Below are 72,089 nucleotides of genomic sequence, written 5' to 3'. Positions count from 1 at the left end.
CACGTACATGGTCTCCTAAAACAGAGAAAATTACAAAAAACCACCACATTACAGGCAATGGTTTCAAAAAACCACCACTATTTGGAAAAATTTCAAAAAACCACAAGTCTACAGGTAACACGTAACAGATAGCACTGACTAGTCTCTAATGCTGGTTTAATGGCCAGACTGACATGTGGGTCCCGCTATCATGCTGATGTGGCGACTGAATAATGAGAAAAAGAGGAGCCCCATGTATTGGTTCTAGCTTTGGGCTTATTTGTAAATTTTAGTGGGACCCACTTGTCAGATAGCATTACTTTTTTCTTTTTTATTTTTCTATTTCTCCTATAATTTTTTTCTCGTCTTTTTTCCCTGGGCGTTGACCCGTGCTCGAGCCTGAGCTAGCCGAGGCCTGCTCGCCAGCGCCCGCTCCACTCTGGCCGGCGGCGGAACTCGTCCCGTCGGCTCCTGGTCGAACCTCGCCTGTGCCCGCCCTGGATGGCCCTCGCCCCGCTAGCACCTTGCCGGAGCTCGCCCTTCGACGCCCTGCCCGGACCTCGCTCGCGCCGCCCTCCTCGGTGCTCTGCCGGAGCTCGTCCCGCCGACCCCTGGACGGACCTCGCCTGCGCTGCCATGGTTGTGTGGCCCTTCCCCGGTCCCTAGCCACGCCACTGCGCTAGGCGCTCGGCCTGCCATGGCTGTCTCCCGCGGCCCCGCCCCTCGAGCCACCCGCGTTGCCCCTCGCGGATCTAACCCGTGTTGGCCACGGCCAAGCTCGCCCACGCCGCCCTCTAGGAACTCGGGCTGCGGCCGCCGGCGGGGCTCCACACATCGGCGTCGACCTTGTCCGCACTCGCACGCCCGTCCACCCCCACCGATGCTAGGCGGCGGGGGCTTCCTCCGCCATTAGTTCTCGTCGGAGCCCTAGCGACGGCGCGGCAATCATGACCGGCGCGCACACATGGAGAGAGCCGCGCCAGGGGCCAGCACGCCGATGGGCATGGCGAGGCGCACGCGCCCAAGAGAAGGCGGCGGCGATGACCAGCATGCCAGAAATCCGGCCGGAGTTGAGCCTGGCGCTGGCGGTTGAGCACGGAAGCCACGATGGGCTGCAGCGGTGGTTCTGCTCACGTGTTTTTTCATTTTCTTTTGAGAGAGAAAGGAGAAAAGAAGATACGGACAAGTGGGTCCCAGACGTTTTTACATAAAAGCCCAGAAATAGAACCAATCTATGCTGCTTCTCTCTGATCATTATGTGGCGCCACATCAGCCTGACAGTGGGTCCACACATCATTTTTGTTATTAGACGAGCATCATAGACGAATCAATGCTATCTGTTACGTGTTACCTGTAGACCGGTGGTTTTTTGAAAATTTTCCTAATAGTGGTGGGTTTTTGGAACCATTGCCTGTAATGTGGTGGTTTTTTGTAATTTTCTCCCTAAAACAAAGTCATACGCACTTAGAAATACCAAGGACCAAGAAGAGAGACATAACAAATACACGAGGGATACAGGGCAAAGTTCAGCAGACCAGCTGCCTGTTAAGTTATAACTTATACGTACTTTCTCCGTTTTAAAATTCAAGTGTCGCAACTTTTCATACAGATACGAATGTGTATCTAGATAATTCTTATCTAAGAAGTGTTGCGATACTTATTTCAAAGCTGCAGAGGTAGTAATAATCCTTGGAGAGTTGAAGTATGAACTGGTCGATCTGACTGGTGGTCTGGAAGTTGTGATTGATTGAGGAATCAATCGTGACGACCGACGTTTGCGACCTTGGAACGATGCCTTGGAACAGCCCAGTGCCGTGTAACCGCCGGCGGCAACGGGCGTAGGTTTGATGTCTACTGAAGTTCTGAAGGTACTGTTAATGCACATGCAATGCCGTTGGACATATCCAGAGAGACGGTTTAACCATGCATGGATCGTTCCCTTGTCCGTAGTTTTCACGGCGTCTGAAACTCAGCCGGTTTCCAATTCCGACTGGTGGAACTGCTCACGAAAATATATGTTCCCAAGTTGGGACGAAATAAGCCTGAAGAACCTTGGGTCGTCAGCCGAGTCGTCGCGTGGTTCCAAGATGCAGGCAACGGCGCCGTACCTTCCGCGAGACGTCCTCTCCGAGATCCTGCTCCGCCTCCCGCCGTTTCACCTCCGCGGCTTGCGCCACGTCTGCAAGGAATGGCGCGACATCATCTCAAGCCTCGTCGACTTGCACATGATCCACGGGCCGCGCACCCCAACCCACACCGTCGTGTTCTCTCACGGATGGGACCGCAGAGGGTGGCCTTTCGTGGAGAGGCTCGGCTATGGGTGGCTCTTCGACGAGGAGTGGAGATTCACGGCTAGGTTCACCGTCGACGTATCAGCGCGATTGTTAGGCACGTGCAAGAGTCTCCTCTTCTTCCTCCTCCCTGACGTGATCAAGGTTGTGGAGCCCTTCACCGGCGAGTCGATCATAGTGCCGCCGTCTCCGGCTAGGTATATGCACCAATGCCCCAGCGTGTACGGCCTTGGCTTTGATGCCAAGACGAGGCAATACAAGACCGTTCACGGCCCCTGCAACTCTTCTCTGCACAAGATCGAGGCCCCGGAGCAAGATATGCACGTATTCACCGTCGGAGCGGACAAGGAGTGGAGGACCGTGCGCATCGCGTGCGCCTTGCACCGTGCCTCGTACGACGAGCTGGCGAGCGGAGACGGGGCAGTGTACTGGCGCTGCAAAACGCCTGGTGGGACCCTGAAGCACGCACGGTTCGACCTGACGACGGAGGAGATCACGCCCGTCGATCACTGGCTGGTAGTCGACAGGATGCCGGTGAGGACGATCGCTTGCAAGTACCCAGGGACATGGTCGGGCCTGTGCGACATCGGAATCAGGTGGTTTGGAGAGTGGGAGGACGGCCGCTGGCCGCACGACATCACCGCCTTGCCGCACAAGATTCGTGCCGAGAGGCTGGGTCGGCGGCGGGTACTCCCCAAGGGCCACGCCATGCAACGGGGGCATCTGCTGCTGCAAGAGGAGGATGCATCTCTGTACGCTCGCGAGATCGAGAGCAGCAACACGTCTAAGACCGAAATCTACCTTGGAAGGGAGAAACTTCTGATTGGGACGATTGGCCAAGAAACCAAGGAGGAGGAGCCAACCGTGTGGTACAAGTTCGCTCCAGTTCACCGTCGCCACCAAAAAGGAAACAACAAGTCGCCGGCCACTCGTTCTTACCAGGTTGATGTACCCATAATAGAAGCATACGAAAACCGCTTTTTATGCGCTTTTGCCTATACCCCGACGCTGTCTCTGGCCTCAGCACGATCTACTTATTAGGCATGTGTAACCTCTAGTAACATTTTCATCTAGGAGTATTTTTATTTCATGAGTTGCACATGTTTTAAAGCACACTCCTTCATTTTGATTGACGTTTTAAGTTTTCTTTTTAACTTTTGGAAGCGCTGTGAGCAAGCATGACAATTCATTTTCTACATATGTACTTTCATTGAGACTGTGTTTATCCCATTAATTCATTCATTTCTAGAATCCCGCAAATACTCCCTCGACAATTAATGGGAGACGGAAATCCGCTAATTAGGACATGCAAATTTATATGTGTATTGTATTAGCTATATTTTTATACAAAATAGTACCATATTAGAAGCTTATTCTCGTCGTTAACAATAATTTGATTTGATTCACATTTTTATTTGGTTACTTACAACATATACACAATATGTGCGAAGTATGTTCTAACCAAAATTATGACATAGAAACATAATTTGATTGTGATATTTTTAAATGAATATATTGGAAATAAGTTCATAAGTCTACAAGAATGTTACTTATGTTTTTCTAAAAAAAACATACAATTTGGAATACAAAATGTTGACCCTTCATTGCTATCGCCCAAAAACTTAAATGACTTTTTAAAGTAACATCCGCTCGAGAGAAAAATTGGTGCACATGAGCACGAGTGCTCCTGGTTTTTTAAATATTTGAAAATTGTATTTCTATGTTTCACAAATCATAAAATTTATTCCATGAATACATACACATGTCCTGAATACTCGTGAGAAGTTTCATTGAAACCATGTTATATTTTGAGATACATGAAAAAAAAACAAATTTATGGCTATGTATAGAGATAGTTTTTGTCAGACATTTGTCTTTTTATATAGTTCATAATATAACATATTTTTCTCCTTAATTTTTACTGTACCTTTAGAATATTTCTATGTATCTGCGTATTTAAGCTTAGATTTTTTCAAATCCCAAAAGTATGTTTTTTCAGAAATCGGGATCACTGATGCTCATGTGCCAACGGAACTTTTAACATCCGCTTACTCAAATATAGAAGTTCATTTAGTAAAAAAACACTTGCATTTGAAAATAAATGTCCGCGCTTTTAAAAGAGAAGTTTATGTTACAGAGATTAAATAACTTATTGATGGTAAATATTTTAAAGAATATATTAGTATTCAAATTTAATTAAATGAATGAAACAAAAGGACTAGAAAATATAAAAGGAAAAAAACACATAAAGAAACTAGGATAAGATTACCGTGTAGTGGGCCAGGCCCATGGCCTTTGTGGGGATGACCTTTGCCGCTTGTGGGGAGGGGTTTCCAAGCTAATTCCCCGAAATAAACGGGAATAGAATTGGCTTGGAGGTTGGGACGGATACCAGATCAGCACAACGATGGCAAGCCGTGACAATGTTGTTGTCAAATCGTAAGCTAATAAGTTAACGAGATATGTGGTGAACCTGCTACCGATTGGGATTACGAATCCGACTGGGAACCGATCACAGGCTCGCCACCGCGACGCATACATATTCCCAGCAATGCAGGCACTCCATCGGTTCAGGGCAGTTTGGCACGATGGTTCCTCCGCCTTCGAAGAAGCAGAAAACGGCCGCCGATGCGGACGCCGCCAATTTCTCGTCCCTACCGCGAGACGTCCTCGGCAGCATCCTGCTCCGCTTTCCGGCGAGTGACGTCCGCCGCTTCCGCCGCGTCTGCAGGGAGTGGCGCGACGCCATCTCTGATCCGGTCTTCATCGCTACGCACATGCTCCACGGCCCGCGCGCGCCCACCCACACCGTCGTCTTCTACCCGGGACGAGTCAACGGCGCTGCTGGCCAAGAGCCGCTCAACGGCGGCGGGTTCCTCTTCGACGAGCAGTGGAGGCTGACGGCCAGGTTCGCCGTCGACGCCTCGGTGGACATGATCGGCACGTGCAAGGGCCTGCTCTGCCTCCGCGACAGACTCCAAGGCGAAGGCGTCATCCGTGTAGTCGAACCCTTCGCCGGCGACTCCGTCGTCCTGCCGCTGCCGCCTCAGGGAGCCCCAGCGACCTGCAGCGCCCGCGCCTACTGCTTCGGCTTCGACGCTGCTGCTACCAGGCGATTCAAGATCGTATACGTCGACTTCGACGCCGCCGCGACCGTGAGCAGCGCACAGGAGCAGGAGCTGCAGGTGTTCACGGTCGGAGTGGACACGAACTGGAGGACCGTGTCCTTCTCCTGCGCGGTGCACGGCCTGTCCTACGACTTCCCGGCGTGCGGCGACGGAGCCGTGTACTGGCACAGCAAGGCGGCGGCAGACGGGGCAATCACGAACGTGCGGTTCAATCTGGCCACCGAGAACATCACGTCGGTCCGGGGCCAGGTGGATGGCCGGAGGCCGGAGGGAGCGATATCTTGCCTCCCCGCGCACTGGTTGACGTGGCAATGCATCATCGGAATCAAGTGGTTCGGTGAGTGGGAGGACGGCTGCTGGCCGCGCAATGTCACCGCCGTGCCGCACGCCGTCTACGTCCCGGCGCCGCACTCGCCTGTCGCGTACGGGCGGCGCCTCCCGGGCCCGCACGCCCTGCAGCGGGGTCGCATGCTGCTGCAGGAGGAGGATGGAGCTCTGCGCGCCCAAAAGATTAATGGGAGCAGCATGAGTGATCTCTATGTGTGGTTCAATTTTGGACCGAAGCAACTGATAGAGATAGGCACCAAGGAAGAGGATCCTGCCGAGAGAAACCAGTTTGTCCCAGTTCGGGGTCGGCACTGGCCGAGCAAGTTTGAGGTAGGACGACTCCCGCACGAACAGTGCGATCTAAGCACGTTTGCATACATCCCCACCGTGTCTCCTACTCCCTTTGCAATGTACCTAGGCACGCCTCTCCAAGATCTGTGCAAACTCTAATGCACCTAAATACATGGTCCATCAAATATGCCCTGGATCCATCTAGTACAAGTATTGTGAGAGGTAATATCTGCAGATTTCCAATTCAGAACGCACTTAGTAATGATATTTTGGGTGTATGTGATGGTAAATATCATCATAGATATAGAAGTTTGGTTGATGTAGCCAACACAGAATCCTGTGTGCACATTTTGGGGCAATATGCCTCTGTGATTGATGCTAGTCTTCGTTTGTGTTTTATCTTGCAGTCCTAAGCTTCCTCTACCCTGCATATGAGAACTTCTAATTTGGTAGCTTCACTAATGTTTCAATAAATTATTGTCTAGCTGATATGCGCATATTACTGCAACGAAACGTTTTTTTAATATAAGCCCTTTGCTTATTATTGAACACAGTAAAATTCCTGCTAGAAAGTCTAGCGCTTTCAAACCCCATTGTTCTATAATTGGGTTGAAACAAAAGGTCCATTTAGTCAAGCTCTTCTTCTTTCTATCAGAAGATTTTTCCTGATAATGTTAAAATCTCCTCCTACAAAAAAAGGTAGGTTATTTCTTCCTAACATTTTAACAAGCTCAGTAAGAAAAACAGCTTTGTCCTTGTAATTGGCAGCACCATGAACATTTACTAGATTCCACTTAAAACCACATATTTTATCCATATGAATCATTCTGGTCATATATTAGCCAGTAGTACAAATATTTACATCATATTTTTCTTCTTTAACTCCCATGACAATCCCACCAGAAGCCGGTATGGCAGGTTCCCAACACGAAATAAATTTAGTTCTACCAGTCAAGCCATCTAGCCAAGTATCCAGTAAATAACTCTTTTTTATTTCTTGAATGCAGACAAAATCTAGTTTAAATTCATGGAGATTTTCCCTAATGAAATCTCCTTTTCTTTCTCACCTAATCCTCTAGCATTGAAAACTAAACCAGACATAAAATCATGTATGTAATCTAGTTCTACACTTAGGCTTCACACTTAACGTCGCAGGGGAAGTCCTTTGTGGAGAACGGATACATAAATGTGGAAGCATGGCATCCATGATGAAAAACATGATTCTATGCATTCAGTAGCTTCTCTGAAGCGACATTCCTGCCGAAAAACGTGTCACGTCCGCAAGATTGAATGGAGAATGTACCCTCCAGTTCAAAAAACTTGACATGGTTTTAGTTAGTCATGTATGGGAACAACATACATAGGTTATAGAAATTGTTGCATGGGTGCAAAAAGTCATTTCATGAATCATGACTGCATTGACGTTCAAATCGAGTGATTTGGATGAAAACATGTTGCATAGGTACATCAAAATATTGCATGAGCACAAAATTTTCTGCGCACACAAACTATTGTTGCAATGAACTTAATAGTTCTTATCATCTGTTGATGCAAGTTAGTTTGGCAAACAAAATTTTCATCAGAAAGCTGTTAAGTGTGTCTGTTGCGGTGTTACTCAACAGTAGCAACAGTATGTATATATTTGCAATAGTCATGGTTGCTAAGCATTACATAGTTTTGCTCTACAATTACATGATACAAGTACTGCGTCAGACAATGAACCATTGATTTCTGCCTAAATTGTGTGTAACCCTCAAACGTTACCAAATTACTGTGCTCTATGCAACATGTTTTTAACCATTGATTTCTGCCTAAATTGTGTGTAACCCTCGATGACTAGGTGCCATTGTAGAGGTCGCGATCCAGTAGGATCACGCAATTTTGTAAATCCCTATCTATGATCAATGTGATGAGCTCTATGAATTCTCCCGGGTTTTGCAAATTTTAAAAATACGGGGTGAAATAAGGGTTCTGTTAGACGGAATGGTTCGGGCGTGATGAACTATAATCAATTTTTCTGATACAGGGCCTTGTACTCGCTCGATACGGGGCGAGCAAATAGGGGATCTGTTAGACATTCTCTAAGCGAGCAGGAGACACCGGCTGGGCGTAGCCAAACGTCTTTACTCTAGCTTTCTTGTGTGGGACTCGTGTTTCTACGGCTGACGACTCCTGGTTAAACAAGATGGAGACGAACAACCTTTGTGTATTGCAGCCAGTCATCAGGTCAATGTTCTTGGCCAGCTCATCAACATCATGATCATCATCCTCCTCCTCCTTCTCTTCCTTGTTGCCCTTCTTCAACAGTAGCAGAGCCTAGATCATGACCGTCCGGCTCAATGGGGTGAGCGTACAAGCCACCGTCCACATAGTCCTGCAATAGCAGGTGCCCCCGTTGCAGGGCTTATGACACGATCGGCATAAGCTAGTGTGGTAGCTTGAAAGCGTACTTGTACACCAAGCAGTCGCCTTCTCGGACGAACAATGCTTTCAGCATTCCCAGCCACGTATCGGCCGTCAGGAACGCCCGTCAGGAACGCCCATGCGTCTGAATCAATTAGGCCGACTTGTTGGCTCCTCTGAATAAAGTGCGTTGTGAACTCTTCAGTGGCGAGATCGAAGCGAGCGAACTTGCACAGCCCGTCCGTCTCTGTCACACACCAGCACACTGCCCCGCCGGCGCACATGGGTCTACCGCAGGAGTTGTCGGGCTTTACGCCGGCGACCTGCAAGCTTCTCCACTCTTCGCCTCCCCCGACCGTGTACACGTGAAGCAGCACTTTCTTCCCGGCAATGTACAAACCCTCGCCCTGGTGAATAACCTTGTGTCGCCTCGAGTTGGTGTCGCAGCCGAAGCAGTATGTCTCGACCTCGCGCCGCCTCGCCGTCGGAGGCAGGGGCAGCGCGAACGACTCGCCGGTGAAGGGATCCGCGACGGTGATGGCGCTCTGGCCGACATCTAGGAAGCAGAGCAGGCCGTTGCAGGTGCCTATCATATTCTCCGACTTGCGGGCAGCGAACGCCGCCGTGAGTAGCCAGTGCTCGTCGAAGAGGAACCCACGGCCGGTGTGCTGCTTCGAGGAGGAGACGTACACGATGGTGTGGTTTGGGGCGCGTGGTCCTTGGACCTGGTGCGCTTCTATGAAAATTGGATCCGTGATGACGTCGCGCCACTCCTTGCAGACGCGACGGAAGCGGCGGAGGTCGCTGGCCGGGAGGCGGAGCAGGATGCTGGCAAGGATGTCTCCCGAGAGTCGCGCGGCGGTAGCAGCAATTGGACCCACTGCCATCGCGTGGTTCTGTACCTAATCGCGACTAGACATTGCAGCAGTCGTGAGTTCACCGCGAAAGCTAAACGTAAGCTTCCATATTAAAAACCAGCTACAGCCTACAGCTACAATACCGCGCCGATTCCGACTATAACTCTGACTGGAAACCGTCTCTCTCACGCATACATATTCTCAGCAATGCATCAGGCAGGCACTCCATCGGTTCAGGTTCACTAGATGCAGGGTTCCAAGAAGCAGAAAACGACCACCGATGCCGATGCCGATGCCGCCAGCATCGCGCAGCTCCCGTCAGACGTCGTCGCTGTCATCCTCCTCTGCCTCCCGGCCAGCGACCTCCGCCGCTGCCGCCGTGTATGCAAGGAGTGGCGCGACATCATCTCCGATCCGAGCTTCATCGACACGCACCAGGTCCACGGGCCGCGCGCACCGACCCACACCATCGTGTTCTATCCCGGAAGCAGACCGGCCGACGGTGCCCACGAGTCGCTCAACGGTGGCGGCTTCCTCTTCGACGAGCAATGGAGGGTCACGGCCAGGTTCACTGTCGATCAGTCCGCGGAGATGATTGGCACGTGCAGGGGCCTGCTTTGCTTCCGCGACTCCGCGCACGGTGTCATCAAGGTCGTGGAGCCATTCACCGGCGAGTCGATCTCCCTCCCTCTGCCGCCGACGGCCAACGCCAAAACGTGTAGTACTGCGGCGTACTGCTTCGGCTTCGACGCCAGGGCGAGGCGATACAAGATTGTCCACGGTGCTTTCGAAGGGAAGGTTAACTACGATGGGTACTTCTTTCGTCCGAGCACAAGACTGAGCATGGTGCAGCAAGAGCTACAGCTGTTGACGGTCGGGGCGGACACGGATTGGAGGACGGTGCGCATCCGCGGTGAGCGGCACGGCGTGCTCTACGGCGCGCCAGCGTGCAACGACGGAGCCACCGTTTACTGGTACGCGGTGCATCGCGCGACGGAGCACCACGGGGATGTGTACAGGAACGTGCGCTTCGATTTGGCGACGGAGAAGGTCACTTCCAGATTTCGCCGGCTCGTCGATGGCGTCATATCCTGCGAGTATTCCCCAAAGTTGTACCTGCTGCACATGATCGGAATCAGGTGGTTTGGCGAGGTGAACTTGGAGGACGGATGCAGCTGGTGGAAACACGTCGACGCCGTGCCGCACGAGGTCTACTGCGTCACGCACTCCACTGGACAATGCCTCTGGGGGCGGCGCGCCCTGCAACGGGGGCACCTGCTGCTTCGGCAGCCAAAGGAAGGGGATCTTCACGCTCATGCCATCTTAAAGAGCAGCGAGTCGACTCTCGATATTGACTACCAGTGGAAACGGGATTCAAAGCCGTCGATTGAGATTGGCTGCGAGGAGGAGGACCTCACGGACACGGAGAAGTACCGGTTCTTTCCCGTTCACCGTTTCTGCCAGGATTCCAGTGAGGTTGATCTTCCCGTAACAGTACGACTCCCGCCTCAACGGCAAGCTATTACCACGTTTGCCTATGTCCCAACTGTGTCTCCAGCTCCTTTTTCGCTATACTTGGGCATGCCCGCCTCTTAAAGATCTGCATAAACTCTCTAAAGGAGGAATCAACTCGGTCGATAATTTCCACTGATATGCACTCGATTTCGTTTGCGCTATACTCGGGCAAGCTTCCTAGTCTGCGATTCATGATTTGGCTGTGTTGCTACTTTTATAGATAGTCAACAAAATGCTTTCATTGAAAACAAAGGAAATTGTGACTAAGGGTTTTCAGCTATATGCCTATATACTATTGTAGTCTAGAGGTAAGTTGTACAAAACAAAACCTTGAAAACTATGTGAAAACTAGAACCCCACTCATATGTCAGGTGTCGATGATTGCACCCTCGGTGTGGGTTAGATTTTCCTCCGTTTAGTTTGTTAGGCCACTCGAGCTGAGTTGAGCTCATTCGCTTCTCTCTTTCTCACGGAGAGGTACCATGAAACAATTTTTTTTATATTAAATCCAAGTTTCTACCTTGATCAATCAAAGAAATTTTGAGCCATAATTTCTGTAGACATTATAAAAAAGTTTGACAAGCTATGTTGGGTTTTGGCCAAATTCACCACAAAGTTTATAAAACAAAAAAAATGTACAAGAACTATAAAAATTCAACCGATATTTCCCGATCAATTCGGGAAATTTTGAGCCAATATGCCCATCCATTTAAATGTTTAGAATAATGTTATTATAAGATATGTCTGTCTAAAAAAAACTAGAGTATTTGCATAACATTTGTATAAATTTCAGAAAAACTCAAGCCATACTCCTTGATCTTATCCCGTATATTTTGGGCCTAGTTTGCCTAGACATTTTAATATTCTAAAAGGTTTTAATGTAAAATTAGGTTAAATTTGGCTCAAATTTCAAACTCGACTCAGCTCGAACCTAGCTAACAATCAGGTTGAAGCCAAAAATAGAGCCGAGCGAGTACAAAATAAATATCAGCTGGTCTCGGATGCCAGATATTCGGCATCATATTCTTTTATTGTTCATTGGGCTATCACAAGGAACCAACACTTATAAGGAGATTATTACTCTTCTATGGAGATGAAGTAACATTTATAGTCACTCATATATTAATGCATTATTATATATTACCTTTTTTCAATAAAAAATATATATTAATATCGCAAAGATAACAATTACACCAGTGACTACACCAATAAGATATCAAAGACATCACCAATGCAAAAAGTGAAGGAGATATGCCCTAGAGGCAATAATAAAGTGGTTATTATTTATATCTTTATGTTTATGATAAATGTTTATATATCATGCTAGAATTGTATTAACCGAAACATTAGTACATGTGTGATATGTAGACAACAAGAAGTCCCTAGTATGCCTCTTAAACTAGCTTGTTGATTAATGGATGATTAGTTTCATAATCATGAACATTGGATGTTATTAATAACAAGGTTATATCATTATATGAATGATGTAATGGACACACCCAATTAAGCGTAGCATAAGATCTCGTCATTAAGTTATTTGCTATAAGCTTTCGATACATAGTTACCTAGTCCTTATGACCATGAGATCATGTAAATCACTTATACCGGAAAGGTACTTTGATTACACCAAACACCACTGCGTAAATGGGTGGCTATAAAGGTGGGATTAAGTATCCGGAAAGTATGAGTTGAGGCATATGGATCAATAGTGGGATTTGTCCATCCCGATGACGGATAGATATACTCTGGGCCCTCTCGGTGGAATGTCGTCTAATGTCTTGCAAGCATATGAATGAGTTCATAAGAGACCACATACCACGGTACGAGTAAAAGAGTACTTGTCGGAGACGAGGTTGAACAAGGTATAGAGTGATACCGAAGATCAAACCTCGGACAAGTAAAATATCGCGAGACAAAGGGAATTGGTAATGTATGTGAATGGTTCATTCGATCACTAAAGTCATCGTTGAATATGTGGGAGCCATTATGGATCTCCGGATCCCGCTATTGGTTATTGGTCGGAGTGAGTACTCAACCATGTCCGCATAGTTCTCGAACCGTAGGGTGACACACTTAAAGTTGGATGTTGAAATGGTAGTTCTTGAATATGGAATGAAGTTGGAATATTTGTTCGGAGTCCCGGATGTGATCCCGGACATCACGAGGAGTCCCGGAATGGTCCGGAGAATAAGATTCATATATAGGATGTCATTTTATGTGAATAAAATGTCGCGGAAGGTTCTATGGAAGGTTCTAGAAGGTTCTAGAAAAGTCCGGAAGAAACCACCAAGGAAGGTGGAGTCCACAAGGGACTCCACCCCCCATGGCCGGCCAACCCTAGTGGGGGAGGAGTCCCAAGTGGACTCCCCTTAGGGGCCGGCCACCCCCCACATGGGAGGTGGGAATCCCACCTTTGGGTGGGAGTCCTAGTTGGGCTAGGATTACCCCCTCCTATGGAAGGATTTGGTTCGGGTCTTATTCGAAGACTTGGACACCACCTCTTGGGGTTCCACCTATATAATGAGGGACAAGGGGAGGGGGCCGGCCACCTCAAACACCACCAAGGTGGCCGCACCCCTATAGTGGCCGGCGCCCCTCTCCCCAAACCCTAGCCGCCTCGCTCCTCCACTTCCCGCACGCTTAGCGAAGCTCCGCCGGACTTCTCCACCACCACCGACACCACGCCGTCGTGCTCGTCGGATTCAAGAGGAGCTACTACTTCCGCTGCCCGCTGGAACGGGGAGGTGGACGTCGTCTTCATCAACAACCGAACGTGTGACCGAGTACGGAGGTGCTGCCCGTTCGTGGCGCCGGAACCGATCGTGATCAAGATCTTCTACGCGCTTTGCAAGCGGCAAGTGAACGTCTACCGCAGCAACAAGAGCCTCATCTTGTAGGCTTTGGAATCTCTTCAAGGGTGAGACTCGATACCCCCTCGTTGCTACCGTCTTCTAGATTGCATCTTGGCTTGGATTGCGTGTTCGCGGTAGGAAAATTTTTGTTTTCTATGCTACGTTATCCTACAAGTGGTATCGGAGCCGTGTCTATGCATAGATGGTTGCACGAGTAGAACACAATGGTTTGTGGGCGTTGATGCTCTTGTTATCTTTAGTTGAGTACTTTGCATCTTTATGGCATAGTGGGATGAAGCGGCTCGGACTAACTTTACATGACCGCGTTCATGAGACTTGTTCCTCGTTCGACATGCAACTTGTATTGCATAAGAGGCTTTGCGGGTGTCTGTCTCTCCTACTATAGTAAAGATTCAATTTACTCTTCTATAGACAACATTAGTATCAACGTTGTGGTTCATGTTCGTAGGTAGATTAGATCTATATCGTAAAACCCTAAACCACGTAAAATATGCAAACCAAATTAGAGAGCGTCTAACTTGTTTTTGCAGGGTTTGGTGATGTGATATGGCCATAATGTGATGATGAATATGTATGAGATGATCATTATTGTATTGTGGCAACCGGCAGGAGCCTTATGGTTGTCTTTAAATTTCATGTTGAGTAGTATTTCAAAGTAGTTGTAATAGTTGCTACATGGAGGACAATCATGAAGACGGCGCCATTGACCTTGGTGCTTCGCCGACGATGATGGAGATCATGCCCGAAGATGATGGAGATCATGTCCGTGCTTTGGAGATGAAGATCAAAGGCGCAAAGACAAAAGGGCCATATCATATCACATATGAACTGCATGTGATGTTAATCCTTTTATGCATCTTATTTTGCTTAGATCGCGACGGTAGCATTATAAGATGATCCCTCACTAAAATCTCAAGATAATAAAGTGTTCATCCTTAGTAGCACCGTTATCAAGTCTTGTCGTTTCGAAGCATCTCGTGATGATCGGGTGTGATAGATTCAATAAGTACATACAAACGGGTGCAAGACAGTTTTGCACATGCGGATACTAAGGTGGCCTTGACGAGCCTAGCATGTACGTACATGGTCTCGGAACACATGATACCGAAAGGTAGAGCATGAATCATATGGTTGATATGATGAACACTTTGAGTGTTCGCCAAAGAAATCACACCTTTTCTCGTGATGATCGGGTTTTGGTGCGGTGGATTTGGTTCGTGTGATCACTAAGACAAAGCGAGGGATATTGTTTTGAGTGGGAGTTCATCTAGATTTTTAATTATGTAGAATTAAAATTTGAACTCAATTTGTCATAAACTTAGTCTAAACTATTGCAAATATATGTTGTAGAGATGGCGTCCCCAATCAATTTTAACCAGCTTCCTAGAGAAAGAAAAGCTTAAGAGCAACGGTAGCAACTTCACCGACCGGTTCCGTCATGTGAGGATCTTCCTCTCCGGCGGAAATCTGCAATATGTGCTTGATGCACCGCTAGGTGACCCTCCTGCAAACCGAAACCGATGAAGTAAAAGCTGTTTACGCGACTCGGAAAACTCGGTACTCTCAAGTTCGAGTGTGCCATCTTATGCGATCTGGAATCCGATCTTCAAAAACGTTTTGAGCACCACGATCCTCATGAGTTGATGAAAGAGTTGAAGACTATTTTTGAGACTCATGCGGCCGTGGAATGCTATGAAGCATCGAAACAATTTTTCAGCTCGTATGATGGAAGAAGGCAGCTCCGTTAGTGAGCACATGCTCGCCATGACCGGGCATGCGAAGAAACTCGGTGACTTGGGAATAGTGATTCCTAACAGATCGGGGATTAATCGTGTCCTTCAATCACCGCCACCAAGTTACAAGAACTTTGTGATGAACTACAATATGCGTAACATGAACAAGGAGTTACTCGAACTCTTTGGCATGCTAAAAGCTGCTGAGATTGAGATCAAGAAAGAGCACCAAGTGTTGATGGTCAACAAGACCACCGGCTTCAAGAAACAGGGCAAGTCTAAGGGAAAATTCAAGAAGGGTGGCAAGAAAGCTGCCACGCCTCCCGTGAAACCTAAGAACGGCCCTAAGCCCGATGCTGAGTGCTATTACCGCAAGGAGAAGGGACACCGGAAGCGTAATTGCTCCAAGTATCCGGCTGATCCGAAGAGCGGCCTTGTCAAGAAGAAGAAAGAAGGTATATATGATATACATGTTATAGATGTTCATTTCACTGGTTCTCGTTCTAGTACCTGGGTATTTGATACTCGGTTCGGTTGCTCATATTTGTAACTCGAAACAGGAACTAAAGAATAAACGACAACTCGCTGAAGGATGAAGTGACGATGCGCGTTGGAAACGGATCCAAGGTCAATGTGATCGCAGTCGGCACACTTCCTCTACATCTACCTTCGGGATTAGTTTTAAGCCTAAATAATTGTTATTATGTACCTGCGTTGAGCATGAACATTATATCCGGATCTTGTTTAATGCAAGACGGTTATTCATTCAAGTCTGAGAATAATGGTTGTTCTATTTTTATGAATAATATCTTTTATGGTCGAGCACCACAAAAGAATGGCTTATTTCGTTAGATCTCGATAGTAGTGATACGCATATACATAACATTGATGCTAAGCTGAATTAAATTGAATGATAATTCTACTTATATGTGGCAATCGTCGTCTTGGTCATATTGGAGTGAAACGCATGAAGAAACTCCATACCGATGGATTACTAGAATCACTTGACTTTGAGTCACTTGATAGATGCGAAGCATGTCCGATGGGAAAAATGACTAAGACTCCATTTTCTGGTATGATGGAGCGAGCTACCGACTTATTGGAAATCATACATACCGATGTGTGCGGACCAATGAGCGTAGCATCGCGCGGTGGTTATCGTTATGTTCTAACCTTCACAGATGATCTGAGTAGATATGGGTATATCTATTTCATGAAACATAAATCCGAAACTTTCGAGAAGTTTAAGGAATTCCAAAGTGAAGTAGAAAATCAACGTAACAAGAAGATTAAATTTCTACGATCCGATCGTGGAGGTGAATATCTGAGTTATGAGTTTGGCATGCATTTAAAGAAATGCGGAATACTTTCACAATTGACACCGCCGGGAACACCACAACGAAACGGTGTGTCCGAACGTCGTAATCGAACTCTCTTAGATATGGTTCGTTCTATGATGTCTCTTACCGATTTGCCGTTATCTTTTTGGAGTTATGCATTAGAGACAGCCGCATTCACTTTAAATAGAGCACCATCAAAATCCGTAGAAACGACACCGTATGAATTATGGTTTAATAAGAAACCTAAGTCAGTCGTTCCTGAAAGTTTGGGGTTGCGAAGCCTATGTAAAAAGGTTACAACCGGACAAGCTAGAACCCAAAGCGGAGAAATGCGTCTTCATAGGATACCCTAAGGAAACTATAGGGTACACTTTCTATCACAGATCCGAAGGCAAAATCTTTGTTGCTAAGAACGGAACCTTTCTTGAGAAAGAATTTCTCACTAAAGAAGTGACCGGAAGAAAAGTAGAACTCGATGAGATTGATGAATCTATACTCGTTGATCGAGTAGCGCAAGATCGGAAGTTGTACCTGTACCGCCTACACCGGCAACAAGAGGAAGCAAATGATAATGATCATGAAACTTCGAACGAGGAAACCATCGAACCTCGCAGATCGACAAGGGAACGTACCACTCCCGATTGGTTTGATCCTTGTCTAAATGTCATGATTGTGGATAACAATGATGAGGACCCCGCGACGTATGAAGAAGCGATGATGAGCCCGGATTCCAACAAATGGCAAGAAGCCATGAAATCCGAAATGGGATCCATGTATGATAACAAAGTATGGACTTTGGTAGACTTACCCGAGAGCCGAAAGGCTGTCGAGAATAAATGGATCTTCAAGAGAAAAACAGATGCCGATGGTAATATTACCGTCTATAAAGCTCGACTTGTCGCAAAGGGTTTCCGACAAATTCAAGGAGTTGACTACGATGAGACTTTCTCACCGGTAGCGAAGCTAAAATCTGTGAGGATTTTGTTAGCAATAGCTGCATTTTTCGATTATGAGATTTGGCGTATGGATGTCAAAACGGCGTTCCTTAATGGAGACATTGAGGAAGAGTTGTATATGGTACAACCCAAAGGTTTTGTCGATCCTAAAAATGCCGACAAAGTATGCAAACTTCAGCGTTCAATCTATGGACCGAAGCAAGCATCAAGAAGTTGGAACCGACGCTTTGATAAGGTGATCAAAGACTTCGGGTTTATACAAGTGTCATGGAGAGGCCTCGTATTTACAAGAAAGTGAGTGGGAGCTCAGTAGCATTCCCGATATTATATGTAGATGACATATTATTGATCGGGAATGATATAGAACTATTAAGCAGCTGTTAAGGGTTATTTGAATAATAGTTTTTCAATGAAAGACCTTGGTGAAGCATCATATATATTAGGCATCAAGATTTATAGAGATAGATCAAGACGCCTAATAGGGCTATCACAGAGTACATATCCGGACAAGATTCTAAAGAAATTTAGAATGGACGAAAGTAAGAAAGGGTTCTTACCTATGTTACCAGGCAAGGTATTGAGTAAGACTCAAGGACCGGCTACGGCAGAAGAAAGAGAAAGGATGAATAATATCCCCTATGCCTCGGCAGTAGGATCTATCATGTATGCCATGCTATGTACTAGACCGGATATAGCACATGTTGTTAGTTTGACTAGCAGATATCAAAGTGATCCAGGAATGGAACACTGGACAGCGGTCAAGAATATCCTCAAGTACTTGAAAAGAACTAAGGATATGTTTCTTTGTTATGGAGGTGACCAAGAGCTCGTTGTAAACGGTTACACCGATGCAAGTTGGAACACTGATCCTGATGACTCTAAGTCACAATCTGGGTACGTGTTTATATTGAATGGTGCCGCAAGTAAGTCGGGCAAGCTCGAGCAAGGCACGGTGGCGAAGTCTTCAACGGAATCGGAGTACATAGCGGCTTCGAGGCTTCATCGAAGCGGTATGGATGAAGAGGTTCATTGTAGAGCTCGGTGTGGTTCCTAGTGCATTGGACCCATTAATCATTTATCGTGATAACATGGGTGCCATCGCCAATGCACAAGAACCAAGGTCACACAAGAGGCTGAAGCATATCAAGCTGCGTTACCACTCGATTCGCGAGTACATCGAAGATGGAGAAGTAAAGATTTGCAAAGTACACACCGATCCGAATGTAGCAGATCCGTTGACTAAAGCTCTCCCTAGGGCAAAGCATGACCAACACCGAATGCCATGGGTGTTAGGTATATTACTATGTAATCTAGATTATTGACTCTAGTGCAAGTGGGAGACTCAAGGAGATATGCCCTAGAGGCAATAATAAAGTGGTTATTATTTATATCTTTATGTTTATGATAAATGTTTATATATCATGCTAGAATTGTATTAACCGAAACATTAGTACATGTGTGATATGTAGACAACAAGAAGTCCCTAGTATGCCTCTTAAACTAGCTTGTTGATTAATGGATGATTAGTTTCATAATCATGAACATTGGATGTTATTAATAACAAGGTTATATCATTATATGAATGATGTAATGGACACACCCAATTAAGCGTAGCATAAGATCTCGTCATTAAGTTATTTGCTATAAGCTTTCGATACATAGTTACCTAGTCCTTATGACCATGAGATCATGTAAATCACTTATACCGGAAAGGTACTTTGATTACACCAAACACCACCGCGTAAATGGGTGGCTATAAAGGTGGGATTAAGTATCCGGAAAGTATGAGTTGAGGCATATGGATCAATAGTGGGATTTGTCCATCCCGATGACGGATAGATATACTCTGGGCCCTCTCGGTGGAATGTCGTCTAATGTCTTGCAAGCATATGAATGAGTTCATAAGAGACCACATACCACGGTACGAGTAAAAGAGTACTTGTCGGAGACGAGGTTGAACAAGGTATAGAGTGATACCGAAGATCAAACCTCGGACAAGTAAAATATCGCGAGACAAAGGGAATTGGTAATGTATGTGAATGGTTCATTCGATCACTAAAGTCATCGTTGAATATGTGGGAGCCATTATGGATCTCCAGATCCCGCTATTGGTTATTGGTCGGAGTGAGTACTCAACCATGTCCGCATAGTTCTCGAACCGTAGGGTGACACACTTAAAGTTGGATGTTGAAATGGTAGTTCTTGAATATGGAATGAAGTTGGAATATTTGTTCGGAGTCCCGGATGTGATCCCGGACATCACGAGGAGTCCCGGAATGGTCCGGAGAATAAGATTCATATATAGGATGTCATTTTATGTGAATAAAATGTCGCGGAAGGTTCTATGGAAGGTTCTAGAAGGTTCTAGAAAAGTCCGGAAGAAACCACCAAGGAAGGTGGAGTCCACAAGGGACTCCACCCCCCATGGCCGGCCAACCCTAGTGGGGAGGAGTCCCAAGTGGACTCCCCCTTAGGGGCCGGCCACCCCCCCACATGGGAGGTGGGAATCCCACCTTTGGGTGGGAGTCCTAGTTGGGCTAGGATTACCCCTCCTATGGAAGGATTTGGTTCGGGTCTTATTCGAAGACTTGGACACCACCTCTTGGGGTTCCACCTATATAATGAGGGACAAGGGGGAGGGGCCGGCCACCCCAAACCCCACCCAGGTGGCCGCACCCCCATAGTGGCCGGCGCCCTCTCCCCAAACCCTAGCCGCCTCGCTCCTCCACTTCCCGCACGCTTAGCGAAGCTCCGCCGGACTTCTCCACCACCACCGACACCACGCCGTCGTGCCGTCGGATTCAAGAGGAGCTACTACTTCCGCTGCCCGCCGGAACGGGGAGGTGGACGTCGTCTTCATCAACAACCGAACGTGTGACCGAGTACGGAGGTGCCGCCCGTTCGTGGCGCCGGAACCGATCGTGATCAAGATCTTCTACGCGCTTTTGCAAGCGGCAAGTGAACGTCTACCGCAGCAACAAGAGCCTCATCTTGTAGGCTTTGGAATCTCTTCAAGGGTGAGACTCGATACCCCTCGTTGCTACCGTCTTCTAGATTGCATCTTGGCTTGGATTGCGTGTTCGCGGTAGGAAAATTTTTGTTTTCTATGCTACGTTATCCTACAAAAAGCTAAGAAAAAAAATAGAAAGAGAAAATAAAGACCCCGTCGCGTTGATGACACGCAACTGCAGTACTCTAACCACCATCGAAGCCAACACCCGGACTACAGAAGAGATTCTCCAAAAGCAACATCTTCAAGACGGAAACAATATACAAGTGTTGTCGTCGCCCGATCGAAGATCGTGCGTTTTCACCCGGAGAAAGTCCGAGTTTTCAAAACAATGCCTTTTGCAATGTTCATTGCTAGATATAACCAATGAAGACCAGACCTTGGATTTTTTTACCCTGAAAATCGTTACTCGGTATTTGAGGAGCATCACCAAATATGCAGTCCACTTGTGCTACCGCACTGTCACCAAGGTAGTTGCTGGAAGTCGTCAAATACCCGACACATAGGAAAAACATGTGCCGCATTGTCTTCACTGGAACCAATACACCTCTCCGCCAATACCAATCTCAGATCACAACCACCATGAATTTCTCCATCTCTGTCAGTTAGGTTTGGATGAATCGATCTATTATCGGGCAATTTTATTGGGAATAACAAGGGTTTCCCTGAATACCCAAAGTTTCATATCTGAAGCAAGTTTTCAAGAAACTGCTCGAGTTTTAGCAAAAGCTGCCCTACGAGGTCGCATTGATTGGTTGAAAGGGTTGAAAGAAAACGTAGTTCTGGGGGGGATTATACCCGTTGGTACCGGATTCCAAAAATTTGTCCATCCTTCCCCACAAGACAAGAACCTTTATTTTGAAATTCAAAAACAAAATCTATTCGCGTCGGAAATGAGTGATTTTTTGTTTCTCCATATGGAAATCTATATTCACACATGTCCTAGGGCACTGACATGAAGGCAAAGCTTCGCGTCGCCCTCGTGAAGCCTTACTGGCTGAAAATAAGGGCGAGCACGACGACATATGTCTAGTGGCGCCATGCGCCAAGGGCTCTGATAGGAAAACCTGAACTCTTCGGCATCCCGATCGAGGAGGCTAACATGAAGCAGATCGACGACTTGGCGCTGAAAGGATTGTAGCCCCCACGCCACCGGCCGGCTGTAGAGTAGAAGACGAACACTGCCGACACACTTATCTTCCGGCGCTAAAGGAGCGCACAACCGACGCTTGTTGGTCCCAGATTGGACCCAAACAGGAGCACACCGCCACCTCCTGAGCGGCGTTGTCCAATGTGCATAGCGGCAATGACCCGTCGGCCTAGATCCGGCCAAGGATGGGCTCGTCACCGCCTCACGCCATGGTTGCAGCTTCTCCGATCGCGCCACCGGGGGGCGACCATATCTATCGCCATTGCTCAACACCGCCACATATGTCTTCAACTCCAAGGGCAACCACATGCGTCCGTCTAGGGTTCGGTGGAACCTCTTGAGTCGCGCGAGCGGAGGCGACCCAGGAGGAAAACTCTTCCCGGTAATGTCCTTTCATATTACCATTTTTTTTTGTTATTCTCCCGTTTTAGTTAGTATGAATTTTTTAAAACAATTCATGCTAAAATATTATTGTTTCCGTTCTATAATTTGAGAAAAAAAATCATGTGTTTGTTTTCGATTAATAATCATTATAAGAAAACTTTCAAACCCTTAATCAATGGGAAACGCTGTCTCTCCCCCGGGGGAACAGCGCAGAAATCCTCCGGATGAAGCGAACGACGCGTGTCCTTCCAAAAGCGAGCGATAGAGTGGGTCCCACCACGATCTCTCGTCTCTTCCATCGATAGGAACGGAGGGTACATCACATCCAGGCAGCGCCGCCGCCCACGCCCCCATGGATGCGCCTCCGCTCCCGGCGCCGCCCACCTCGCGCCCGGCGCCGCCCACCTCGCGCCCGGCGGCCATCCGCCGCGGCCATCCCCGGCCCTCCTCCTCTCCCGCGCCGCCCCGGAGCTCCATCCATGGCGGCCTCCCTCCCCTCCTCTCCTCCCGCGTCGCCCAGAGCGCCATCCAAGGCGGCCTCTGCATCGCCGCAACCCGCGCCGGCTCGGAGCTCCGTCCATGGCCGGATCGAGATGCCCGTGGTTCTTCCCGAGCTCGACCGCTGCTGCCTCGCCACCGGCCAGCTCGCCCACTGTAGCATCGCCGCCGGCCTACTATCCCGCGAGCTCGCGCACTTCCCCTGCATCCTGGCCGTCGGCCATCTCTCACACAGTCGCCTCGCCGCCGGCCAGCGCGCGAGTTCAGGACGTGGGGCAACGCGGGATTCCGCCATGGATCCGGTGCTCCTTTTTGGCCGTTCTCTGTACTGCTACCCAAGAGTTTGTTACAATAGAAAAAAAAATATTATGATGCTACAATAGTTTTTTCTTTTTGCTACTTTTAGTTCTGCATTTTTGCTAATATAGTGTAAATTGTTTGCTACCATCTCTCCGGCAATTTGGGTTTTTTTGACGAAAATGTGATGCTACAATTATCTGCTCCTTTTGCTACCTTAATTTAGTGTTTTTGCTAGCACAGTATAAATTATTAGCTACAATTCTTTTGGGAAATTTTGTCTTGCTACCATTATTTTTTCATCAATGCACAGTTTGCTATAATAACAAAATTTTCTTGCTACAATATTTATGCTTTCTTGCTACTATAATACATTTTTTCTGCTACCAAGTTTTCGGCGAGGTTTCCGGTGACGTCTCCGGTGATGTCTCCGGCGGCATCTCCGGCGAGGTCTCCGGTGAGGTTACTTTTGCTACAATAGCATAACGGTTTTGCTACGTGATCTCCGACGAGGTCTCCGGCGGACTCCGGCGAGGTCTCCGGCGGACTCCGACGAGGTCTCCGGCGGACTCCGGCGAGGTCTCCGGCGGTCTCCGGCGGTCTCCGGCGGTCTCCGGCGAGTCTCCGGCGAGAATAGGATTTGCTACAATTAAAACGTTTTTTGCTACTTTGGTACATTATAGTAGCAAAAGTGGGATTAGGGGCACTATGACACGTGTCGCTATCTGAGCAGTTGATTTTGGCTAATCCTACGGCAATCCACCCGGGGGATTAGTGATTAGATCCCCCGGGGGACGCCCAGCGCTCCCCTTAATCAATAGGTGTTCTTATATATAAAACAGGGTTTGTTCATGTACTTCGTAACTAAATACTATATGTTTTTTACAAGTATACATAGAACTTACCATAGACTCCATAGTCCAGGTGATTTACAACAACTCTAACGAGAAACCGTCCCATACAGCTCTACTCGTCTTCATATACACACGAACCAGCCAAGGACATAGTCCCAGATTGACGCAATTCCAATGCCTGTGCCCGCGTCCAATAACCAGATCACGGCCGCCGATGCCAAAGAAGCTGCCGCAGCCGTGTTCGGGTCGCGAGACGTCATCGCCACCATCCTGGTCCGCCTCCCGGCGAGCGTCCTCCGCCGCTTCCGCATCGTCTGCAAACAATGGCGAGACATAATCTCCGATCCAACCTTCATCAAGGCGCACATGGTACACCGATCACACGCCCCGACCCACACGGTCGTGTTCGTACCCTCTTCCAAGGGTTGCGCCGGCAGCGGGTTCCTCTTCGACGAGCTCTGGCGGCTCACGGCAAGGTTCGCCGTCGGCGCATCGGAGGCCATGATAGGGACGTGCAATGGCCTTCTCTGCTTCCACGACAGACTCCAGAAGATCATCAGGGTCGTGGAACCATTCACCGGCGAGGCGACCAACCTGCCGCTGCCCACAGATTCGTCATGGAGCAATGTGGCTCGTTCGTATTGCTTCGGATTCGACGCCACGGCAGGGCAATACAAGATCATTCATAAACACATTGCCCATGATCATGCCAATATCGGCAGCTATACTATGTCTATAAATCACAATCGGACAGGACAAGGACTGGAGGACTGTGAACACTGCCTATGTCTCCTTCAGCTACATCTCCTTCAGCTATACCTCCTTCATCGACCTGGCGGGCAACAGCAGAGCTGTGTACTGGAGTTACATGGAACATCACCACAAGATCCCGATGTACGCACGCCTTGATCAAGCGACGGAGGTGATCACATCGGTGGAGTGTCCTCTTGTCAACAAACGACCGATATTTTTCCATCATCCGGCGTGGCAGAACGGTCATCCATGCATCATCGGAATCAGGTTGTTGACCTATGATGAGTCGGAGAACGGCTACTGGTCTTGGCCAAGTGATATGGACGCCATGGCGAACGATGTCGATGCTATGATGACCCTGCCACACGGGCTACGGATCCCAAGGCAGCAGGCGTTACAACGGGGGCATCTTCTTCAGTGGCGAGATCGAAGCGAGCGAACTTGCACAGCCCGTCCGTCTCTGTCACGCACCAGTACACTGCCCCGCCGGCGCACACGGGTCTGCCGCAGGAGTTGCCGGGCTTTACACCGGCGACGGAGAAGATCACGTCCAGACTTCGCCGCCTGGTCCGTGGCGTGATATCCTGCCAGTATTCCCGGAAGCTCTACCTGCGGCACATCATCGGCATCAGGTGGTTTGGCGAGATCGACCTGGAGGAGGACGGCTGCAGCTGGTGGAAACACGTCGACGCCGTGCCGCACGAGGTCTACTCCACCACGCACTCCACCGGGCAATGCCTCTGGGGGCGGCGCGCCTTGCAACGGGATTCACGCTCACGCCATCTTGAAGAGCGGCGAGTCGACTCTCGATATTGACTACCAGAGGGAACAGGATTCAAAGCTGTCGATTCAGATTGGCAGTGAGTTGGAGGACCTCACGGAGAGGTACCAGTTCTTTCCCGTTCGCCGTCGCTGCCAGGACTAGTGAGGGACCATGAAACAATTTTATTTATTAAATCCAAGTTTCTACCTTGATCAATCAAAGAAATTTTGAGCCATAATTTTTGTAGACATTATAAAAAAGTTTGACAAACTATGTCGGGTTTTGGCCAAATTCAGCACAAAGTTTATAAAACAAAAAAATGTACAAGAACTATTAAAATTCAACCGATATTTCCCGATCAATTCGGGAAATTTTGAGCCAATATGCCCATCCATTTAAATGTTTAGAATTATGTTATAAGATATGTCTGTCTAAAAAAACTAGAGTATTTGCATAACATTTGTATAAATTTCAGAAAAACTCAAACCATACATATATATAACTTACCATAGACTCCATAGTCCAGGTGATTTACAACAACTCTAACGAGAAACCGTCCCATACAGCTCTACTCGTCTTCATATACACACGAATCAGCCAAGGACATGTCTCAGATTGACGCAATTCCAATGCCTGTGCGCGCGTCCAATAACCAGGTCACGGCCGCCGATGCCAAAGCTGCCGCAGCCGTGTTCGGGTCGCGGGACGTCGTCGCCAGCATCCTGGTCCGCCTCCCGGCGAGCGTTCTCCGCCGCTTCTGCACTGTCTGCAAACGGTGGCGAGACATCATCTCAGATCCAGTATTCATCAAGGCGCACATGGTTCACGGATCACACGCCCCGACACACACGGTCGTGTTCGTGCACTCTTCCAAGGGTTGTGCCGGCAGCGGGTTCCTCTTCGACGAGCTCTGGCGGCTCACAGCAAGGTTCATCGTCGGCGAATCCGAGGCCATGATAGGGACGTGCAATGGCCTTCTCTGCTTCCACGACAGACTCCAGCAAATCATCAGGGTCGTCGAACCCTTCACCGGCGAGGCGACCATCCTGCCGCTGCCCACAGATTCGTCATGGAGCAATGTGGCTCTTTCGTATTGCTTCGGATTCGACGCCACGGCAGGGCAATACAAGATCATTCATAAACACATTGCCTATGATCATGCCAATATCGGCAACTATACTATGTCTATAAAGCTGTTCACAATCGGACAGGACAAGGACTGGAGGACCGTGAACACTGCCTATGTCTCCTTCAGCTACCTCTCCTTCAGCTATACCTCCTTCATCGACCTGGCGTGCTGTTAGCAGAGCCGTGTACTGGAGTTACATGGAACATCACCACAAGATTCCGATGTACGCTCGCCTTGATGTAGCGACGGAGGAGATCACATCGGTTGAGTGCCCTGTGGAACCGCGGCCAGCTCGTTTCATGGGCGGATGCAGGTACAAGCCTATGGGGGCCAATGCCCCCACTCAGTTTTCACTAACAAGCTAATATGTTATTTTTTCACCATTGATGCCCCCTCTCACAAAGCTAAATACAACCCTGATGCTACAAATTGCCCCCTCTCAATTATATCCCTGGCTCCGCCCCTGGCTCGTTTCAGTTGAGGGTGGCCGACAGTGAAACACGTTTTTTTCTCCGGCCGGCGCACAGCGGACGCGCGCGCGTATCTCGTTTAGCTTTTGTCCGGTTTTTTCTACGTCCAGGGAAAGAAAAACAAAAAAGACAAGACCTTCCGGCCCAACGCACGCACGCACGCACGCACGCAGGATCATTACTCCCGAAACACACGCATCCGGCCCAACGCCAACGCGAGGATCATTCCTTCCTCGCCTCCCAACCAAACCCTAACGCACCAGCTCCACAGGGATTGGTGGAAAAACTAATGCGATTTTTCACCATCCTGCTCCTGCAGCTCACGACCAGGATCTCTCAGACTCCAATCCTGCTTCTACACTAAGTAAGCAGCACATCTTGCTTGTTTCCTCCCGTCAGCCTCCACGCACTAGTACGTCCTGCTTCAGTATTACTAACCCTCCCAAGTCGATTTTCCTCAGGTCCATTCCCGTCGCTGCTGCCCTCTGGGGTGTGCTGCGGTGGCGTTGCTATCCACCAGAGCTACTGCTAGGACATCCACAACAGCACCACGTCCACAATCCGGAGAACATAATCCAAGGTCTGATACCGGTAGTGCTGCTGCTGATGCCGTCGTGTCGCCCAGCTGCCCCACTTTTCTTCGATTGGGACCTCCTACACCGCCGTGTCCCCGCTCGGTGAGTAGGCATGACTTCCCTTGACCTCACCTCCGGTTCTCTATTGCTTTTTTAAAGTGAAGGCTCGAAAGCCCAGATTATTACTCTTCTATGGAGATGAAGTAACATTTATTGTTCACAGAATTATATTGCAGAGATCGAATTACAGTGTACATCCATACTCAAATAACATTCTGTAAGCTCAAATTACAGAGAACAAAGGCTTAAATAAATAGGACACCAATGACAGCTGCAAGAATGAGAAATAGTTTCAGTCTTGAGTAACTGAAAATTGCAGTAGTAGAAAGTTCAGAGAAACGTGACACTTTTAAATTGGATTCAATTGAGTGTAAAACATATTTTCGAACTGCAATACTTCTAAACTGGTGCAAATTAGTGAATCACTACGTATAATAACTAACTTTTACACCTACTTCATCATACGAGCAGAAATTAAGAAATCTATCCACCAACAGGTCATCGCTGTCATCCTTCTCCGCCTCCCGGCCAGCGACCTCCGCCGCTGCCGCCACGTATGCAAGGAGTGGCGCGACATCATCTCCGATCCTAGCTTCATCGACGCGCACCAGGTCCACGGGCCGCGCGCACCCACCCACACTATCGTGTTCTATCCCGGACGTAGATCGGCCGACGGTGCCCACGAGTCGCTCAACGGCGGCGGCTTCCTCTTCGACGAGCAATGGAGGGTCACCGCCAGGTTCACTGTTGATGAGTCTGCGGAGATGATCGGCACGTGCAGGGGCCTGCTCTGCTTCCGCGTCTCCACGCACGGCGTCATCAAGGTCGTGGAGCCATTCACCGGCGAGTCGGTCTCCCTGCCTCTACCGCCGACGACCAACGCGAAAACGTGCAGCATCGGGGCGTATTGTTTCGGGTTCGACACCATGGCGAGGCGATACAAGATTGTTCACGGTGCTTTCGAAGGGAATCGCATACATATTACCAAGAAATAACCATGGAGGGAGCAGGCGAGCACTCTGACGGTTCATGATACAAGTACTGCGTCAGACAATGAACCATAGGCTAGTCTATGGAAACAAGAAATGAAACCCAAAAGCACATAGGCTAGTCTATGGAAACGAATTGAATCCAGTTGCTCTATTCTTCAAATAGAAATTGGGGCAAGGAAGCCAAAGCACACCTCGATCGTGGTCCTACAACGGCACAACACTACGCTAATATATTAATCGATTCATACATAGAACCAAAACAAAGTTCAAGATCACCTACTTGCAGGTTGATTACGGCAAGATCTCGCCGCCGGCCGGAGTGGCTGCTCGCTCGCCGGGCGCCGAAGTTGGCCGGCCATAGCGCTCCCTCTCCATCTCCCTCTCCTCGACAAGTAAAAGTCAAAGTCTAAGTCATAGTCACACGCGCAATCCACACGCGGTGTGTGACGAGTCATTTGTATATATAGAGCTGAGGATGCTGAAGAAAGGAGGATGAGGTGATTCTTACGGTGATTGATTAAAAGCATGGACGGTTTAGGATGAGGTGAGTTTGCAGTTAGTATAGGGAAACCAAACAAAGCTCATGGCCCGAGGCATTGGTTGTGTGACTTGCATGCACCACATAATTGGAGACGCCTCATTTCTCTCAGTGTAGGCAACTTAAGAGTCGGACGATGGCACATTATCCAGGATTGAGAAACACTCACGAAATATCATTCACCCTACCTACCCTTTATGTGGGTTGATGCTACAAATTGGTCCAGCTACATATGTTAGATTGCGCACAAAAAAATAAAGTCATCGTACGGATTGGCAAATCTTTTCTTTCTTCACCTTTTCATTATATCATTTCGAAGAAATTGGAAAATATTTACTTTCACCACCTTTTAATTTTATTGCTTCAGGCCGGGGAAGAAATCGCAATCTCTATTTGTGGTATGTACTACAATATATTTACTCTGCATGTCAATCAGCAGGCTAGGGCGGAATGACACTGATTTTTGTTATCTCAAGTAATTAATCAGCAACTAAGAACACAAACAAATTAAGGTCCAAGAATGGATCCAAAGTTACTGCACATGGAGCTTAACACAACACAAGAACACACGGCCATTTTTTCGATGGAAAACCAGCCGGGCATATTTTATTACTTCAGCATAAGTGATACATCATCCGCTATATTACTGATACATAATCAGTGACAGCAATTCATAAAAGAAAATTCCCTATAGTTCATGACACAAGCACAGACGCAACAACAACTCGATTAGCGATACATCCTATTGCGGACGTGCACGAGGACTACAAATACATCCACCTTGGATGCTCACGCAGCGACTCGGATGTTGTGGCACCTTCCTTGCCCCTCTTGCACTTCTGAGTCGCAATTGTAGGTACAAAGGGTGGCATCCGCCTCCCACCTCCGTCCCAGCCATCAACACTATATATCTTCCCTGCTGAGAATAACAGATCAAGATGTTTTTTGTAACAAGTAAAAAAGGACTCATTATTAATGAACTTGTTCGATACTACCAAAAATGTATGATATTTCAGGACAGAGGTAGTACCAATTTAAGGGAATCGGGTCTAAACCTACTACAGATGGATGCACTACTAGTACTTAGACCTAACAAATCAATAAAATGACACCTAGACTGGATTAGGACATGATCAACTAGACTCCAAAGAAAGATCGGAACCATTATACATCAATAAAGTGCATGTCACCAACACAAGCCCATGACTTGCAATTGCGAGAACAACACATTCACTCGAAAAATACTTTCAAATAAATGATAGATTATCATAAATAGTATCATCACAAACAGCACAAGAAACTAGAGATTGGGTAGACCTACCTATGTGTTTCCAATTCTTCATCTTCCAAATTACAGGCCTGCCTATGTGTTTATAGCATGTCAAAGTACACGAGTAGGTACAGGTAGGCAGCTGGTAGCTAATCCGATCTGGGTAGGTGAAGAGAATATAAAATGGACCAATGCTCCCATATTTCAAGAGTGGATAAATATCCAAACTGCGGTGATACTATACTTGTTTAAAGAACGTATTGAAATTTCTCAAATCACTACAGGTTCAAATACCAAGTTGCAACAGCACATACAGAAATGCCAAATTGGTCAGGGAAAGAAAAATATAAGATGAAATAATGCAACAAAATTAAGTCGACAACCATGGACAACACCAGATAGCTAGGATGCACATCCGCATCCCACTTCCGTACCATACATAAAAAATAAATCAAGTTTGGAAATCACATGGGCATAAGCTACCTAGCATCAGGAAAAGCAACACACAGCTGGCAAGCATCAGATATACAACTACCAGACAATAAAATGGAGCAAAGCTTAGTTATCTCCAGGCATGTACCATGAACCCAACAAACATATTAAGTACCCTAGACTGGCTTCTTTTTTATCAAGAGGCAAAGATCTTCGACTTCCAGAGCAGAAGTTTGTATAAACAAACAGAAGATAAAGATTAAATAGTAAGAAAAATGATCATTGTTGTTATCCAACCAAACAACAATCTAACACATCAGCAGTAGTTAAATACCACTATAAAATCCCCAAATAAATACACCATCACTACCACCAAGTAACCCCACAACTCCAGGAATAGTAGTTACTTCTTTTACTTACACCTAGATGGTAACAAATTTAAACCTATTGCGATTACCTCAAATCATCCGATGCACAACATCAATATACCAGAGCAGACTAATAACCAACTAAGATCGATAATGTTTGGTTCCTAAAAATGCGATATTTTATCATATAAATGTATAAAATTCCTGGAGTGCAAATGGCTGAAACAAAAAACCGATCATTTCATATTCAGAAAGTACAATAAGTAGAAGTATTTACGGAACTGGTATCATGACGAGATCCTAAGCAACAATCACCACTAAACCACAACCAGTATGTCATCAGCTCATTGGTCGTAATATCACAGAGCAAGTAGAAGAGAAAGGAAAGGAACAAGAAAAGCACCTAAAACCACAACGTCGAAGAAGAAGGCCACCGTTGCTGGCCTGCTAGATCCAGTGGTCATGACTACCTCCTGGCCACCTCAAGGTCCACTTCTCCTCTAAAATTCAAAAACACAAAGGAAAAAAGGAAGCGGTTTGTGTTTCCACCACCTGAGGTGATCCAAATGTACTATAGAGCAAAAGTTAAAGGAATAAAAACGGTCTGATTCCAAATTCTTATTAAAACAAGGAACTGATAAAGCTAGAAACAATTTCCAAGTCAAGCAACAAGTATGCAATGGTTTAAGGGTACAATATCCATCTTTCGATAAGCAATAGCACAGGCAGTACCTAAAAATGTTGCAAGGCATAAGAAAGCAATTGATCTAGCTACAAATAATTCTCATTGAAACATTGATTAGTACTTTCGTTATAGGAGGAAAAGAAATGTGGTCAGGCCTATGTTATCCTTGAGTAGCTATATAGATAGAACATAAGCAACAACTTATTGTAAATTATTCACAACATGGCATATAAAACATATAAATGGTTCAAAGGTTCACTATTACTTGCTACTCCCTCTGACACATGTGCAGTGGATAGCGGTTAGGCTGAGGCAGCTGATCATGATTACTGAATGCCTCTCAAGGCACGCGTGGAGTACTGGGAAAGAGTCGCACACCACCTGCGGTGAACTGGATGATGTTCAGGTTCAAGAGCCCATCCTTGTCCTCAGATATGCCTGTTTCCACTCTCTGTGCCCCAGCTAATGGCCTTGCTCCAGAAGTGGCTATTTGCTGCAAGCTAGCACATGGCCCAGTCTGGGATGTTCTAGCAGTAGTACATCCCCATGGAATGAAGGTGAGGGCATCCATTTGCAAGAGCAACCACACTCTCGTCTGGAGATGCAGAAATGGCCAGTGTTAAGTTTCAGAAAATGAGCATGGCTTTACATATGTATTTTTTTTTTACCATTTATACAAACTCATACTCCTGAAAAAGAACACAGTTCATCTAAATCAAGACATTCTTAAATAGAGAACATTTTTACAAAATCAAGACATTCTTAAGCACCTTTGTGGGTTTTACCGATTACAGAAGTCAACAACAATTCAGATCATGTTGGAATAAATCATTAAGCGAAGTCTACAACTCAACAGTTAAGCCATCACTCAATCATATACACATACAAACACAAGAAAGTGTTTGAAGAACTAACATGCTATATTCGAGAAAGGTATTGAACAAGCATGAAATAAAGTGAATTACATTTTGGGGACTATATTTATGTCAGATTTCTGTTCATGCATAACTGACTAAAGAAAGGAACAAAGAATAAAATGGAGCAAGTTCCAATGCATAGGTCAAATGGCATATTCCTCCAACTCCCTGTTTGTCCTTTTCTTTGTCTGTTGGTACAAGTGACCATCTAAACCATTTGTCTGGTCAATTGCAGATGCACTGGTCATGCTGCCCTTATTGCTCACAACCGGATTAGGAAACGCAACAAGAAAAGGTAAAATTAGAAGATTCTTTTGACCAAAGGCACACATCGGATCACTTATTTTACAATAGAATCACCAATTCACCATACATAGGTCAATCCTAACATCGTAAAAAAAGGCCTAACCACACGAAACTAAACACAACATTTAATGGAGATGCACAAACACACAGAGTTGTTGAACAACCACAGAACTACCTTCGGAACTCATTAATTCCCCGTTACAAGATTTGAAATATTCAGGGAAAAAACAGAGAGCAGATTCTAAGACATAGCTTCTCTATATATGAACCCCCAAATTTCACTCGCAGTACCAACATCAAACCCACAGAAACAATCAATCACCCCCACAAAAAGAACAAGATTTCCAACCAAGTTCTTATGCCCTATAATTTGGCAGATTTGAAGAAATACGCTCAATTTAGGAAAAATAAGAAGCCAAGCAAAGAATATGCTAAAAGACTAAAAAGAGCATGGGTACATTTAAAAGTGATACGCTGGAGGTTCTGGTTAAACTACAAGAAACCTTCTGCTTCTTTGCAGATCCACAAGAGCACTCCTTGATTTTGGTCTTCTCCTGTACAACAGAATGAAATATAAAGCCTATGAACATCCAAAAAATATGCACAGTAAATGAATGAGCCCGCATCAAACTATTCTTCAATAGATCTATTCAAGAATTTAGTAAGCCAGAGCTCCAATTCAGAAGAAAGCATTTATGGGAATTGATTTAAATACCAGCCATAGCATCCTCAAAACTAAACACACCAATCACACTCATCGACCAAAATACACAGAGTAGCAGGACACACTCTTCTTACCTTGTAGCCGGCAGCGCCTTCGCTGTAGGCGTCGTACTGCAGGGACCGAATCTTGGCGACATTGTTGTTGCGGTGGTCTGCTTGATTGGGTGTTGTAGCTGCAGCGTAAAAGCAAGGACATAGGAAACTGAAGAGGATAAGTGGAGGTGCGCCGCTTTTCCTGGGGTCTCGCAGGTGGCCACATATGGCGACCTAGGACGGGGAGACCCTCCTCCAAGCAGCGACTCTTCCCACAGGTGGGCGGCGCTGAGGAGGGCGTGGAGCACTGCCGCCGAAGCCGGCAAATTCATGCGCTTTGGAGAAAAGGGGATTTCTTTCCTCCTCCTTGGCTTACGGTTGGCGGAGGAAGGAAGGCAGAGAGACAAGGAGGAAGGAAGTAGGCTGGAGAGGGAGCGGTGGAGCAGGCTGTGCAGGCAAGGGCGTGGTGGCTGGTGAGGGCGTGGCAGAGCAAACATCGACGGGAGGGAGCATGCGGCATTGGGAGTGCTCAGGAAGGAGGACAGGATGATCCAGGTGGTAAATTACTGCATGTTTATTTGGTTCAAACTAGAGGGGCTTTTTGCAAAATGGACGGTCCAACATGTTTCCGGGGACGGAGGGGGTAGTACTAATTACAAGATTGGTTGGGTCAAACAGAATACATGCCTCTTAATGTTTTAGCTCACTAGGTGACCTCGTGCATCTAATTGCATCACCATTCCATCTAATCCATTACATGTAAAAAACGTACAACATCATAACTAGCAACTTGAAGAAACAAAGAACGGATCAGTTAATGACAGTACATAAATGTACATGGAGTGTGTGCTTAGAGATATGGTCACTGATCATAGCATCTGCAAATGAAGGAAGATTGGCTCGGCTGGGCGGAATATATGCCTCACAAACTTTCAGCTCACGAGGTAACTTCGTACATCTAATCGGTTCATCAGTTTAGCTAATATATGATGTTCCAAAACTATACTCACAAAAATAACTACATGCAACTAAGAGGAAACAAACCAAGATCTGGTAATGACAGCAAAACAGGCAACCAACACTTCTACAGATTTGTGATGTGGCAAAGATTGTTTGAATCCGTCACAACAGAGAAAATCTGTGTGGCACGGAGAACTGCATATTGTTATCGCCAACCTTCAATGCAAAGAATCTCCACTATACCATACCCCTCTTTGCTCTGCAAATTGACTATCCGTTTGCAAATAGATGAGAGGATATCAACTTATGGAAAGCTTTACCAGTCATTTAATCAACAAAGCGAACGTCACATTCCACCGATTCAAGTGAAAATAGCAGAAGCTATATCATTGCATCTACGGCTTATGCAAAACAGAAGTCACAAAGATAATATTATTTGATCCATCACAACCGCGAGCCAATAGACATTTTCTGTAATGACCAAGTACGGGAGACAAAGGGAGAACTAGAGACTCACCCAATCCACGAAGTCGAAGAAGAGGCCACCGTCACCATGGTTGCCGCCATCGCACGGCAGCGAGAGCGGAAGAAGTGGAAGCCTGCAAAGGTAGCTAAAAAGTTAACAACAATGCAGAGAGAATCGTGTGTCAAGGATACTCCGTAAATAATAATGTGGAATATAAAGTCATTTATGCTCATTAGATCCGTACCCCAACTATATGGGATATAAAAAGGTCCCCACATCTAGACGTAAATGTTAATGCATTCCTACAAGTACGTGGATTGCTGAAGTCTAAAATGGCTAGTTATATCAACCAGAATAGGTATGTCAAAATTGTTAGCAGAAAGGCATGCAATTTTGCGAGTATGGACGACGAAATAACTCGTTATCATTCTCTGTGCCGTGTTATCCATGTCATGACATGAGATAACAGAACTTATTTGATTTTTGGAATGCATAGCCTGTCCACGGTTTCAATTATGAAGTTAAGCCGACATCAGAAAACATATCTATAGAAGAGAGGGAGGGCTAAGAACCACTGCTAAACCAATCAAATAACTTCCGCATCAGCTAATCATTAATGATTAATCCTAGAACAAAACAACCGATTATAGAAAATCTTGCCAGGAAAAAGTCCTTGACTATTGGTGAGGATGTATTATTAAGTTAGACAAATACAAATGTTAAGAAAGGTCTAATAAGAATTTGGACACCAGAAATGGATATCTGCACTTTTTTGCACACACATTTTTTGGAACATATTCTTGTGCATGATATTTAAAAGTGAGCCGAGGACTTGAGGAGTGCATATGGACACCTGACAGTAATTCTAAAAGTGGTGTTTGTGTTCAGTGATGCCTTCCAATCTCCATTTTTACAAGTGTATGCCAAATTGCATGCAGTTCTAGTTAGCTCCTGCCAAGAGAAGAAATAGTCACAATACATCCAAGTCCCTGAACAACCAAAAGAATCCCATTTCCAGTTCCATACAAAGAAACCTATATATGTTGTTTAACTCTGACAAAATAGTAGCCCCTCTATACTGAATATTCAAGTAGTCCAACGATAATAAATAAAACCAAATTTCAAGCTCAAAATAAGAGAAAGAAAACTGATTTCCCACTCTAGATATGTCTAGAGATTACATGCCAAAATTTCTCAAGAAATACCATATGGCACAGCATCGACTATCAGCTTTTCAACAATAAGAATGATAGCTAAATAAAGAAGGACAATGTCGATGCAGAAGTTGCGACTCATCTAAAAACAAGCGAACGGTGGAAAAATAGGTTGATATGAGCTCACCAAACTACCAAATCATTAATCAGGAAAGCACAACTTGAAGAGTAAAGTTAACTGAAGAATAGTCTGCTCTGGTTTCATGTCGATATACTTCAAGTCTGGCATCCATTACAATAATACAAGAGGCACATGCCACAACAGTAGTATGTCACACAATGCTTAAGATCAATATACATATTACTCTTCTGTAGGCCAACAACATAACTGACAATACATATTCATTCTGAACCATCAAACGTGATTTAGAGCTATATGTTGGTGCTCCAGATGATATTATTACCAAATATATATATGTACACAGGTAACAAGGAAATGGAATGAACATCTTACTAAAATGCATTACTATTAGACAATTGAATAGGAGGCCATCCGGGCATCCACACCAACCTAAATAGTGGCTGTAAAGTAAAAGCTTTTAACTATTGGAAGTCAAATGGATAAATAGATTCTAATTACTCTCTATAGGCCACCAAACATAACCGACAACAGAGCCTTCGACAACAGAGCCTTCAGTACCACTCAATGGTTTAAAAGCTTAAGGACAGGAACCCGAAACTTACCTAAAACCACATAGTCGAAGAAGTAATTCAATGCCTTCGCACCGTGAACTCGACGCCATGTCACAACACTGAGGGAGGAGGTCAAGGATGAAGTATTTGAAGCCAATGGTAAGCCAGTCCGACTTAAGATACTCCACTGTAAGTTTTAGCTTGATAGCCTTCGCCCCCTTCGTAATCCTAGATAGATCAGATCAAATGGAGTCAGTTAACAAGAAACATGCATAAGTAGGACAAAATAAAGAAACAATAATGTTTGCCATACCTGTAATAGTTTGAATCTGCCAGGGCCCTCTACTAGGCTAGAAACATTTTATTAGAAATCTCCAGCTGCCTTTTGGAACTGTCTTTCTCCGTCAAAATATGTTGCATAAGGATCTTGCTCGGTAGTGCGTTCTTTTCTGCTCCAGACAGTGCAATCTTCTACTAAATTTCTGCATACTTTTCTGCCACCTTTTGTCTTTCTCGCAATTAGCGCCTGCAGATTGAAGATACTATAAGTATATAAAACATTCTCCAAACCTTAAAGTTCCTCAAACAAAGAGATATCATCGTTATTTGAAAACCTGCAGCAGTACAACAATACAAGTAATCATTCATTTAAATTACATAACTATGCATATCTCAGAAAAAGCATATAATCATGAGTTGTTGAGATGAAGAGGTTCTGCTATCACAGATATGTTTGTACATAGTGATCTCATAATTCCTTAATTATACAGAACCAAGGGTGATCAGTTGGCTAGATGCACGGGTGTGCGCCTAAGGCACCCATGTTCAAGGCTCGTCCCATAGTTGTCTTAATAAAAAAATTATATGTATGCTAGGGTTTGTTGGAGTCTAATAAAAAGGCTTGATGTCAGGACTTCAGAACATTGATGACTAGCCCTACCACGAATGACAGGAAGGAAATGGATATCAAAATGGATTATTGAAAGATGGAATGGCTAACTAAGACACGAAAAAATGCAGGAACGGGGTGTAAAATTCCATCTTAGTAGAAGATCCATTGCTTACTGTAAAAAGATAAGTCTGACAAGCACACCCAACCTACGGTCAGTGACAAAACATTGTGCCAATATAGCAATAAGAAATAATTCAGTTACTTGATTTGAAGCCAGATCTTTCTCAAATGATAATCAAACATATCATACATCCATTTATATTCAGCAGAAGAAACACGGTACACAGAGGGGTAGCTACGCATCCCTTCCGCATGTGACATGTGTCCCTTTGGTATACGATCATTACCCCCCCCCCCCCCCCCGCTCATATTATTAGTGACTAATTAGATGCGGGTTCCTTGCCCTAACACGCCCCTTCCGTTATGAGAGTGATTTTGTGGAACTTCTTAGCTCAGCCCGTGCTCGGCCGCTGACAGCGTCCCCCGCCCCCCCACCACCATCCTGCCAGCATCACCCCAGTGCGTGTGTTTGAACAAGAAACTGTCCGCACCTCTTCGAGGAAGACCTGGCCGTCCTCTCCGGACATATCAGCAGTGCAATGGATGCTAGAGATGGCGAAGGCGCCACACCAGAATCATCACCACACCCTTCCTGCTCGAAGTAGTCATGCAGCAGCTGCAGCCCCTCTTCATCTCCCCTTGTGCTGCATCACCTTCGTGCTGACAGAATTGATATAGCAGAAGGTGATTTGACCGACAGGCATGCTTCAACAGACGACTTGTGCTCAAATCAAGTTTGCTTGCCTCGACAATAGCTTGTGGATTTTTTGATACCTCAGGAAGCACAGCCCGTGACGTAAAAAGATCTGAGATATGCAAAGCGCAATACCTATCACTATTTTTTTTTGTCTCGGGCCATCTCATGCTATAGAAACTGCATGTCGAATGCATGCCTCGGCACATACCTAGCAGGCATCTAAAAAATGCATGCATGATTTTGAATCTTCAGAACACATGATATCTTGCCCCTGGTGAGACAATCTTTGCAAAAACTAGTATGTTGCCAAGCATCTGCAAGAAAAAAAAGTGATTCAGTTCTCTGTCGAGCCAAACTTTCCAAGTGTGGGATATGAACACATTATAATATGACCAAGCAAGCTAAACACAAAGCTGAAACAGTTTTCTACAACACAGCAGTTGAGACATGAATACTCTCATACAAACGGCACCACAATATACAACACACGTGTAGGGGAATGAAAGTAACAATCATGATTGAAAATCAACACTTCAACCTGGACAAACAAGCAGATTACACAATATCATTCGATTGTCCAGGCTACTGGCAACACTCAAGATCCAAATTGTGAAACAGTGAAAGATGATTTTTTTTTCTACAACCGGGAAACTTACTGCAAGATGGGTTCGTCCTACAACACATCTCTCCGAAGACAGTCAAGCTGCTTCCATCGGCAGGCTCCGCTTTCCCCTCCTACTCTTGCTACAGTACATCCAGAGGCGTAACCGGAGGCAACCGCGTCCCTCCCGTCGAGCACCGGCGAGGCCGGCGGTTCCCTTGTGTTCTGGTGCACCTGTATCTTCTCGAGCTTTCTCGAGATTTCTGTGTTTGTATCAAGTCTGTATGAATACCTGCTGAATGCAGTAATTTTCAAAAAAAAAATCTCTCAGAAGACAAGGTACGAGGGATGGCTAACCAGCTGCACCTTGTTCCCGGCGAGCACGCCGAAGGAAACAGAGCCAGCCCCGCTTAGTGGATAGGCATTGGCAGGCAGATATCATCGGTAGACTTCTTCATTTAATGAACACATGATTCTACAGAAAAACACAAGGATTTTCACAAGTCAACTAGTGCTGCTATCTATAACACGTTTCTGGATCGAACATGGAAACTATGGTGGAGCACAAGGCAGTCCATGTAAAAAATGGACCTTTTCAGGGGTTGGCCTTTTGTGTTTAGTGTCCTTTGAGGTGGAGCATCCCCTCTTTGTTCCCCTTTGAGCGTCGTACAAAACGAGGGTATTAGCATCCATGCAGCAACACTTGGTCCTACAATAGAAAAAATTGTTTACTGTCCAGTGCATATATAACAAGAGCACTCGAAAGTTAACTATATCAGCTACTGAATAACAAACGAGATTATTAGAGGAACAGACAATCCACTCTACTAGAAAATAAATGTGCATAATATATATCAGTTTAGCAACTTCTGAGTACAGAGGATTAGCATCCAATTACCACCTGATGCTTTTAACCATTCTACTCTATGTGTTCATTAATTAGATAAGCATGTTTGCCAACGTTGGATATTTGGCCAATTCCAGATTGATTAGATAAAGCTCTATATTAGATGCTATTGCATTCAACAACAAAAGTGAATAAACATAATATGAATACTACAGCCTATTTCCTTGATGATTATAGCATGGCATCCAATTTTAGAACAACAATCAGGAAGGAGTCAAGAATCCATGCTCAAAGGAGAAATAATGGACAATATCAGTTTATCATGTCTTCAACAAATTTTAGCATACAGACAAATAGCTCAATCAGGGAAATATGTATGGCTGATCCAGACTTCCATTATCCTAAAATAAGAAGTTCAGCAAACTGTAGCTTCCCATCATTAGAGGATGGGGACAATGGCTCACCTATACCATGGATGCGTAGAAGAGTCCACTGTTGCCGAGATGAACTTGTCACCATCACACGACATCAAGGGCAGACCGCGGACAGCACAACAGCAGCACCTCTAGAGCCAAAACCATCGACAGCCAGGCGTGGCCTGGCCAGCTGCACATCCAGCTGCTGCCCTGCAAAAGATGGATAAGCAAAACAATCAATTAAAATAACAATCCCCCAAAGTTAAGATTAAAGCTGAAGCAAACATTACTACCAGTGGCAAACTCTAAACCTCAACTTCCTGACCATGACCATGCAGAAGGCCCATACCAATACTTAAGAAATGTTTTTTGTTCTAGTCATTTAAAATAGATACAATTACGATGCAACGAAATTACACTCCAAAGTCAGTTATACCGAAAAGCAATTTAGTAATGCCCATGCAGATTGCATATTCTTACTACATCCAGAAACCATCCAAATAAAATCCAAGGCCATACACCACAGTATTAATGAGTGTACAGGGACACATTTGTGCAACCAAAGTATACACACAAGATTGTTTGTATACGGAGAATCTAACATGCGTGTTGGTTTCGCCTCAAACGGGACATACCGAAAATACATACGTATAGTTCAATGTTGACAAATGTTGTTGCTTGCAGATTACTAGAATTTTTCAGTGCACATGAATTTTCAGTAGCTTATCACTAGTTCATTTCCTTTACGGCTTTACCTAGATGTAAGTACTGATAGCAGGTTCCTTTCTTAAGAAGAAATAACTTGCTCATTCACCTCACCATGTCGTTAATAATAATAAAGCTGAAACACCACACATCAGGAAAATAACATACAATTTTGCCGTGCTTTACTATTGACATGGGTAAAAGTGGAGCAAGCAAGGCTGGAACATGACCAACTTGAGGGAGCACCTCAGCACGTCTACCTAGTGGAGCTAGCAGGAATAGGACCGTGATGACCATAGCAGTGACAAAAAGCAGAAGAAAAAAGTTCATGTTGAAGTAATTGAATTGGGGAAAGAAGCGGAATATGATGCAAAACTCGGACCTTGAGGCTCTAGATAGTAGATATGGGTGCTGGGAAGAAGGTGCAGGCGACGGTTGGTTTAAACCGCCGCCGGTGGATGAAGGGAACACGTCGAGCGGGCGCGCCTCAGCAGCCGCCATCCATGAGTGGCGCACGCCAAGGGTGGGTGACGTACGGCGTGGGAATCGAACGCCCGGAGCCGCGCCGTCCCGTCCCGATGGCCTGAACCCCATTGCCGCGCGGACGCGGCCGCCGGCAGACGAGCTCGACGGAGCACCGCGCGGCGTGTTACTGACCCCCGCGCGCTCCGGCGAGTAAGGCCGCCGCGGGTCCTGGGCACGATGGCGAGGAAATAAGCCGGGGAGGAGCCGGAGGTGCAGCGGCGGGTGGGGAGTTACAATGCAACGAAATTACACTGCAGAGTCAGTTATACTAAAAACCAATTTATTTCAGATTGGAGATTCTTACTACATCCAGAAACCATCCAAATAAAATCGAAGGCCGTACACCACAGTATTAGTGAGTGGACAGGGACACATTTGTGCAAACAAAGTATGCAGACAACATTGTTTGTATACGGAGAATCTAACATGCTTGTAAACACTAAACAGATTGGTTTCGCCTCGAACGGGACATCCCAAAAATACCGAAAATACATAATGTTGACAAATTATTAATGGTTCGCTGTTGACAACATTGTTGCTTGCAGATTACTAGGACTTCAGTGTAACTATTGTTAGCAGGTTTGCTTTACGGCTTTACCTAGATGCAAGTATTTGATAGCAGGTTCCTTTCTTAAGTAGAAATAACTTGCTTATTCACCTCACCATGTCGTTAGTAATAAAACTGAAACACCACGGCATCAGGAAAGTAACATACAATTTCGCTGTGCTTTACTATTGCCATGGGTAAAAGTGGAGCTAGCAAGGCTGGAGCATGACCAACTTGAGGGAGCACCTGAACAGGTCAATACCTAGTCGAGCTGGCAGGAATAGGAGGACCGCGATTACCATAGCGGTGACGGAGCAGAAGAGAAAGTTGATGTTGAAGGAGTAACTGAATTGGGGGAAGAAGCGGAGTACGTACTATGATGGAAAACTCATCCCTTGAGCCTCTTGATACGGGTGTGCCGGGAAGAGCGTACTGCCGACAGCGGCGGTGGTTGAAAGCGTCGCAGGTGGGTGAATGGCGCCGCCAGGGGCACGTCGAGCGAGCGCGCCTCAGCAGCCGCCATCCATCGGTGGCGAACGCCAAGGGTGGGTGACGGCGTGGGAATCGAACACCCGGAGCAGCGCTGTCGCCGCGCGGACGCATATGCCGGCAGACGAGCTCGACGGAGCACCGCGCGTCGTGATACCGACCCCCGCGCGCTCCGGCGAGCAAGGCCGCCGCGGGTCCTGGTCGACGACCGATAGAATTCCGCGCGAGGCCGGGCCCCGTCGTCGTCGATGCCGGCCTGCTAGGGGTCGTGATTGCAGACGTGGGGTGCGGTGGCGAGGAAATCAGGCGGGGGAGTAGCCGGAGGTGCGGCGGCGGAGGTTGGAGGAGCAGTGGTGGGTGGCCAAGAAAATGGGGATCGACAAGTGAGGGCGAGGGCGTTAAGTGAGGCGTCCGTTCCCTCTTCTCCTTTTTTTTCCTCAATTCTTTTCAATGCCTGGTTTGCTTTATTACGAGGAGGCTAGCTGTGCTTTAATTCTGGCCCAAAAAAATATGGGAACTAGTAGTATTTTCTTTAATTTTGATACACCTACCAAATTTAGTGTGCTAACTTGTACTACTACGTGCAAACCAAAAGGCCATGCTCGACTCCTCCATGTGTACATGACCCCATTATTCATCCAGCTCGCTCGCTGGACACACACACTGGCATAAGTTCATCGGACAACCGCCCCGTCTCCCACCCTCGGCACCGCTTCCTCGACAATTGATGAAGGACAATGTATGATAGCGTCGACATCCTACTTCTCGCATGATGAGAAGTGCAACATCGCTATTGGAGGATGCATGTCCCCCACGCCAGCTCGATGTCGTGAATAGCGACGTCCCCCTCCTGCACCTACAACCTCACCGGCATCATCAACGGTGTGTGCGTGCGTGTGTGCGCGCGGTACTAGGAAAATGCTTATATGCCCAGGATGTGAGATTTGTGAAGGAAGCTTAGGTGAGTGATTTGCCGCCCTTGCCGGATGTGAGGTTGGAGGAACCGTTTCGTTTTCTTTTTCTTCAATTCTTCAATGTTGGTTTGTCTTAATTCGAGGAGGCTGTGTTTTAGTTCTGGTGCAAAAATTCTGAGAATCTTTCCGTTTATTTTGATACTCCTACCAAATTTAGTGTGCAACTTGTGCTAGGCTACATGGCCCCATGACCCCATCCTTAGTAGTATTGTACATGCATAATGCACACCTATGTATCTCCTCCTCTTGACAAAGTGAACGTTCCGCTCTCTCATGCCAAGGCACACGCCACCGTCGTCGTGTTAATTAATCTGCAAGGTGCGCAGCTCATCGCCACTACCATGCTCGTCGGTGACGTGCTGCTTAGTTGAGTGGTTTGCCACCCTTGCCAGATGTAGTACAACTCATAAACGATGGCATCAGAGTCGCCTCTCATATTCAACGTGCCGATGCCATGCATGTTGGTGTTGGGGCATCTGCAATCAACCTCGTTATTCATCGAGCTCGCTCACTAAACATGGCCAAAAGGCCATGCTACATGGCCCCATCCTTAGTAGTACATGCATGATGCACACCTACCACACATCTCCTCCTCTTCACAAAGAGAACCTTCCGCTCTCTCACGCCAAGCCACACACCGGGTTAATTAATCCGCGGTTGCACATCCTGTCGCCACCACCATGCTCGCTGGTGAAGAGAGACACAGAGAGAGGGAGAGAGGGAGAGAGAGAGTGACGTGTCTGCTTGGGTGGGTGATTTGTCGCCCTTGCCGGTGTAGTACATCTATCAACGTCAACATCAGAGTCGCATCTTGTGTTCATTCCGATGTTTCCATGCAGGTTGGTGTTGGACCATCTGCAAGCTACCTCGTTTTTCATCGAGCTCGCTCGCTGAACACACACATGCATAAAATCCATCGTACAGTCGCCTCATCTCCCACCCTTGACACCGCTTCCCCGACAATGAATGAAGAACACTATATGACAGCGTCGACGTCCTACTTCTCACCTGACGAGAAGTGCAACATCACTTCCTTGAACCAAGATCCACCTCATCACATCGACGAAGTCGGATAACGACATAAGCTATAGGGGACATGTAGAGAAATAGATCTCGCTAGATCTGAAGAACGGAGAGAAGACCAAGCTGCCCATCTAAATAATCGACGAGCACAGGTTGTCATCAACTCCAAGACGTTGCCGTGAAGGTCGCCGCCGGTGTGGGATTAGAGTTAAGGCATATATATATTTGTTTGGATGCCGCTCCCACCATCCTAACAACGCATCACATCAGACAGACCCTAACCCTAACTACAGAACGGAGGAACGAAGGCTCTTCCTCCCTCCTGCCGTTGGAACGACAAAGAAGGTGATCGAGTGAAGCAACATGTTGGCCGATAGAGATGGTAGGGAGATGGGCAGCCGCCGCAAAAGGAGAGAAGAGGACGAGCGGACTAGAGGTGGCCGGTATGATCCATATATATGATGTGTACATGTCGTACTACATGAGTACATGTACATGTACATGTACACGCCGTGAGATTGCATGATTTTTGCGGCAAGGCTTGTACATGCATGTACGTGAGCTTCGCTGCTATACTACTCCCTCTCTCACAGTTTATAAGGCACGCGCGTACCCCTAGGTCGCAAATTTGATCAAGTTACCATTAGTTATATGTTATAAAAATTATATCATTAGAAAGTTCAGATGTTCTATTTTCTAATGATATAATTTTTGTATTATATAATTTAAATTATATAGGTTAAATTTGCGACCTAGGTTAAACGATGATCTATCTGGGTGTGCATTAATTAAACGGAACGGTTGGACTCCTGATCCGCCGCCGTTTGCCTACCCATCATCACCACCATTAACTAATTAACGATTTCTGACTTTGTGTGCCTGGGTTTCGGAGTTGATGGGTCCGGTTTAAAAAAAGAAAGAAACAGTCGATCTCTCCCTTGAATGGATTGATTAATTTGGTGTTAATTAATTTTGGCGAAGGAGGGGCGACCGTGCGGGTGAAAAAAGCGAACGTGCTGATGAATTTCCGACGGTGTTGTGTGGAGCGAGAAAATGATCCTTCCTTTTTTTTTTTGCGAAACAGAAAAGGATCCTTCCAGGCCCCGCGCGCGCGCGCAGCTAGCTGACCTCAAGTCGATGGATCCGGTGAAGAAAAAAAAAAGAAACAATGATGGGAGAGCGAGAGAAAAGAGACCGGCCGTGAACTGAGCCAGGCTGGCAGCGACCGACCCGTGCAGAATTGATCATCAGCTAGATTCAATGCGTGCGTGCGTTCCTTGGTTATGGACAGGCTCGGCTATGGGTGGCTCTTCCTCGGGGAGACCCAGCGACGATGCAGCGCCCGCGCCTACTGCTTCGGCTTCGACGCTGCTACTACGAGGCGATTCAAGATCGTATACGTCGACTTCGACGCCGCCGCCAACACCGTGACCGACATCCAAGACCAAGAGCTGCGCGCAGGTGTTCACGGTCGGAGTGGACACGGACTGGAGGACCGTGTCCTTCTCCTGCGCGGTGCACGGCCTATCCTACGACTTCCCGGCGTGCGGCGACGGAGCCGTGTACTGGCACAGCAAGGCGGCGGCAGACGGGGCAATCACGAACGTGCGCTTCGATCTGGCCACCGAGAACATCACGTCGGTCCGGGGCCAGGTCGATGCCCGGAGGCCGGAGGGAGCGATATCTTGCCTTCCCGCGCACTGGTTGACGTGGCAATGCATCATCGGAATCAAGTGGTTCGGTGAGTGGGAGGACGGCTGCTGGCCGCGCAACGTCACCGCCGTGCCGCACGCCGTCTACGTCCCCGCGACGCACTCGCCTGTCGACGCGTACGGGCGGCGTCTCGCGGGCCCACACACCCTGCAGCGGGGTCGCATGCTGCTGCAGGAGAAGGATGGAGCTCTGCGCGCCCAAAAGATTAATGGGAGCAGCATGAGTGATCTCTACGTGTGGTTCAACTTCGGACCGAAGCAACTCATTGAGATTGGCACCAAGGAAGAGGATCCTGCCGAGAGAAACCAGTTTGTCCCAGTTCGGGGTCGGCACTGGCCGAGCAAGTTCGAGGTCGGACGACTCCCGCACGAACAATGCGATCTAAGCACGTTTGCATACATCCCAACGGTGTCACCTACTCCCTTTGAAATGTACCTAGGCACACCTCTTCAAGATCTGTGCAAACTCTAATGCACCAAACTACACGGTCCATCAAATATGCCCTGGATCCATCTCGTACAAGTTTTGTGAGAGGTACTATCTGGGGTTTTCATTTCAGAACTAGCGTGTGTAATTTAGCACTTAGTAATGATATTTTGGGAGTATGTGATGGTAAATATCACAGATATAGAAGTTTGATTGATGTAGCCAACACACAGAATCCTGTGTGCACATTTTCGAGCAAGATGCCCCGATGATTGATGCTAATATTCGTTTGTGTTTCAATAAATTATTATCTAGCTGATATGCGCATATTACTGCAACGAAACGTTTTGTTTAATATAAGCTACATTCTCCATTCAATCTTGCGGATGTGCCATGTTTTCAGGCAGGAATGTCGCTTCAGAGAAGCTACTAAATACATAGAATCATGTTTTCCATGGAATATTTTAGAGGTATTAGCACCCAGGATAAACTAACTTGCACAAAAGGAGCAAACTAGCAGCGCGGGCTGGGCGACGAATGGCACGGCGGCTGCTGGGCGATGAGCAGCATCGATGGGCAGTGAGCGGGGCGGAGGCCGCTGGGCGACGAGCGGCATGGCGGCCGCTGGGCGACGAGCGGAGCAGGAGGCTGATGGGCATGCAATTGACGGCACATGCAGCTGGGAAGAAGATCTTGTTGCAGAGAAAATTCAGTTAAATTATGGTGGAGATGCTCTTTTTAGAAGAGAGTGGCAGAATTCAGTTGTGTTTGTACCAAAGTTGAGAGATGAACAAGGACAAGAATACGAGTCTGCCATTTGTATCAATGTAATTGTATTGTGTTTGTACCAATGTACTACATCTTCTAGATAAATGTGTCTTTCAGTTATGTGAATGAATATTGCAAGTAAAACCAAGCATCAATATGGGTAAATAGTGCAAAAGATTAATGGGAGCAGCATGAGTGATCTCTACGTGTGGTTCAATTTTGGACCGAAGCAACTGATTGAGATAGGCACCAAGGAAGAGGATCCTGCCGAGAGAAACCAGTTTGTCCCAGTTCGGGGTCGGCACTGGCCGAGCAAGTTCGAGGTAGGACGACTCCCGCACGAACAGTGCGATCTAAGCACGTTTGCATATATCCCAACGGTGTCACCTACTCCCTTTGCAATGTACATAGGCACGCCTCTCCATGATCTGTGCAAACTCTGACGCACCAAACTACATGGTCCATCAAATATGCCCTGGATCCATCTGGTACAAGTATTGCGAGAGGTACTATCTGCAGGTTTCCAATTCAGAACTAGCATGTGTAATTTAGCACTTAGTAACGATATTTTGGGTGTATGTGATGGTAAATATCATCACGGATATAGAAGTTTGATTGATGTAGCCAGCACAGAATCCTGTGTGCACATTTTGGAGCAAGATGCCTCTGATGATTGATGCTAATATTCGTTTGTGTTTTATCTTGCAATCCTAAGCTTCTTCTACCCTGCATATGAGAAGTCCTAATTTGGTAGCTTCACTAATGTTTCAATAAATTATTATCTAGCTGATATGTTAGCCATTTGCTTATTATTGAACAAAGTAAAATTCCTGCTAGAAAGTCCTAGCGCTTTTAAACCCCATTGTTCTAAAATTGCGTTGAAATAAAAGGTCCATTTCGTCAAGCTCTTCTTCTTTCTGCCAGAAGATTTCCTGATAATGTTAATATCTCCTCCTACCCAAAAAGGTAGGTTACCTCTTTCTAACATGTAATAAGTTCAGTAAGAAAAACACCTTTGTCCTTGTAATTGGCAGCACCAGGAACATTTACTAGATTTCACTTAAAACCACATATTTTATCCATATGAATCATTCTGGTCATATATTAGCCAGTAGTACAAATATTTACATCATATTTTTCTTCTTTAACTCCCATGACAATTCCACCAGAAACCCCTATGGCAGGTTCCCAACACGAAATAAATTTAGTTCTACCAGTCAAGCCATCTAGCCAACTATCCAGCAAATAGCTCTTTTTTATTTCTTGAATGCAGACAAAATCTAGTTTAAATTCATGGAGATTTTCCCTAATGAAATCTCCTTTTCTTTCTCACCTAATCCTCTAGCATTGAAAAATAAACCTGACATAAAATCATGTATGTAATTTAGTTCTACACTTAGGCTTCACACTTAACGGCGCAGGCCGGGGAAGTCCTTTGTGGAGAACTGCATACATAAATGATGAAACATGCCATCCATGATGGAAAACATGATTCTATGCATTCGGTAGCTTCTCTGAAGCGACATTCCTGCCGAAAAACATGGCACATCCGAAAGATTGAATGGAGAATGTACCCTGTGCTTGAATAACTTGACAGGAATTTACATAGTCATGAATGTGAACAACATACATAGGTTATAGAAATTGTTGCATGGTTGAAAAAAGTCATTCCATGAATCATGACTGCATTGACGTTCAAATCGAGTGATTTAGATGAAAACATGCTGCATAGGTACATTAAAATATTGAGATAAGCACAAAATTTGCTGCGCCCACGAACTACTGTTGCAATGAACTTCATAGTTCTTTTCATCTGTTGATGCAAGTTAGTTTGACAAACAAAATTGTCATCAGAAAGCTGTTAAGTGTGTGTCTGTTGCCGTGTTGCTCAATAGTAGCAGCAGTATGTATTTGCAATAGTCATGGTTGCTAATCATTACACAATCTTGCTCTGCAATTACATGATACAAGTACTGCGTCATGCGTCAGACAATGAACCATTGATTTTTGCCTAAATTGTGTGTAACCTTCAAAGGTTACCAAAGTAATGTGCTAAGGGAGCAGGAGACACCGGCGGGGCGTAGCCAAACGTTCTTACTCTAGCTTTCTTGTGTGGGACTCGCGTTTCTATGGCTGACGGCTCCTGGTTAAACAAGATTGGGACGAACAACCTTGGTGTATTGCAGCCAGTCACAAGCTCATCATCATCATCCTCCTCTTCCTTGTTGCCCTTCTTCAACAGTAGTTTCCCAGAGCCTAGATCATGACCATTGGGCTCAATCGGGTGAGCGTACAGGCCACCGTCCACATAGTCCTGCAATAGCAGGTGCCCCCGTTGCAGGGCTTGTGACTTGATCGGCATACACCAGTGTGGTAGCTTCAAAGTGTACTTGTACACCAAGCAGTCGCCTTCTCGGACGAACAATGCTTTGAGCACCCCCAGCCACGTATCGGCCGCTAGAAACGCCCATGCGTCTGAATCAATTAGGCTGACTTGCTGGCTCATCTGAATAAAATGCGTTGTGAACTCTTCAGTGGCAAGATCAAAGCGAGCGAACTTGCACAGCCCGTCCGTCTCTGTCACGCACCAGTACACTGCCCGGCCGGCGCACACGGGTCTGCCGCAGGAGTTGCCGGGCTTTACGCCGGCGACCTGCAAGCTCCTCCACTTTTCGCCTACCCCGACCGTGTACACGTGAAGCAGCGCTTTCTTCCCGGCAATGTACAAACCCTCGCCCTGGTGAATAATCTTGTATCGCCTCGTGTTGGTGTCGAAGCCGAAGCAGTATGCGTCGACCTCGCGCCGTCTCGCCGTTGGAGGCAGGGGCAGCACGAACGACTCGCCGGTGAAGGGATCCGCGACGCTGATGCCGCTCTGGTCGACATCTAGGAAGCAGAGCAGGCCGTTGCAGGTGTCTATCATGTTCTCTGACTCGCCGGCAGCGAACGTCGCCGTGAGTCGCCAGTGCTCGTCGAAGAGGAACCCACGGCCGGTGTGCTTCTTGGAGGAGGAGACGTACACGATGGTGTGGTTTGGGGCGCGTGGTCCTTGGACCTGGTGCGCTTCTATGAAAATTGGATCCGTGATGACGTCGCGCCACTCCTTGCAGACGCGACGGAAGCGGCGGAGGTCGCTGGCCGGGAGGCGGAGCAGGATGCTGGCAAGGATGTCTCCCGAGAGGCGCGCGGCGGTAGCAGCAATTGGACCCATTGCCATCGCGTGGTTCTGTATCGAATCGTGACTAGACATTGCAGCAATCGTGAGTTATAGTAGGTGTTCACCGCGAAAGCTAAACCAGCTACGTACAATAGCGGGCCGATCCCGACTTTTACTCCGACTGGAAACCGTCTCTCTCACGCATACATATTCTCAGCAATGGATCAGGCAAGGCAAGCACTCCATCGGTTCAGGTTCACCAGATGCAGCCATGAAGGGTTCCAAGACTCAGAAAACGGCCACCGATGCCGATGCCGCCAGCATCGCGCAGCTCCCGTCAGACGTCCTCGCTGTCATCCTCCTCCGCCTCCCGGCCAGCGACCTCCGCCGCGTCCGCCGCGGATGCAAGGAGTGGCGCGACATCATCTCCGATCCGAGCTTCATCGACGCGCACCAGGTCCACGGGCCGCGCGCACCGACCCACACCATCGTGTTCTATCCCGGAAGCAGACCAGCCGACGGTGCCCACGAGTCGCTCAACGGTGGCGGCTTCCTCTTCGACGAGCAATGGAGGGTCACGGCCAGGTTCACTGTCGATCAGTCCGCGGAGATGATTGGCACGTGCAGGGGCCTGCTTTGCTTCCGCGACTCCGCGCACGGTGTCATCAAGGTCGTGGAGCCATTCACCGGCGAGTCGATCTCCCTCCCTCTGCCGCCGACGATGTTGTTCCCCTCCGTCTAGGCAGTTGTTCCCCTCCGTCCAGGCTCCTGTTCCCCACCGTCTACGATGTTGTTCCCCTCCGTCTAGGCAGTTGTTCCCCTCCGTCCAGGCTCCTGTTCCCCACCGTCTAGGCAGTTGTTCCCCTTCGTCCAGGCTCCTGTTCCCACCGTCTACAATGTTGTTCCCCTCCGTCTAGGAAGTTGTTTCCCTCCGTTCAGGCTCATGTTCCCCACCGTCTACGATGTTGAACAATATTTGTTTTTTCCGGACGACAAATTCTCGTTCCATGAGATTCCTATGTTGAACAATTTTTAATCCAGACTTCTAGCTTTATTTTTCTGTTTTATGCCGGTCTTTCTTTTTTGCATTTTTTCATTTCGTACAGATTAGCCTAGCTAGCGATCCACGCTATTTTATTTCCATGCGCGTGCAAATTATATATGTGTTAATCTCTCCAGATCATTAAGTATGTATTCAGATCTGCACGGCACCGTCCCATTCTCGATATGTCTTCCTTTTCTATACTCCCGTGTGGCCGCGTGTGATCGTGTCGTACTATTTTGTTTTTCAAACAGATCGTATCGTACTATTATTTTCCTACCAGGCAACACACGCGCTGCACTAGTCTAGCATCACGTACATCTCGTCCATTATATAAAGCAACACACGCGCTAAACTAGTTTCGTTCGAGAAAGCTAGCTAGTGTTATTTCTAAATCATAGCTGGCTTACCATAAAACATATTTTCGAACTGCAATACTTCTAAACTGGTGCAAATTAGTGAATCACTACGTAAAATAACTAACTTTTACACCTACTTCATCATACGAGCAGAAATTAAGAAATCTATCCACCAACAGGTCATCTAAGTCATAGTCACACGCGCAATCCACACGCGGTGTGTGACGAGTCACTTGTATATATAGAGCTGAGGATGCTGAAGAAAGGAGGATGAGGTGATTCTTACGGTGATTGATTAAAAGCATGGACGGTTTAGATGAATAGTGTACCGGATTGCTGAGTTTGCAGTTGGTATAGGGAAACCAAACAAAGCTCATGGCCCGAGGCATTAGTTACGTGACTTGCTTGCACCGTATAATTGGAGGCGCCTCATTTCTCCAACTGTAGGCAACTTAAGAGTCGGACGATGGCACATTATCCAGATTGAGAGACACTCACACCATATAATTCAACCTACCTACACCCTTTTATGTGGGTTGATGCTACAAATTGGTTCGACTACATATGTTATGTTGCGCGCACAAAACTATAAAATCATCGTATGGATTGGCAAATCTTTTCTTTCTTCACCTTTTCATTATATCATTTTGAAGAAATTGGAAAATATTTACTTTCGCCACCTTTTAATTTTATCGCTTCAGGCGGGGGAAAATCGCAATCTCTATTTGTGGTACGTATTAGAATATATTTACTCTGCATGTCAATCAGCAGGCTAGGGAGAAACTACACTGATTTTTGTTATCTCAAATAATTAATCAGCAACTAAGAACACAAACAAATTAAGGTCAAGAATGGATCCAAAGTTACTGCACATGGAGCTTAACACAACGCAAGAACACACGGCCATTTTTTCAATGGAAAACCAGCCGGGCATATTTTATTACTTCAGCATAAGTGATACATCATCCGCTATATTACTGATATATAATCAGTGGCAGCAATTCATAAAAGAAAATTCCCTATAGTTCATAACACAAGCACAGACGCAACAACAACTCGATTAGCGATACATCCTATTGCGGACGTGCACGAGGACTACAAATACATCCACCTCGGATGCTCACGCAGCGACTCGGATGTTGTGGCACCTTCCTTGCCCCTCTTGCACTTCTCAGTCGCAATTGTAGGTACAAAGGGTGGCATCCGCCTCCCACCTCCGTCCCAGCCATCAACACTATACATCATCCCTGCTGAGAATAACAGATCAAGATGTTGTTTGTAACAAGTAAAAAGGACTCATTATTAAGAACTTGTTCGATACTACCAAAAATGTATGATATTTCAGGACAGAGGTAGTACCAATTTAAGGGAATCGGGTCTAGAACCTACAACAGATGGATGCACTACTAGTACTTAGACCTAACAAATCAATAAAATGACACCTAGACTGGATTAGGACATGGTCAACTAGACTCCAAAGAAAGATCGGAACCATTATACATCAATAAAGTGCATGTCACCAACACAAGCCCATGACTTGCAATTGCGAGAACAACACATTCACTCGAAAAATACTTTCAAATAAATGATAGATTATCATAAATAGTATGATCACAAACAGCACAAGAAACTAGAGATTGGGTAGACCTACCTATGTGTTTCCAATTCTTCATCTTCATATTTCAAGACTGGATAAATATCCAAACGGTGGTGATACTACACTCGCTTAAAGAACGTATCAAAATTTCTCAAATCACTACAGGTTCAAATACCAGGTTGCAACAGCACATACAGAAATGCCAAATTGGTCAGGGAAAGAAAAATATAAGATGAAACAATGCAACAAAATTAAGTCGACAACCATGGACAACACTAGGTAGCTAGGATGCACACCAGCTAGCTAGCTACATGAAAAACAAATCAAATTTGGAAATCACATGCGCATAAGCTACCTAGCATCAGGAAAAACAACACACAGCTGGCAAGCATCAGATATACTACTACCAGATAAAAAATGGAGCAAAGCTTAGGTTATCTCCAGGCATGTACCATGAACCTAACAAACATATTAAAGACTCTAGACTGGCTTCTTTTTAATCAAGAGGCAAAGATCTTCGACTTCCAGAGTAGAAGTTTGTATAAACAAAAAGAAGATAAAGATTAAATAATAAGAAAACGATCACTATTGTGATCCAACCAAACAACAATCTAACACACATCAGCAGTAGTTAAATACCACTATAAAATCCGCAAATAAATACACCATCACTACCACCAAGTAACCCACAACTCCAGGAATAGTAGTTCTTTTACTTACACATAGATGGTAACAAATTTAAACCTACTGCGATCACCTGGAATCATCCGATGCACAACATCAATATACCATAGCAGACTAATAACCAACTAAGAGCGCTAATGTGTGGTTCCTAAAAATGCGATATTTTATCATATAAATTTATAAAATTCCCGGAGTGCAAATGGTTGAAACAAAAAACCGACAGATCATTTCATATTCAGAAAGTACAATAAGTAGAAGTATTTACGGTACTAGTATCATGACGAGATCCTAAGCAACAATCACCACTAAACCACAACCATTATGTCATCAGCTCATTGGTCCTGGTATCACAGAGCAAGTAGAAGAGAAAGGAAAGGAATAAGAAAAGCACCTAAAACCACAACGTCGAAGAAGAAGGCCACCGTTGCTGGCCTGCTCGATCCAGTGGTCATGGCTACCTCCTGGCCACCTCAATGTCCACTTCTCCTCTGAAATTCAAAAACACAAAGGAAAAAAGGAAGCGGTATGTGTTTCCACCACCTGAGGTGATCCAAATGTACTCTGGAGCAAAAGTTAAAGGAATAAAAACGGTCTGATTCCAAATTCTTATTAAAACAAGGAACTGATAAAGCTAGAAACAATCTTTCGATAAGCAATAGCACAGGCAGTACCTAAAAATGTTGCAAGGCATAAGAAAGCAATTGATCTAGCTACAAATAATTCTCATTGAAACATTGATTAGTACTTTTGTTATAGGAGGAAAAGAAATGTGGTCAGGCCTATGTTATCCTTGAGTAGCTATATAGATACAACATAAGAAACAGCTTATTGTAAATTCATCACAACATGGCATAGAAAACATATAAATGGTTCAAAGGTTCACTATTACTTGCTACTCCCATGCGCAGTGGATAGCGGTTAGGCTGAGGCAGCTGATCATGATTACTAAATGCCTATCAAGGCACGCGTGGAGTACTAGGAAAGAGTCGCACACCGCCTGCGGTGAACTGGATGATGTTCAGGTTCAAGAGCCCATCCTTGTCCTCAGATATGCCTGTTTCCACTCTCTGTGGCCCAGCTAATGGCCATGCTCCAGAAGCGGCTATTTTCTGCAAGCTAGCACATGGCCCAGTCTGGGATGTTCTAGCAGTAGTACATACCCATAGAATGAAGGTGAGGGCATCCATTTGCAAGAGCAACCACACTCTCATCTGGAGATGCAGAAATGGCCAGATGTTAAGTTTCAGAAAATGAGTATGGCTTTACATATGTAAATTTTTTTGACCATTTAGACAAACTCATACTCTTGAAAAAGAACACAGTTGATCTAAATCAAGACATTCTTAAATAGAGAACAGTTTTACAAAATCAAGACAATCTTAAGTACCTTTGTGGGTTTTACCGATTACAGAAGTCAACAACAATTCAGGTCATGTTGGAATAAATCATTACTGGAAGTCTACAACTCAACAGTTAAGCCATCACTCAATCATATACACGTACAAACACAAGAAAGTGTTTGAAGAACTGACATGCTATATTCGGGAAAGGTATTGAACAAGCATGAAACAAAGTAAATTTCATTTTGGGGACTATATTTATGTCAGATTTCTGTTCATGCATAATTGACTAAAGAAAGGAACAAAAAATAAAATGGAGCAAGTCCAATGCATAGGTCAAATGGCACATTCCTCCAACTCCCTGTTTATCCTTTTTTTTCTTTGTCTGTTGGTACAAGTGACCATCTAAACCATTTGCCTGGTCAATTGCAAATGCACCGGGCATGATGCCCTTATTGCTCACAACCGGATCAAGTGACCATCTAAACCATTTGCCTGGTCAATTGCAAATGCGCTGGTCATGATGCCCTTATTGCTCACAACCGGATTAGGAAACGCAACAAGAAAAGGTAAAATTAGAAGATTCTTTTGACCAAAGGCACACATCGGATCATTTATTTTACAATAGAATCACCAATTCACCATACATAGGTCAATCCTAACATCGTAAAAAAAGGCCTAAGCACACTAAACTGAACACAACATTTAATGGAGATGCACAAACAGACAGAGTCGCTGAACAACCACAGAACTACCTTTGAAACTCATTAATTCCCCGATTTGAAATATTCAGGGAAAAAACAGAGAGCAGATTCTAAGACATAACTTCTCTAACTATGAACCCCCAAATTTCACTCGCAGTACCAACATCAAACCCACAGAAACAATCAATCACCCCCACAAAAAGAACCAGATTTCCAACCAAGTTCTTATGCCCTAGAATTGGGCTGATTTGAAGAAATATGCTCAATTTAGGAAAAATAAGAAGCCAAGCAAAGAATATGCTAAAAGACTAAAAAGAGGATGGGTACATTCAAAAGTAATACGCTGGAGGTTCTTTTGACGCTACAGCTCTGGCTAAACTACAAGAAACCTTCTGCTTCTTTGCAGATACACAACAGCACTCCTTGCTTTTGGTCTTCTCCTGTACAACAAAATGAAATATAAAGCCTATGAACATCCAAAAAATATGCACAATGAGCCCGCATCCAACAATTTTTCAATAGATTTATTCAAGAATTCAGTAAGCCAGAGCTCCAAGTCAGAAGAAAGAATTTATGGGAATTGATTTAAATACCAGCCATAACATCCTCAAAACTAAACAGAGCAGCGGTACACACTCTTCTTACCTTGTAGCCGGCAGCGCCTTCGCTGCAGGCGTCGTACTGCACGGCCCGCATCTTTGCAGGCATCGTACTGCACGGCCCGCATCTTAGCGACACTGTTGTTGCGGTGGTCGGCTTGATTGGGTGTTGTAGCTGAAGCATAAAAGCAAGGACATAGGAAACTGAAGAGGAACAGTGGAGGTGCACCGCTTTTCCTGGGGTCTCGCAGGTGGCACATATGGCGACCTAGGACGGGGAGACCCTCCTCCAAGCAGCGACTCTTCCCACAGGAGGGCGGCGCTGAGGAAGGTGCGGAGCACTGCCGCCGAAGCCGGCAAATTCACGCGCTTTGGAGAAAAGGGGATTTCTTTCCTCCTCCTTGGCTTATGGTTAGCGGAGGAAGGAAGGCGGAGAGACAAGGAGGAAGGAAGTAGGCTGGAGAGGGAGCGGTGGAGCAGGCGGTGCAGGCAAGGGCGTGGTGGCTGGTGAGGGCGTGGCGGAGCAAACATCGACGGGAGGGAGCATGCGGCGATGGGAGTGCTCAGGAAGGAGGAGAGGATGATCCAAGTGGTACATTACTGCAGGTTTATTTGGTTCAAACTAGAGGGGATTTTTGCAAAATGGACGATCCAACATGTTTCCGGGGACGGAGGGGGTAGTACTGATTACAAGATTGGCTGGGTCAAAAAAAATACATGGCTCTTAATGTTTTAGCTCACTAGGTGACCTCGCGCATCTAATTGCACCACCATTCCATCTAATCCATTACATGTAAAAAACGTACATCATAACTAGCAACTTGAAGAAACAAAGAACGGATCAGCTAATGACAGTACATAAATGTACATGGAGTGTGTGCTTAGAGATATGGTCACTGAACATATCATCTGCAAATGAAGGAAGATTGGCTTGGGCGGGCGGAATATATGCCTCAGAAACTTTCAGCTCACGAGGTAACTTCGTACATCTAATCGGTTCATCAGTTAAGCTAATATATGATGTTCCAAAACTATACTCACAAAAATAACTACATGCAACTAAGAGGAAACAAACGAAGATCTGGTAATGACAGCAAAACAGGCAACCAACAATTCTACAGATTTGTGATGTGGCAAAGACTGTTTGAAGCCGTGACAGCAGAGAAAATCTGCATGGCACAGAGAACTGCATATTGTTATCGCCAACCTTCAATGGAAAGAATATCCACTATACCATACCCCTCTTTGCTCTGCAAATTGACTATCCGTTTGCAAATAGATGAGAGGATAGCAATTTATGGAAAGCTTTACCAGTTTCATTCATTTAATCAACAAAGCAAACGTCACATTCCACCAATTCAATTCAAGTGAAAATAGCAGAAGCAATATCATTGCATCTACGGCTTATGCAAAACAGAAGTCACAAAGCTAATATTATTTGATCCATCACAACCGCGACCCAATGGACATTTTCTGTAATGACCAAGTACAGTAGACAAGGGGAGAACTAGAGACTCACCAAAACCACGGAGTCGAAGAAGAAGCCATGGTTGCCGCCATCGCACGGCAGCGAGAGCGGAAGAAGTGGAAGCCTGCAAAGGTAGCTAAAAAGTTAACAACAATGCAGACAGAATCGTGTGTCAAGGATACTCCGTAAATAATGATGTGGAATATAAAGTCATTTATGCTCACTAGATCAGTACCCCAACTATATGGGATATAAAAAGGTCCCCACATCTAGATGTAAATGTTAATGCATTCCTACAAGTACGTGGGTTGCTGAAGTCTAAAATGGCTAGTTATATCAACCAGGATAGGTATGTCAAAATTGTTAGCACAAAGGCATGCAATTTTGCGAGCATGGACGACGAAATAACTCGTTATCATTCCCTGTGCCATGCTATTCATGTCATGACATGAGATAACAGAACTTATTTGATTATTTGAATGCATAGCGTTTCCACGGCTTCAATTATGAAGTTAAGCCGACATCAGAAAACATATATATAGAAGAGAGGGAGGGCTAAGAACCACAGCTAAACCAAACAAATAACTTCCGCATCAGCTAATCATTCATGATTACTCCTAGAACAAAACAACCGATTATAGAAAACTTGCCAGGAAAAAGTTCTTGACTATTGGTGACGATGTATTATTAAGTTAGACAAATACAAATGTTCAGAAAGGTCTAATAAGAATTTGGACACCAGAAATGGATATCTGCACATACATTTTTTGGAACATATTCTTGTGCATGATATTTAAAAGTGAGCTGAGGACTTGAGGAGTGCATATGGATAACTGACCATAATTCTAAAAGTGGTGTTTGTGTTCAGTGATGCCTTCCAATCTCCATTTCTACAAGTGTATGCCAAATTGCATGCAGTTCTAGTGGCCAAGAGAAGAAATAGTCACAATACATCCAAGTCCCTGAACAACCAAAAGAATCCCATTTCCAGTTCCATACGAAGAAACCTATATATGTTGTTTAACTCTGACAAAATAGTAGCCCCTATATACTGAATATTCAAGTAGCCCAACGATAATAATAAAATCCAAATTTCAAGCTCAAATAAGAGAAAGAAAACTGATTTCCCACTCTAGATATGTCTAGAGATTACATGCCAAAATTTCTCAAGAAATACCATATGGCAAAGCATCGGCTATCAGCTTTTTCAACAATAAGAATGATAGCTAAATAAAGAAGGACAATGTCGATGCAGAAGTTGCGACTCATCTAAAAACAAGCGAACGGTGGAAAAATAGGTTGATATGAGCTCACCAAACTACCAAATCATTAATCAGGAAAGCACAACTTGAAGAGTAAAGTTAACTGAAGAATAGTCTGCTCTGGTTTCATGTCGATATACTTCAAATCTACACTTGATTTATCAAATTGCATTCATCATTCTCACAAATTAAGCATTGTCGAGACAACTTGTGAAACACAAAACAAAATGATCATATCATCCACGCAATTAGAACGAAATAATGCAGAAACAAGATAACAGTAGCTACACACTTGAGTTTGCAAAGACAGTTTGCTGCTTGCATCTGGCATCCATTACAATAACTAGATGACCCGGTGCGCCCGGCGCACAGGCAAATGCAAGATAGTATTGTAACTATAAGTTTTATGCTACTGATGTCTGTTTAGTTGTCCTGGAATTCAGTAGATCTTTGAGAGCCCTGTATAGGCAATGTTTTTAAAAGAAGATACAAACATTAGTTTTACTTGACTGATGTCTATTTAGTTGTCCAAGAATTATGTGTGTCTACGTGCACATTAGCCCACTTCTGTTTTCTATGTCGGGTCAATGTACAAAAAAAACCAAATTAATATCATAGATTGTTTATGTCCTGAAAAATAACTTGTAAACATGATAGATGGACTTTACGGGAAAAGATAAGAAAAGCGAAGCAAGAAGGGTCACAAAGAGCTTATTTGGGCTCTATTCCCGAGGCAGCTCTTAAGTTTGTATAAGCAATCTTGTTGAAAGAAAATAAAAGCTTTCAAGCAACGGTCTACAGATAACATATGTACAACACAGGAGTTATATTTGTTGCATCCAACCATTTGTTCATAGCAAAGAGAAATAAATGTGTATAAATATCATGTTTTTCGGGGTGCCATCAGCACATTCAATAAGTACATATGAAGTAGTGTCATTTCCTTCATTAAGAATGCACCAGAATCATCACTAAGAAGAAAAAAAACAAATGCATGAAGGCCACACCACGTGGTCCTAATTATACTTGCATACCAAGATCACTATACATCATTACCACCAGTTCTGCGACATTAAGCCTATCAAACAAATACAAAAAGAACTATAATCAAATACACAGCTGAGAAAATAGAACATATATACTGACTAAAAAAAGTGAGGACTATTAACCTTGCTATAAGGGCATGCATTTGACTTAACAAGATTTCAAGTATCCTCTACTTCGACTCCAAAACTAAAAATTATTGAATTTGGTAAGCACATAATAAAATAGAAACATAAGTGTTCAACCAACACACCGTAGCTATCTGCACAAGATACTGCTACTTTAGAAACACATTACCTGGGATAGTTTTCAAATCTATTATGTTCTATCTTCCATAACAACGATACTCACATCGAGGTTGTGGTTCCCAGCTAACAAACTGCAGCAACGTGCATGAGCTTCTACCACTTTACAAATCTATAGTAGCTCGGGTGATTTCTGAAGGTGTTATCTTCTATCTGAAGTGAAAACATAGATACACAACTTAATCTATTACACAAGTTTAATTCACTTGTTTGTTTAGGTTAGATTTCTTTGTGCATATTTTCCTTCTGCAGACCCCCAATAAGCAGCAGGGGAGCTACACAAGAAAGTTTGGGCGAGCCAAAACAAAGCGATTTTAAAATGCTGACCAGGGAGCACGAGGGTAGGAGAAAGGCCTCATGTGATAATCCTCTCCATTATTTCCAATGGAGAAGTCTAAACCATCAACAAAGCCTCACAACACCTTTTGGTCTGGCACCTACTACATATTTCAGTCAGCCAAACTAAAGTCATTGTCTATTTCTAGAAGGGAAAAACACAGCCATCTAATGTATGGAGAAACATAAATCAGCAACTAACGACGTAGATAGTGTACATCCTCTGATTATTTAACCTTCATGGAAAAATAAGTACCCAAACTTGCACTTCTTCTTGTTTCCCCTTACTTCAGTATATGCAGATGAAAGTCAATAAAAGCCAACGACCTGCTTCTTGTTTCTCGGTACTTCAATATATGCGGATGAGAACACCCAATAATAAAATAATTCCAAATTTGGCTGAAACACATTGCTGTAGGTGAGAACAAATATTTTCAGTGAGCTCTAACGTCTTGCAGCAAATAAAATAAACATACAGATACTTGGGTAGAAGTTTAAAAGCAATTTAAGAGTATTTAACCTGCACATATATAGACAAACTTCACATAACATAACATGCTCCAAACTTAACTCTTAGAAATAGGGAAATTGGCTACCCATATTCAGTGGGAAGGAACTGTGGGAGGCAAAGAAATATACAGTGCAGAAACTACTTCAGTACAGTTTGCCATTCCAACTTGCAACACTACAGATAATATATCGTCCCTTGTTTTCTATTCGCAAGTAACACTATTTAGCACTTGGAATAGCTTCCCTTCAATGCAAAGGTTATTAAATTTGAGACCACAGCAGATTGGTTGGACGCTCATGAATTCATTTATCGCCGGCCTCCTCCCCTCGGGCCTCCTCCCCTCGGGCTGTGGAGTGCATGAATCCACCTCTCCTCTTGCTTTCTCTGCTTGAAGCAAACCATGTAGAGAGGTTGGACGAGGACAAGGATGAGGAGAAAGCACGAGAGGACCTACGATGGGTGTGGGCTGCTGACGGTGAGGGTGCTGAACTCCGTGGTCCTGCTGACCCGCCGTCGCGTGGTCTTCCTCGGCTGGGAGCTCTCGCGCTCAGCCACCTGCAGCTCGGTGGCGGCGGCGTTGCCCAGCCACCGGTCACCACCTGAGGCCGCCGTCGTCCACCAACAGTGGTTGCCGTCGCCCCGCGCAACCACCGTTCGCCGTCCGCTGCACCAACCCGTCGCGCCTCCTCCTACCTGCTTCCCCACGCCGCCCCTTTTCATCCCGACAAAGGATCCATACCTGGCGCTCGTTGTGCCTCGCAACCGTGCGGCAGAAGTCGACGAGCAACGCGAGGCGGCGGTGCTCCTCCCCTCCTCGTCCAGCGGGCCAGAGATCTCAAGCCCCACCGGCTGTGGAGGAAATTCTCAAGGTGGCGTGCCGCCACCACTCTCCGCGACGCCGCTGCCTCCGTGTGCTCCCGTGCATCGCCTTGATCTCGAGCCCCGCCGGCTATGGACGGGCTTCTCAAGACGGCACGCCGCCACTACTATCCAGGCCGACGCCTGCCTCCGTGCGGTCTCCTGCACCACCTCCTCCTGACCGCCACCACCGTGGCCGTGCTCGCTCGGCTCCATCCCGCAGAGAGGCAGTGCGGGAAGAGGAGAAGAGATGGCGCAGCGCCGCCATTCGGTTGGAGGAAGGAGAGGGTAAACGGGGATTGGGGGAGGAAATGAGGGTCGGGGATTGGGTAGCGAGGAAGGGGCGATCTAGGGTTTCACCATGGAGAGGAGAATGAAGGCGACCGAGCGAGTGGGCATGCCTCCCTCTCATCGTCGGGCCCCGCACGTAGCCGGTCCTACGCGTCATTGACTCTTTCAGAAGCTGACCGAGTGAGAAAATTTTCACTGCATCGAACGGCTGAGGTAGAAAGTGGGATCCAAAATTTACTGTACATGTAAAACGGACGCACCAGATTGTTTTGCCCCTCTCAGACCCCTTGCATGGCCGGGTACTCTTGCAACATTTATAGGAAGTAATACAAGAGGCACATGCCACAACAATAGTATGACACACAATGCTTAAGATCAATATACATATTACTCTCTATAGGCCAACAACACAACTGACAATACATATTCATTCTGAACCATCAAACGTGACTTAGAGCTATATGTTGGTGCTCCAGATGATATTATTACGAAATATATATGTACACAAGTAACAAGGAAATGGAATGGACATCTTACTAAAGTGCATTACTATTAGAAAATTGAAAAGGAGGCCATCCGGGCATCCACACCAACCTAAATAGTGGTTGCAAAGTAAAAGCTTTTAACTATTGGAAGTCAAATGGGATAAACATATTCTAATTACTCTCTATAGGCCATCAAACATAACCGAGAACAGAGCCTTCAGTACCACTCAATGGTTTAAAAGCTTAAGGACAGGAACCAGAAACTTACCTAAAACCACAGAGTCGAAGAAGGAATTCAATGCCTTCGCACCGTGAACTCGACGCAATGTCACAACAGTGAGGGAGGAGGTCAAGGATGAAGTATTTGAAGCCAATGGTAAGCCAGGCCTACTTAAGATACTCCGCTGTAAGTTTTAGCTTGCTAGCCTTCGCCTCCTTCGTAATACTAGATATATCAAATGGAGTCAGTTAACAAGAAACATGCATAAGTAGGACAAAATAAAGAAACAACAATGTTTGCCATACCTGTAATAGTTTGAATCTGCCAGGGCTCTATACTAGGCAAGAAACATTTTATTAGAAATCTTCGGCTGCCTTTTGGAACTGTCTTTCTCCGTCAACATATGTTACATAAGGATCTTGCTCGGTAGTGTGTTCTTTTCTGCTCCAGATAGTGCAATCCTCTACTAAATTTCTGCATACTTTTCTGCCACCTTTTGTCTTTCTGGCAATTAGCGCCTGCAGATTGAAGATAATATAAGTATACAAAACCCAAACCTTAAAGTTACTCAAACAAGGAGATATCATTGTTATTTCAAAACCTGTAGTAGTACAACAATACAAGTAATCATTCATGTAAATTACATAACTATGCATATATCAGAAAAAGCATATAATCATGAGTTGCTCAGATGCAGAGGTTCTGCTATAACAGATATGTTTGTACATAGTGATCTCATAATTCCTTAATTATACAGAACCAAGGGTGATCAGTTGGCTAGATGCATGGGTGTGCGCCTAGGCCACCCATGTTCAAGGCTCATCCCACAGTTGTCTTAATACAAATGGTATATGTGTGCTAGGATTTGTTCGAGTCTAATAAAAAGGCTTGATGTCAGGATTTCGGAACATTGATGACTTGCCCTACCACGAATGACAAGAGGGAAATGGATATCAAAATGGATTATTGAAAGATGGAATGACTAACTAAGACACGGAAAAAATGCAGGAACGGGGTGTAAAATTCCATCTTAGTAGATACATTGTTTACTGAAAAAAAAAAGTCTCACAAGCACACCCAATCTACGGTCAATGACAAGACATTGTGCCAATATAGCAATAAGAAATGATTCAGTTACTTGAGTTGAAGCCAGATCTTTCTCAAATGATAATCAAACAGATCATACATCCATTTATATTCAGCAGAAGAAACACACTACACACAGGGGTAGCTACGCATCCCTTCCGCATGTGACTTGTGTCCCTTTGGTACACGATCATTAACCCCCCGCTCGTATTATTAGCGAGTAATTAGATGCAGTTGACTTGCGCAAACACGCCCCTTCCGTTATGAGAGTGATTGGAACTTCTTAGCTCACCCCGTGCTCGGCCACTGACAGCGTCCCCCCCCCCTGCCATCTACCCAGCGTCACCACAGTGCATCTGACCAAGCAAGTTAAACACAAAGCTGCAACAGTTTTCTACAACACAGCAGTTGAGACATGAATAATTTCATACAAACGGCAGCACAATATACAACACACGTGCATGGGAATGAAAGTAACAGTCATGATTGAAAATCAACACTTCAACCTGGACAAACAAGCAGATTACACAATATCATTCAATTGTCCAGGCTACTGGCAGCACTCAAGATCCAAATTGTAAAACAGTGAAAGATGATTTTTTTTTGTACAACCGGGCAACTTACTGCAAGATGGGTTCGTCCTACAACACATCTCTCCGAAGACAAGGTACGAGGGATGGCTCATTAGCTGCACCTTGTTCCGGCGAGCACACTGAAGGAAACGGAGGCTGCCCCGCACAGCGGATAGGCATTGGCAGGCCATCACCTGCCACCATGATAGAGTTCACAGAGGCAGATATCATCGGTAGACTTCTTCATTTAATAAACACATATGATTCTACAGAAAAACACAAGGATTTTCACAAGTCAACCAACTAGTGCTGCTATCTATAACACATTTCTAGATCGAAGATGGAAACTATGGTAGAGCACAAGGCAGTTCATGCAAAAAAATGGACCTTTTCAGGGGTCGGCCTTTTGTGTTTAGTGTCCCTTGAGGTGGAGCATGTCAAGATCACCCCTCTTTGTTCCCCTTTGAGCGTCGTACAAAACGAGGGTATTAGCATCCATGCAGCAACACTTGGTCCTACAATAGAAAATGCATATATAACAAGAGCACTCGAAAGTTAACTATATCAGCTACTGAATAACAAACGAGATTATTAGAGGAACAGACAAATCCACTCTACTACAAAATAAATGTGCATAATATATATCAGTTTAGCAACTTCTGAGTACAGAGGATTAGCATCCTATTACCACCTGATGCTTTTAACCATTCTACTCGATGTGTTCATTAATTAGATAAGCATGTTTGCTAACGTTGGATATTTGGCCAATTCCAGATTGACTAGATAAAGCTCTATATTAGATGCTATTGCATTCAACAACAGAAGTGAATAAACATAACATGACTACTACCTCCTATTTCCTTGATGATTATAGCATGGCATCCAATTTTAGAACAACAACCAGGAAGGAGTCAAGAATACATGCTCAAAGGAGAAAGAATGGACAATATCAGTTTATCATGTCTTCAACAAATTTTAGCATACAGACAAATAGCTCAACCAGGGAAATATGTATGGCTAATCCAGACTTCCATTATCCTAAACTAAAAAGTTCAGCAAATTGTAGCTTACCATCATTAGAGGATGGGGACAATGGCTCACCTATACCATGGATGCGTAGAAGAGTCCACTGTTGCCAAGGTGAACTTGTCACCATCACACGACAGCAAGGGCAGACCGCGGACAGCACAACAGGAGCACCGCTAGAGCCAAAACCATCGACGGCCGGGCCTGGCCCCCTCCAGGCCAGCTGCACATCCAGCTGCTGCCCTGCAAAAGATGGATAAACAAAACAATCAATTAAAAGAACAACCCCCAAAGTTAAGATTAAAGCTGAAGCAAACATTTGGCAAACTCTAAACCTCAACTTCCTGACCATGACAATGCAGCAAGCCCATAACAAAAGTTAAGAAATGTTGTTGGTTCTAGTCATAAAAATAGATTAAAGTTGAAGCAAAACATTACTACCACTAGGAGTAGCAAAGCTAAACCTCAACTTCCTGACCATGACCATGCAGAAAGCCCATACCAATACTTAAGAAATGTTTTTTGTTCTAGTCATTTGAAGTAGATACAATTACAATGCAACAAAATTACACTCCAGAGTCTTTTATACCGAAAACCAATTTAGGTCCATGCAGATTGCAGATTCTTACTACATCCAGAAACCATCCAGATAAAATCCAAGGCCATACACCACAGTATTAATGAGTGTACAGGGACACATTTGTGCAACCAAAGTATACGCACAATATTGTTTGTATACGGAGAATCCAACATGCGTGCTGGCTTCGCCTCAAACGGGACATACCAAAAATACATACGTATAGTTCAATGTTAACACATGTTGTTGCTTGCAGATTACTAGAACGAATTTTTAAGTGCACATGAATTTCCAGTAGCTTATCACTAGTTCACGGCTTTACCTAGATGTAAGTACTGATAGCAGGTTCCTTTGTTAAGTAGAAATAACTTGCTCATTCACCTCACCATGTCGTTCATAATAAATCTGAAACACCAGACATCAGGAAAATAACATACAATTTTGCCGTGCTTTACTATTGCCATGGGTAAAAGTGGAGCAAGCAAGGATGGAACATGACCAACTTGAGGGAGCACCTCAGCACGTCTACCTAGTGGAGCTAGCAGGAATAGGACCGTGATGACCATAGCAGTGACAAAAAGCAGAAGAAAAAAGTTCATGTTGAAGTAATTGAATTGGGGAAAGAAGCGGAGTATGATGCAAAACTCGGACCTTGAGGCTCTAGATAGTAGATACGGTTGCTGGGAAGAAGGTGCTGGCGACAGAGGCGGCAGTTGGTTTAAACCGCCGCCGCTGGATTAAGGGAGCACATCGAGCGGGCGAGCCTCAGCAGCCGCCATCCATGAGTGGCGCACGCCAAAGGTGGGTGACGTACGGCGTGGGAATCGAACGCCCGGAGCCGCGCCGTCCCGTCCCGATGGCCTAAACCCCATTGCCGCGCGGACGCGGCCGCCGGCAGACGAGCTCCACGGAGCACCGCGTGGCGTGTTACTGACCCCGCGCGCTCCGGCGAGTAAGGCCGCCGCGGGTCCTGGGCACGATGGCGAAGAAATAAGCCAGGGAGGAGCCGGAGGTGCGGCGGCGGGTGGGGAGTTACAATGCAACGAAATTACACTGCAGAGTCAGTTATACTAAAAACCAATTTAGTAATATCCATGCAGATTGGATATTCTTACTACATCCAGAAACCATCCAAATAAAATCGAAGGCCGTACACCACAGTATTAGTGAGTGGACAGGGACACATTTGTGCAAACAAAGTATGCAGACAACATTGTTTGTATACGGAGAATCTAACATGCGTGTAAACACTAAACAGATTGGTTTCGCCTCAAACGGGACATCCCAAAAATACCGAAAATACAAAATGTTGACAATTTATTAATGGTTCGCTGTTGACAACATTGTTGCTTGCAGATTACTAGGACTTGAGTGTAACTATTGTTAGCAGGTTTGCTTTACGGCTTTACCTAGATGCAAGTATTTGATAGCAGGTTCCTTTCTTAAGTAGAAATAACTTGCTTATTCACCTCACCATGTCGTTAGTAATAAAACTGAAACACCACGGCATCAGGAAAATAACATACATTTTCGCTGTGCTTTACTATTGCCATGTGTAAAAGTGGAGCTAGCAAGGCTGGAGCACGACCAACTTGAGGGAGCACCTGAACAGGTATATACCTAGTCGAGCTGGCAGGAATAGGAGTACCGCGATTACCATAGCGGTGACGGAGCAGAAGAGAAAGTTGATGTTGAAGGAGTAATTGAATTGGGGGAAGAGGCCGAGTACGTACTATGATGCAAAACTCATACCTTGAGCCTCTTGATACGGGGGTGCCGGGAAGAGCGTGCTGCCGACAGCGGCGGTGGTTGAAAGCGTCGCAGGTGGGTGAATGGCGCCGCCAGGGGCACGTCGAGCGGGCGCGCCTCAGCAGCCGCCATCCATCGGTGGCGCACGCCAAGGGTGGGTGACGGCGTGGGAATCGAACACCCGGAGCAGCGCTGTCGCCGCGCGGACGCGTATGCCGGCAGACGAGCTCGACGGAGCACCGCGCGTCGTGATACCGACCCCCGCGCGCTCCGGCGAGCAAGGCCGCCGCGGGTCCTGGGCGCGGTGTGCGTCGACGACCGATAGAATTCCGCGCGAGGCCGGGCCCCGTCGTCGTCGATGCCGGCCTGCTAGGGGTCGTGATTGCAGACGTGGGGTGAGGAAATCAGGCGGGGGAGTAGCCGGAGGTGCGGCGGCGGAGGTTGGAGGAGCAGTGGTGGGTGGCCGTCATCACTAGAGAATGGGGAACGACAAGTGAGGGCGAGAGCGTTAAGTGAGGCGTCCGTTCTGTTCTCCTTTTTTTTCCTCAATTCTTCAATGCCTGGTTTGCTTTATTCCGAGGAGGCTAGCCGTGCATTAATTCTGGTCCAAAAATTATGGGGACTAGTATTTCCTTTAATTTTGATACACCTACCAAATTTAGTGTGCTAACTTGTACTACTACGTGCAAACCAAAAGGCCATGCTCGACTTCTCCATGTGTACATGACCCCATTATTCATCCAGCTCCCCGTCTCCCACCTTCGGCACCGCTTCCTCGACAATTGATGAAGGACAATGTATGATAGCGTCGACATCCTACTTCTCGCATGACGAGAAGTGCAACATCGCTATTGGAGGATGTCCCCCACGCCAGCTCGATGTCGTGAATAGCGACGTCCCCCTCCTGCACCTACAACCTCACCGGCATCATCAACGGTGTGTGTGTGTGCGTGCGTGTGTGCACGGTACTAGGAAAATGCTTATATGCCTAGGATGTGAGATTTGTGAGGGAAGCTTAGACTGCTCATAGTGGGAGTAACATAGGTAGTAACATCACACATATCAAGGCATTTTGATGACATGACATACTAATAAATGAAGAAAGAGAGTGAGGTGCTAACTCGCTATGTTACCATAACATCACACATCTCAAAGCAATATGAGTCTACAACATAATTAATAATACATTGCATGACACCACATCTAAGTTACTACCCACTATGAAGGTAGTAACTTAGACTAACATAACATATGTTACTAGTCTAAGTTACTCTCCACTATGAGCAGCCTTAGGTGAGTGATTTGTCGCCCTTGCCGGATGTGAGGTTGGAGGAGCCATTTCGTTTTCCTTTTTTCTTTTTTCTTCAATTCTTCAATGTTGGTTTGCCTTAATTCGAGGAGGTTGTGTGTTTAGTTCTGGTGCAAAAACTCTGAGGATCTTTCCGTTTATTTTGATACTCCTACCAAATTTAGTGTGCAACTTGTGCTAGGCTACATGGCCCCATGCCCCCATCCTTAGTAGTACTGTACATGCATAATGCGCACCTATGTATCTCCTCCTCTTGACAAAGTGAACGTTCCGCTCTCTCATGCCAAGCCACACGCCGCCGTTGTGTTAATTAATCTGCAAGGTGCGCAGCTCATCGCCACTACCATGCTCGTCGGTGAAGAGAGAGACGTGCTGCTTAGTTGAGTGATTTGCCACCGTTGCCAGATGTAGTACAACTCATAAACGCTGGCATCAGAGTCATCTCTCATATTCAACGTGCCGATGCCATGCATGTTGGTGTTGGGGCATCTGCAATCTACCTCGTTATTCATCAAGCTCGCTCAGTAAACATGGCCAAAAGGCCATGCTACATGGCCCCATCCTTAGTAGTACATGCATGCACACCTACCACATATATCCTCCTCTCCACGAAGAGAACCTTCCGCTCTCTCACGCCAAGCCACACACCGGGTTAATTAATCCGCGGTTTCACATCTTGTCGCCACCACCATGCTCGTTGGTGAAGAGAGACACGGAGAGAGGGAGAGAGGGGGAGAGGGAGAGAGAGAGACATGTCTGCTTGGGTGGGTGATTTGTCGCCCTTGTCGGTGTAGTACATCTATCAACGTCGGCATCAGAGTCGCATCTTGTGTGCATTCCGATGTTTCCATGCAGGTTGGTGTTGGACCATCTGCAAGCTACCTCGTTTTTCATCGAGCTCGCTCGCTGAACACACACCTGCATAAATCCATCGTACAGTCGCCTCGTCTCCCACCCTTGACACCGCTTCCCCGACAATTAATGAAGAACACTATATGATAGCGTCGACGTCCTACTTCTCACCTGACAAGAAGTGCAACATCACTGTTGGAGGACGTCGCCAAATTTACCCCACGACAACTCGATGCATGCCGTGAATAGCGATGTCCCACACTCCCGCACCAACAATCTCAATGGCAGGAGGGGGGTGCATGATGAAGAACACTCACGAGTACTCTTGGTTTCAATCTAGTTAACTTCTTCATGAATAAATTGAGCGTACGTCCCCAAGGCATTCCGTCGAAGCGGCTTTGAACATGTGGGTTCGAATCGAATAACAAGAGAAAATTTCTAGGACGATCGAGGTAGAGGACTAGGCTAGATGGTGCTATACGACACTTGAAGCAGCACTTGCTTCACAGGTATAACTGTCACACACAAAGATTCTAGACTTATAATGTGAAAGTCCCACCTCAGGCTGCAAACTCACTTCTTTGAAGAAGGTGGCCACCTTTTGGTTTTTCATGTACATATGGCCTATGATAATATAAAGAAAGCGTAAAGTCACATGTAATCACCATTTTTGGCGAAACGCTACGAGATAGACGTGGTGGGACTCACGGAAAAGGGTTTCACATGAAATGTCACGAGGA

At 45.8% G+C, this 72,089-nt stretch overlaps 2 protein-coding genes and 6 non-coding genes across 23 annotated transcripts; all 8 read right to left on the bottom strand.

Annotated features, from left to right (window-relative positions):
- Positions 1–29,754: 29,754 nt before the first annotated feature.
- Positions 29,755–58,467, bottom strand: LOC124652623. Of its 14 annotated transcripts, none has more exons than XR_006987728.1 (15): positions 42,899–42,970; positions 40,795–40,956; positions 40,075–40,192; positions 39,841–39,958; positions 39,539–39,746; positions 39,091–39,196; positions 38,677–38,991; positions 37,487–37,699; positions 37,225–37,401; positions 36,180–36,277; positions 35,378–35,459; positions 33,648–33,698; positions 31,640–32,516; positions 30,488–30,595; positions 29,755–30,082 (listed from the first exon to the last, which is right to left on the bottom strand). XR_006987728.1 is itself a non-coding variant. In XM_047191663.1 (6 exons), the coding sequence occupies exons 1-4, from the start codon at positions 36,305–36,307 to the stop codon at positions 32,262–32,264; spliced, it is 561 nt and encodes a 186-aa protein (XP_047047619.1). In that variant the 5' UTR covers positions 36,308–36,369; the 3' UTR covers positions 29,755–30,082; positions 30,488–30,595; positions 31,640–32,261. The 14 variants fall into 14 exon arrangements, 4 of the variants coding, with proteins under 4 accessions (XP_047047619.1, XP_047047622.1, XP_047047621.1 ...); XR_006987727.1 differs by having other exon boundaries at positions 39,539–39,778; positions 39,850–39,958; XR_006987721.1 differs by having other exon boundaries at positions 39,539–39,775; positions 39,850–39,958.
- Positions 34,560–34,651, bottom strand: LOC124658544. Its single transcript, XR_006989267.1, has one exon. It is a non-coding gene; the product is annotated as a small nucleolar RNA Z266 (small nucleolar RNA).
- Positions 34,794–34,885, bottom strand: LOC124658550. Its single transcript, XR_006989271.1, has one exon. It is a non-coding gene; the product is annotated as a small nucleolar RNA Z266 (small nucleolar RNA).
- LOC124658519 lies at positions 34,997–35,120 on the bottom strand. Its single transcript, XR_006989248.1, has one exon. It is a non-coding gene; the product is annotated as a small nucleolar RNA snoR86 (small nucleolar RNA).
- Positions 58,092–58,183, bottom strand: LOC124658549. Its single transcript, XR_006989270.1, has one exon. It is a non-coding gene; the product is annotated as a small nucleolar RNA Z266 (small nucleolar RNA).
- Positions 58,323–58,414, bottom strand: LOC124658547. Its single transcript, XR_006989269.1, has one exon. It is a non-coding gene; the product is annotated as a small nucleolar RNA Z266 (small nucleolar RNA).
- A 58-nt stretch (positions 58,468–58,525) lies between the features above and the next one.
- On the bottom strand, positions 58,526–58,649 carry LOC124658520. Its single transcript, XR_006989249.1, has one exon. It is a non-coding gene; the product is annotated as a small nucleolar RNA snoR86 (small nucleolar RNA).
- A 7,079-nt stretch (positions 58,650–65,728) lies between these two features.
- LOC124652622 lies at positions 65,729–69,280 on the bottom strand. Of its 3 annotated transcripts, XM_047191662.1 has the most exons (6): positions 69,192–69,278; positions 67,762–67,844; positions 66,938–67,105; positions 66,224–66,351; positions 65,889–66,030; positions 65,729–65,770 (listed from the first exon to the last, which is right to left on the bottom strand). In XM_047191662.1, the coding sequence occupies exons 2-6, from the start codon at positions 67,814–67,816 to the stop codon at positions 65,766–65,768; spliced, it is 498 nt and encodes a 165-aa protein (XP_047047618.1). In that variant the 5' UTR covers positions 67,817–67,844; positions 69,192–69,278; the 3' UTR covers positions 65,729–65,765. The 3 variants fall into 3 exon arrangements, with proteins under 3 accessions (XP_047047618.1, XP_047047616.1, XP_047047617.1); XM_047191660.1 differs by having other exon boundaries at positions 65,729–66,030; positions 69,192–69,280; XM_047191661.1 differs by lacking the exon at positions 69,192–69,278 and adding an exon at positions 68,091–68,201 and having other exon boundaries at positions 65,729–66,030.
- Positions 69,281–72,089: the final 2,809 nt, after the last annotated feature.

Source organism: Lolium rigidum, chromosome 5 (assembly GCF_022539505.1).
Source record: "Lolium rigidum isolate FL_2022 chromosome 5, APGP_CSIRO_Lrig_0.1, whole genome shotgun sequence".
Taxonomy (NCBI): Eukaryota; Viridiplantae; Streptophyta; class Magnoliopsida; order Poales; family Poaceae; genus Lolium; species Lolium rigidum.
Note: the sequence above shows the minus strand (reverse complement) of the source record. Positions and strands in the feature narration are given on the sequence as shown.

What these genes read in the sequence shown, in the direction of transcription:
- LOC124652623 (XM_047191663.1), bottom strand. Translation starts at nt 36,307, where the DNA reads ATGTATTGTGACTATTTCTTCTCTTGGCAGGAGCTAACTAGAACTGCA. An exon ending in TCTTCGACTTCGTGGATTGG is followed by an intron (nt 33,699 to 35,377) that starts GTGAGTCTCTAG and finishes TCTGTTGTACAG; the next exon opens with GAGAAGACCAAAATCAAGGA. An exon ending in CCAGCGTATCACTTTTAAAT is followed by an intron (nt 32,517 to 33,602) that starts GTACCCATGCTC and finishes CTGCATCTCCAG; the next exon opens with ACGAGAGTGTGGTTGCTCTT.
- LOC124652622 (XM_047191660.1), bottom strand. Translation starts at nt 67,816, where the DNA reads ATGAGCAAGTTATTTCTACTTAACAAAGGAACCTGCTATCAGTACTTA. An exon ending in CTATCAGTACTTACATCTAG is followed by an intron (nt 67,106 to 67,761) that starts GTAAAGCCGTGA and finishes CATCTTTTGCAG; the next exon opens with GGCAGCAGCTGGATGTGCAG. An exon ending in TCTACGCATCCATGGTATAG is followed by an intron (nt 66,352 to 66,937) that starts GTGAGCCATTGT and finishes TTTCTATTGTAG; the next exon opens with GACCAAGTGTTGCTGCATGG.